The sequence below is a fragment of the Orbicella faveolata genome, unplaced genomic scaffold, assembly GCF_042242905.1.
Source record: "Orbicella faveolata isolate gen_17 unplaced genomic scaffold, um_ofav_v1 contig_24, whole genome shotgun sequence".
In the NCBI taxonomy this organism is placed as follows: Eukaryota; Metazoa; Cnidaria; class Anthozoa; order Scleractinia; family Merulinidae; genus Orbicella; species Orbicella faveolata.
The window spans coordinates 5,802,501-5,857,867 of NW_028301552.1; the positions used below are offsets into that span (position 1 = coordinate 5,802,501).

Consider the following 55,367-nt stretch of genomic DNA (forward strand, 5'->3'; position numbering starts at 1 on the left):
GAGCACTACGTCAACTGGAGAACTTCTGGAGGTCGTAGAAAATATAAATGTAGATATAACCTCTAAATAAGACGTCTTAAAGAAAACGACTAACTGCATGCTTTCTTTGATTTGCTTTACTTACATTATGTAGTGTTCTTACCATGTGTTTGGTAATCCAACGTTTTGTTCTCCTCGTCCTTTGTGGTAAGGTACTTCACATTCGTTAGTCGTGCGCCGCATCGCCTTCTAGAGCAAGCTAAACACTTTACTTTCACAGCAGTTGACCTGCACTTCTTTAGAACCTCTATTTTGATTCGTTCTTGTTAATCTGCACCTCTTTTGTTCTTTGAGCTTCTTTGGGCTAGGGGTATTGTTTGTGTTGTTAACCTTTTGTTAATTTTTTTATTGTTTCGTTTGGCCAATTATAAGAACCTTGTAAACGGTGCAGGTCGCCCCTTTCACAGTGCCTCTGTCTACCCAGGAGTATAAATGGTTACCTGCCAACTATAAGGGAACTTTACAAAATGCTCAGTAGGGGTTGACCCTTTGAATACCAAACTTTCGCCGAAAAATACCGTTTTTTTACCGTTTAGTCAGGTTTTTTGGCTGCCATGACGCTAAATGAGCCTAAGTTTTGCTAAGATAGCTTTTTTTTTTTACCAAAAGGAGAGATTTTTCGAGGATTACGTGCAAAATTGAGCAATATTTCAATTCCGGGCGTGCGCATGAGCCAAAATTTGGAATTTTTTTTGGTGTTATTACCCGTTCTCAATTTTGTTTGTTGCCCCTTTCCTTTGTTTTTTCTCGGCCCTTTTAGTCTGGCTACCTTTTGCGTTGTATGTTCTCTCTGGCTGCCGTGAAAAGTTGGATGCAATCTCGTTCCCAAAGTCTTCGTTCCCCTTGACCAGCGGTCGGAAAACGAGAGCTCTGGGAGCAACCATTTCAGGCATGCACCAAAGATGCAGACTGCGCAGTGAAACCGGATGAGCAGAATCACCAGAATTTGGTTATTTCAAAATGGTTGCTCCCAGAGCTCTCGTTTTCCGACCGCTGGTAAAGGAGAACGAAGACTCCGGGAAGGAAATTGAGTTCGATGTTAATTACGGGCGAAGCCTATAAATGGACCTTGATCAATCATAGGCATAGTGGACCAGTTTACCGCCCTTTTTGCACCAAACCTGATAATGTTGTTTTTCGATTTGCGACGTCGAAATGTCGTCGATATCTAAACCTGACAACTGTGCGGATAGGCCTAGCCTAGATCTACTATCTGCTTATCAAGAATATCTGATGACATTGAAATTGATGACGTCACAAGTGGTACAAAGAACATGACCATCAATTACGCGTATATGCGTAATTGGGGCTCAAAGGGTTAACATGCGTCGAAATCCTCGTCCTTGCATGTTAAGCCACTTGACATGTGAAGGCTTTACTTTTATAACACATTTTACCGGCGATATCTGTGTGGAAGCCTCAGTCAGTGATCACCCTCTGGAAGTACTAGCACTATTTTTGTCTCTGACTGCCGTTTCTGTGGAGGGTTCTTTCCTGGGAATTTGGCTCAATTCCATCACACACTGATGGTAAATAGCTTCATTGATTTCCAGATGAAAGTCATCATCAATATAACTGATAGAGCCCTCGGCTCTTAGCTTACTCACAACGTGATCCAACTTAACCACGCTAGTGAACTCACAGTGAAACAGCAAACAGTCCTATGAATCTGAAGAGTATATGTACATTTTTGCTGCATCACAGGGTTGGTATGGTCTCCAATCTTGCACCAACATTGTACCAACTAGTCAAACTTGTTCCAGTATTGAGCCTAGGTTTTTATCCATTTCGTTGTCGAAATTATTGTTTTACTAGGTTACTCACACAGGTGGCCTGTGCAAGAAAATAATTTGCCGGCGAATTTGTTCACGCCATGACAGCCGGTCACTATGATGCTTCATCAGTCTTTCATTGCGCGGTTTAAATACAAGCCAATACAGTTTTAGAGTAAAAGCCTTACAAACACACAAGCAAATGCATATGTAGACCTTAAATCTATGCTTACGAATAGCCAGAGCTAGTCAAGATACATCTTTTATAGGCAATGTCTGGAGACACGAGAATAATATGTAATGAATAATCATGTACGAATAATTACAAAGTTAACAATTTACTTACATTTGCGTTTATGCCGTTTCTTGTCCTCCACCCTCTCCTCGTCCATAACGCGTTATATCAACCAGTACGGAAGGTCAAATAATATTTAGCAGCTGAAGTTAGGTCGCGTAGTAAGCTCGAGAAACTAACGGATGATCGCCGATGAGAAGCTATGAGATGTTTGAAGTTACAAAGCTGACCGGAAGTTGATGACAGCGCGTGACCTCGAAAGTAGCTGAAAGTCGGGTTGTGATAGGCCGTAAAAAGGTAGAAATCTTAATGCATAACTAAATAGTTAGCGTTTATCTGTGACTGCTATTTTGGTAGTTCAAATAAACTACAAGGTATTGATTGTATAATAGTTTTGACCACTTCCCTAAATGAGATCCAGTTTCAAGCGACCAAGAGCGCACGAATCTCACGTCTCGGGCTCAGATTTTCCGAAATCGTTTAAGTCTCGGTCTCGAATTTTTAAACAACAATCTCGGCGTCTCGGCAAGTCTCGGATTTTACCATTCGCCACCCCTAAATATGTAATAGTAAAATACAGAATAACTGCGTTGAACACATGGGACAAGGCTACATGCTACATGTCATTGTTTTCAATCACACAAGATCCTCTTTTTGTTAGCATTAGCCTAAGCTACCAGTTCCAGTAGGGCAGGGGTGGGGTGAAAGGGGTGTGCCCTCAAGTCTTGTGTTGGCAGATTTTCAGCTTATTTACACATCACCACGATCAATGGACAACTACATGTATTTTTCTCTTCTTCATTTCAGTTATATCAAATAACAACCTGTTTACCCTTTTCCTAACATAACAGGTTTATATTGGTGCATTTTTTTCAGTTTAAGTATTACTGTATTACTGTATACAATATCAACTCTCAGTGGAGTACAATCTTGAAAAAGCTGGGTCTCTGGGATGCTACAAAACTAGATCCTGACTGCAGCAGGCATAGGTGATCTCACTAGCTTGCTCTCTGGAATTGATCACAGTAACATTGAGCTTGTACTTTATATGGATCACGTCTCCATTTTCAGTAGTGGCAACTTCGATATTTTGTACATGACCATGTCTGAATAGTCCAAATGCCTTACTATTTAAATTTAAATTCTTATAGTCTTTATTGCCTTCATTATCTCCTGATTTTCTCTTAATGGAGTGATTCATCATGTTCTCAATTGTGAACGGTGGAAATTCAGCCCTCTGGATGGAACATCAGTTTGCAGCCTGTGGGAACTCGTGTAGAGTGTTCGGAGAACTGGTGCTCGACGAGGAAACAACTTTATTTTTCGCATCAGATGCAAAGTGTTTCCAACTTTCAGTGAAATTGTTTTCCCATCCATTTTTTATGTAAGTCACAACTCTACAAAAAAGAAAACGTTATATACGTTTGAGAGGGCAAAAAACTGTTATTCCTGCACGAAAATAGGGCAGGAAGAAAGATCTTACATCCCACTGCTCACCTGTACATTAGTTCACGTTTGCAGGCGTCACTCGAAGCACTGGCATCTTTTGCTGTTTCTACACGGTATGAAAGCCACGATCTCAGCCTAGGCTTTGTCAAATGACAAGGGCAGTTTCCGCTAAGTAATTGTAGCCTCTCTTTTTGTGAGAAAAATGCAAAATCCGGAGAGGAACCCAAAATTATTATTATTTGTCTCGAAGTTTTCTCATAAGGCGCTTGTATATTCCCCTGGAATGTTGACCCGAAAGCCTCGCTTTCGCGCACTCTGCAACTAATACCGCTGTACCGTGGGCTCAAATGTAATAACAGCTATTGATGAACATCATCTCAGGCAATTCATACTTGAGAAATAACACATTTTACCAAAATTGGTCATATAACGGTACAGCCCATGATATCTAATTAGTGAGTTTTCACCTGTTTATAAAGACATATGTTGCCTTATTTAACTAACCAGCCACAACACTACAGACAGATGTAAATTACCAATGATAATCGAAACATTGTCGGCTAAATGATAATTATTGGCTCAGTAAAACCTACGTAAGCGGAAGCTTATTCACAGACACGTTAAAACTGACACTGATCTGTTTGACTCAAACAGATCAGTGTCAATTTTAACGTGTTTGTGAATAAGCTTCCGCTTATCGCAGTTCCGTCCAACGTAGCAATTTGTCGACTTTCCTCGTGCTTCCTCAGGAAACGATCATGTCTACCTATTTTTGTATTTTCCTCTTGCTGTCTCCTCTGATAGCAAGGACCCATTGTTCTTCAGGTAAGATTCGAAAACTTTAGTTGCTTGATAATGTTAAACTGTTATGAGCAAATGTCACGAAAAACCAAGAAAAATTTGAATTTGGCGGCAGAAGTCGAGAAATCGATTTTTCTCTCTTTTCGTCCACCAATAGCCCTTAGGTAGATATGAGACGTGATGTAGTTTTTTTGGAGCTCGAAGCGCTTTAAATTCGAGAAAACCGAGGAAAACGATTTTCTCTTCGACGGTCACCAAAATGGCCGATGGCAAAGGCTTAAAATTAGTAATCTAAACTTAATTTGCGTTTGCGTGGAAAGGAAAACCAAAACTTATCGATACTTTTTCTTGAAAGACAAAGTATTCAGGTATCCAAAACAGGTTAGAACTTGACTTGCGCGCCATTTGAGAATAAACACACAATTTTTAAAAAAATCCCTTGCAGTTTCTAGGTCGAATTCCTAATTTACGAATAAAATTCAGAGATATTTTTGGACATGTGCCATAACTCCAAATTCCTTGAAACTTCGCCTTTGGAACACTTTTATGTTGTTGTATAACATGTATTAAAATCAGCTTGGGTTATTCTTCGAGTGCTTCTTGAGGCGCGGCTGAAAAGCCCCTATTTTACCTAAAACATCACGAGAAGTAAACAATGAACTTCTGCGCTTTGGTCGGAGGGCAAGCGGGTACAGGCATTTAAGTCCTTATATTATGAGTTCTTTGTACTAATAAGCAAATTGTTTGCTTGCACCTGTAATATAACGGTAAAACAGTACAATATCAACGCTAAAGTAACTTTATTTAATCCGAGTATGTTTTATCGCTTCGAATGCCAGACATTTGTGACGAAATGTCGATTTCACACCAAGGCGAAACAAGAAGTCAAAAACTTTTTGCTACGCGGCCTTCCAATAACTAATTAAAGATAACTAGTCGCTAAAGGAGATATTTACTGAATTAAAGCTTAAAACAGTTGCCTTTTCTGTAACCTATCAAGTTCGTTTGCAGAAAGTTATTTCAGAGTCATTTCAGGACCGGCAATACAGGTTAAATTTGGTAAAGAAATCTTAAGTTTCATTGTTTATTTTTGTTTGCAAGTCACGGTTTCATTCCTGGCCGTGGAATTTACTATGTCCCACAGAGCGGGTTGTTTCACAAAAGGGCGGCCGTTTATTTCCGAAGTAAACATGTTTCTTTTGTGCTTTTGTCAATATATAGTTAAGTTAAAATTGGTATCTACAAACAAATCGGAGTACAATAGGTCTCGCGAATTCCAATTAACAGTTCGATCAGAAATATTTCCCGCCAAAGCGAAGTTTTTTTTTTTTTACTAATGTTTTCACTTTGTTTCGACTTTCTGCGATTGGCAATCCATGACTTACTGAAAGACCCGCTTGCAATAGTTAGCTTGACTGCCGGATAGAATATTTAAGCACGCCAAATCCATTTAAGCTAATTAATTTTACCTAGTAAGTAGGTTGAATTTTCCCAAGAGAATCCAATTTTAGACGTCACGCTGCATGTAAAAACGATATGTATCGTCAGTTCTCTTGTTCTTTTTTGCTTTCTATTTTTTTTTTTTTTTTTGCTTTTGCCGTCGTGAAAATATACTGCCACCATATAATGATCGAAGCTCTACCCTAAATTAATTTTAAGACTTTTGCTAACATTTCGTTTGCTTTCGGAAGGCGTGAAGCGTCATATCTGCAGCAGATCGAAGGTCGGACGACAGAAGTTCGCAAATGCGGATCTTTTTTAAAGGTTTCTGTCGTTTCTCCTTTGTTATGTTTCAAAAATATGAACTGTTGTTTTTTGAATGAGAAGAATTGCTAAGCAATGCAGGTGGACTCTGGTCAGTTATTCTTCCATTATCGGCGCATAAACTGATGAACGAGTTTGTCGAGGAAAGTCAGAGGTCAGCGAATCCTATTTGGCAGTGATACGAAAAGTCAGGTTGGGTGACACCAATTTGCCGCTATCCAACATGGTATCCGTTCCAAGAAGAGTTCACGAAGGAGAGAAGAATAGAATGAAAATCCTAAGACTTATAAATGCTGCTATGTCAGGATTGCCAGCGGAGGTCTTTCTTGCGATCAATGTACTGTTTTGTCGGCTCAGTGTTAAATGGACAGGTTCTACATTAGAAGGTTGGAAAATAAGCGCCTGCTCGCATTAACTTTGTAGTCCCGTTTTCCATATTCAACTGAAGTAAATGCAACTCTGTAACTTTATTTATACACGTACACAGTTAAACAGGTTGAATTGTTTAGAATTGCGGTGTCGTGACTGTGAAATCTACACATTGTCCGTTTGTTAGTAATCTAATTAACGTAAAAAGATTGAAATAATTCTTGTGGGTGAAGGTACTTTTGATTGCATGAATAAACTCATGTTATCATTTTATTTTACTTTAAAAGAAGCACATTGACCTCCAGAACGAAAATATGATCATGAAAGAAGTTAAACCGCTTTACTTCGGCAGACTTTCTTGGCCTCAGAAAAACACGCAAGCAGTCTATTGTTGACTTTTTGCTGAGTTCAGGATCTTTTCGTTAAAATCCGGTTATTTCAGCGGCGCGTTAAAAAACACTCGAAGAACAACCCAAGTTGATTTTGATACATGTTTTACAACAACATAAAAGTGTTCCAAAGGCGAAGTACAAGGAACTAATAATACAAGGACTTTAAACGCCTATACCCTCTTGCTCTCAGACCAACACGCAGAAGTCCATTGTTTACTTTTCGTGATGTTTTAGGTAAAATAGGGATTTTACTGCCGGGTCTCAAAAAGAACTCGAAGAATAACCCAAGCTGATTTTAATACCTGTTTTACAACGACACAAAAGTGCTCCAAAGGCGAAGTTTCAAGGAATTTGGAGTTATGGCACATGTCCAAAAATATCTCTAAATTTTATTCGTAAATTAGGAATTCGACCTAGAAACTGAAAGGGATTTTTTTTAAAATTGTGTGTTTATTCTCAAATGGCGCTCAAGTCAAGTTCTAACCTGTTTTGGATAGCTAAATACTTTGCCTTTCAAGAAAAAGTATGGTTTTCCTTTCCACGCAAACGCAAATTAAGTTTAGATTACTAATTTTAAGCCTTTGCCATCGGCCATTTTGTTGACCGTCGAGGTGAAAATCGTTTTCCTCGGTTTTCTCGAATTTAAAGCACTTCGAGCCCCAAAAAACTACATCACGTTTCATATCTACCTAAGGGCTATTTGTGGTCGAAAAGAGAGAAAAATCGATTTTTCGACTCCTGCAGTGCTATGTTTGCTAATTAGAAAAATTCACTCTTAATGCTTTTAAGCAGGTGATGTGTCCAACACACTTTAAAAACAAGTTATATAGAAATGTTATAAGAAACGATTTGGAAATACATGAGACAAGAAATATAAGTTATAGAAACCGACGTTTCGGCGCATCTTGCGCCATTATCAAGGCGACATAATTAAAGATAAGAAGCGGTTTGTGACGAGGCTAAGTTGAAGCGAATTTGCATAAAAGAGTGCCAAGCTAATTACATGAATACTTAAGCACGAAGAGAGTCAGACTGTACTTTCAGTGCTGGTTTAACATCTTGAATACACAGCATTTCATTAACAAGGCAGTCAAATTTGTTCGTGCATTTCTTGATTACATTGAAGCGTGCTAAGAAATTGATCGAAACAGTAGTGTTATGTTCTTTGGAATAATGCTTATATTTAGCATTTAGCCTCTTGACAAGCCGCTTTTTATCTTTAATTATGTAACCTTGATAATGGCGCAAGATGCACCGAAACGTCGGTTTCTATCACTTATATTTCTTGTCTCATGTATATAGAAATGGTTAGGGATAAATCATTCTTTTCCACGAGAGAATGTCCTATTTTGTCTTAATTAAGACGAGGCTTCGACGGGGGAAATTATCAATGCTATACACTTGTCTGTTGATTCCGTGGAGTATTTTTGGAGTCGTCCCTCGCCGGGTGCCTTTAATCGGTCCTGCTTCAAAGCTTGAAGGAAATGAAGTAAATTGAGGGGAGCTTTAGCTAGCATTTTTAATCCCTTTTTCTAGTTAAAGAAATCTGCTACACACCCAAGCATACATCTTGTATGATTTGTGCTACAAGTGTTCCGCTGTTAGTGTGAGAGAAAAGTGTCAAAAGTGTCTTGTTTACAATGGAAAACGCGGGCCATATTCTTGCTAGTTGCTTGATAGCATTCAACTGTTAAAAAAGTCAAACATATGTTAGACAATACTTTAAAGCATAATTCACTGAGAGAGAATCCCTTTTCGAAGAAGTTTGTTTTCTTCCTTTTCCTCTTCTCTTTCCAAAACCTTAGAGAGAAAAAGCAATCTTATTTTACATGCCATGTCCGTCGACTCTTTCGGAACATGCAATGCTGGGGCTTGATTACGATTTATGATGTGTAAACGACTATTAATATCTTTATAAAGGTGAATGAGTATTGCTACCGCCGCAGAAACAGTCTAAAGAAACAACCACGAACAAGGCCACTCTAGCTGAAAGTCTCACCTTTCAGTCCCCGCGCAATACAAGGATTGTAGCAATCTTATTAATTTAAACAACCTTGGTCGTGTGGTCAAGCGATTCCTCTCTTAACACTCCATTGGCTCTCACGAGCCAAACGTTACGTAGATACATGTATCTTTAAAAGAACCATACCACCGTGATCAATATTGCGTTTATTTGGAGGAAAGGTGACTCGCCTCCCAACAAGCTTTCCTTGCAAGCTACAAAGTAAGTCTCCTGGCCTGGGTTGTTCTAAAGGTGGATAACGCTATCTACCGGATAGATCACCATCCGGTAGATAGCGCGGTTTGTTATGTTAACACTTATCCCACTGAATAGCGATTTATCTGGTAAAAACCGTCCCTGCCGTTCAAAGGAGGAGGACGAACCTGCTGCTTTGAGACAACTTCCGAAAACCGACGTTATCACTGGTTATCAATCGAAGTCACCTGTATAAGAAAAAGTTCTGCTTTCCATTGGAAGCTAATTTAAACGAACTAACGATATACTGCAAGGCTGGAATTAACTGAAAAGCACATAAATATACCGTAAAATCACTTTATTATACCGCTGATACAGCATTGTATAAGAATTTCAGTTCGTATAATAACAGAAGCTTCCATTGTCTCACTCGGCATGCTCGAAAATTATAAACTTACAAGCGAAAAAAAATACCCATCAGCCGTATTCAACAACGTCCTGCTAAATGCAACTTCTCCGCATGGAAAATAAGAAGACTTCAACCCCCGAAACACTCGCAATAGCTCACTTTGAAGAAGAGAGATGGCCTGGGACAAGGGTATCCGAGCAAGCGTTTATGAGAGAGACGATTTTTTAGAAGAATACGGAACTCCAAGAGGAACGTTGAGTGCGGAATGTGATAGTGATTTCAGTGTTGATTTTAAGGTACATTTTGCTTCACGCCTATCGAGAAGAACTGAAGAACACCAATTTATAAACATCACCTTAAGCATTTCATCACTGCATATTAATCATGACACATTTTTGCCAAATTAAAATTGGTTATATAACGGTGTACCTCTTCATATTTAATGAATTATCGTAAGACATTTATTTTGTTTTATTTAACAAACCAGCCACAACACTAGAGACAGCTCTTTGTCTAAATTGCCAATGATTATCGAAATATTAGATAACGGCAAGCGAATATTAAGGTTAAGGAAGGTGCCTATTTTTGTCAGTGCGCACACGTTCTGCGCATCACGCAAGCCATGGTTTAAGCGCCACGCGCGCGTTGGGTTCACATTGACGCAATCAACTACGCTACCAGGTACACGATTAAAATTAAAACAAAATTTTCCTACTGTGACCAAATCAAGTTTAATAAACCTGTACTTAAACCAGGAACACCAGAATAGCAGCATATCGCTAACCACTAACTGTTAACGTCTTCCAGGAGAAAAACCAGCTGTTATCTGTCAAGAATTATACTGAAATCCAGCTGTAAACATGTACCTCCAGATGGCGTAGTGCGCACGCAAAACAAGTGCGAGAGATGCAAATGTTTTACTTACTGGGAAGGTGACAGGAAAAAATGTAACGGGCACCGTAAAAGTTTTCAAAAAAAGATCAATAACTTAAAAAACGCGTGGCTACCCCTACATTTTATGTCATGAAATGGAAGTGGTAAGCCTATTCAACACGTGATTAGTTTCTGGTTTTGAGCAAAAGGTATTTAGACTGTATTTTAGCTGAACCAGAGGAAGGCTGTCAGAGACCCTAAAAGCGCTGTTGCAACGATTTTGGCATTAAAAACATACCAAAAATGTTTTTTTGTTTTCATTTACCACGTAGTTTTAAGATCTTTATAAATGTGTTTGCTTTTCTGTATGTAAAGGCGAATTGTAAGGAAATCTGTGAAGAAAGATCCTATCCTTCTTTTTTCAGAAAAATGCTGATATCAGCATTTTTGTAGAGATTGAAGGCTAATTATCTCAAATCGGACTCCCGCTGCGCGGTCGTCCGATTTTGTTATCACTCTTATGATAACAGACCGAATTGGACTCCACTCAGTTCTATTACTTAGCTCTTATTAACCGAGCAGGAGGTCTGTGTGGGGGAATCTTGACCGAAGTCGTGAATACAGACCGAACGCAGTGAGGTCTGTACACACGACCGTAACTCGGTTAATAAGATGTTTATTATATGGCAAAGAAGAGAACTTTAATTCGTTTAATGTAGTTGGTTTGTTGACATTTTGCTTGTAAACGGAAATGAGCTTAACTTAAACCTGCCGAAATTTGCTCGTCCTCTTTACGTTTTTCTTTTTGTCATCAGGCTTTTTGGCACTTCCATAAATGATTCAGAAGAAAATAAAAGAAAACGGTGAACATTTTTGTATTTTAGTTTGCTACTTTTTCAACGCAAAATGAAATCGGTCTTGCGTTAAACCTTGTCCAAATTTGGTAACTGAGTCACGAAAGTATTCAACATTACGTGATTTCTGAGAAAAATGAGTCACATTTGGAAAGTTCTTTTGCGAAGAAACTCTTTACGTGTCGGTGGATTTTTTGATGAGAAAGACTTACAATTTATTTGGCTACTGAAACACAATATGATCTTATAACTTTGAAGTCTTAAAACTGCTCTTGCCACTGACTAGATCGGTCTTGCGCCTGTTTTGAAGATGGCTGCCTTTTATCGCGCTTCGTACAAGCCACACTTGCACAAAATACTGCTGTGTCAAAGCGTTGTCAGCCAAGAACATCAGGCACTGCTATTTGTGCTTTTAGGAAAGATTACGGACCTGTTTCTGAAATAATTTCGTTTAGTTTGCTTTGTGGCCCTCCAGTGATAGCATCACAACGTGAATCTTTAATTCTCTAAACCGCTGATGTATCAGGATTATAGTGCTGTTTAAATGGATTATCGCTCCTTCCTCATGCCATCTCGTCGTATTCACGAAAAGATCCACAAACACGCACCGATGTTCTTCGCACAACAACACTGATCTAACACTACGATGTCGATGTAAACCATAACAATTTTTATCTTCGAAATCGCGCAATTTTCCGTACTTTCGTGATTCAGTCCGCAAATTTAGATACGCTTTAACGCAAGCCTTTCTTGCGTGATCTATACGAAAATAATTCTCCATCTGTGGAATTTAATAAGGTTGGAGACAATCAAAAATTATTTGCATCGCTTTGCTTGTTTTAATTTTTTGTTGCAAAACGTCGATCCAGAACAGTTTTGTCCAGCGTACTATCAATCGAAGTCACCTGTATAAAAAAAGTTCCTTTTTCCGTTGTAAACTAAATTCAACAATTTAAGGATATACCGCGAGGCTGACAAGGCCGAAATTTGCTAAAAAGGATCTCTTTGCTTGAAAGTAAAATACAGTAAAATCACTTTATTATACCGTTGAAAGAAGATCGTATAAGAATTCCGTATAACAACAGACGCTTCCATTGCGAGATTCGGAAAATAATAATTTTTGACGCGGAAAATTGTATGATACATGGTAAGATGCCTCACTCGCCATGCAGGCTTGTACGGGTCCGCAAATGATCCCAGGACCGCAAATGATGCCGGACCGCAAATGATCCCCAAATTGAACCGCAAATGATCCCGGACCGGAAATGATCCCCATATTGGACCACAAATGATCCCGATCAAAAAATTAAGAATGGCATGGATTTATATCAGAGGAAGGTGAGAACATGTACAAAAATAATGAACTAAAAAACATATTTTATCATTTTACAAGAAAAATATTCCACAGTTGCTGTTTTGTTCTTAGAAGGGTACAGATCGTTTTCACTGTCACGCAATAAAAAAAATAATAACAAATCCAAAACCAACCAATGGAAAAAGGTAAGAAATTGTGATGTACGCTGTAGAAGATAACTAAATAAGACACTTCCCCAAGTTTTAGGCCTGTGCGTTTCCCCAAACTTCAGGTATTCGTCGCAAATGTGTCCCAGAAATTTACAGAGTCTAGTAAGAGAACGCCATGTTGGTGTACGTACATCCGTGGTACACCAATATGGCGGCCGGAGTATAGTGTAAACATCTGGAACTTACTTTGGCTTTCTAGGCGACTGATTATCAGCACTAAACAAACAAGTATTTATATAAGCACTTTTCCTAATGCTCCAACTTCTAAAAAGGCTCAAAATCATGAGATAAGTATATATATTTCAACAAACTCAATCGTAGCCTTGTGTTACGCCAGCTCCATAACCCTAAAATTCAAAATGCTCTGGTTTCCAAACGAAGCACGCTAATTGTAAACAGATATAAATATAGCGCCTCTTATGCCTGATGAGGATAAAAACATGTCACATGAAGACGATCTATTGAATTAGAAGTCTTAGAAAAACACATACTTGTAAACATTCTCGAAATGCCGGTGGCGATAGTATCAAACATCTATCAAATAGCTAATTAACAAAACGAAGTGCAAGCCTTGGCCTTGCGTGGTCATGAAGATGAACTTCATAACTATAGCTTGGAATTTTGGCTTCTTAGAATACTCAAGTAGTCATTTCCGAGGAATTAAAGCCAAAATACGACCAAGTAAAAATTACAAAATAAATTTGTTCGAATTTCCAGTGCTACACACTAGATGTTTTACAGAGTGATGAAGCGTTGTAGGCTTGTGTGTCTACTCAGGTGACAGCGTCTTCCATATCAGTTGCTTCATGGTTAGTTTAAAACTTTAGACGAGTGGCGTTAATGGTTGATAAAATGTGATTTAACTATAACACCGAAATATCAATGTTTAACAAAGGAGGATATGTAGCGTGTGTTGCACTGATCATCATTTTACTGAGAATTGCAAAGAAATGTAAGCCAAGTCGTGTTTTGATGATTGAGTGGTGATATTCATAACATCGTAGTTAGCAACAAAGTTTAGTCGAAAGTATGCAAAAAAAAAAAAATCAAGTTGTAAGCCATTATAATTATAAGACGGCTTTAATAAAAACATCGGTATTCACGTACGCCAATTCCCTATCCACACCATCCCACCTCCATGCCATTCCTTCTTTTTTGATCAGGATCATTTGCGGTCCAACATGGGGATCATTTCCGGTCCGGGATCATTTGCGGTCCTGGGATCATTTGCGGACCCCACAGGCTCGAAAGCTACTTACAAGCAAAAAAAATGCCCAGCCGTACAACGTCCTGATAAATGCAACTTCTTCGCGCGGAAAATAAGAAGAGTTCAACCTGTGAAACACTCGCAACAGCTCACTTCGACTGAAAAAGAGTGATGGCCTGGGACAAGGGCATCCGAGCGAGCGGTTTTGGTATTATTTCGGGGAAACCATCCGAACACACATCGATCGTGGGGGGCGAAACTTTTAGGAAGCTACGGAACTCGGAGAGGAATGTTAAATGCAAATGTGATACTGTACATTAAGAACCAACTCTGACCGCACAGTTTAAGGTCTGACCAAGGGATAATGCTGGAATCAAGCCATTGTGGTAGATTTTGCTTCACTCCTATCGAGATAAACTCAGTAAAGAACAGAAATTAACATCATCTGGAGCACTTCATCACTGCATATTAATGACATATTTTACCAAAATCCTTTATAGAACGGTGTACCTCTTAATATTTAATGAATTATCATTTGTTTATAACGACAGTCATTTTGTTTTAAATCACAAACCAGCCAAAACACTAGAAACAGCTTTTTGCCTAAGGCCCGGCTCAAACGCCGTACTTCACATGAGCCCAACCCAATTCAACCAATTAGGCTCATGTGAAGTTTGGCGTTTGACCCAATTAAGTTCGACTGATTTTATTTCAGTGGAGCGACTGAGGCTTAGTCATGTCAAATCTCAGCCCCAAATGCAGTATATAGATTTAGCCCGGCCTAAAAGCGTAGCTCCTGGGCCGGGTTGTTCAGAGCCCGACTAAGCTAACCCAGGAAAAGGTAGAATTTTGATTCAGTTTTGTAACTTTGCGGTGAGGTTTTCTGTATATTGTCTGGCCTTCTGTTTTGAGTTTTAATAATCACTATATGCACAAAACAAAGCAGCAAAAAACATTTGTATAGAAGGAAAAGTTATAATTCGGTTAACTTTTAATCCTGGGTTAGCGTTAACCGGCTTCCGAACAACCCTGCCCTGTTTTCAACGAGTTAACCTGACATGAGCCCGCGATCCAATCGAAAAGCAGCGCTTGGCGAGCGGTCAACTTCAAAAAAAACACGTGACGTCGATGAGTTGTAAACTTGAGCCCGCAATATGGTCACGTGATACTGGTTAGCGAATACCTCGCTTGTCTTCTGAATTATTATATAAAAGCAATAGACCACAAGTTTCTATGGTTTAGAGGCCTGATAAACCACTTGGGATGTTGGAAAACACTCGGAGAATTCGTAAATCACTCGCCTGCGGCTCGTGATTTACGAATTCTTCTCGTGTTCTTCCAACATCCCGCGTGGTTTATCAGCCTATAACCCACAAAAAACCTTGTAGTCTATTGCGTAAATAGCCCATATAAGGGAGTAACCCACCGCCACCCCCACCGGGTTGAAACCGCGGCAAATTTATGAGCCAGCCGGCGTAAAGCTAACGATTTCTTCGCAGAGTGTTTCTTCTTTTAAGTTGGGAGATATACCAAAACACTTAATGACTGGCCCCGCGGGAAACAATGAGTTTTGTTTCCCCTCGACCTCAATGTTGAGGGTCTCGGGGAAACAAAACTCATTGTTTCCCTTGGGACCAGTCATTAAGTGCTTAATGACGCTTGATTACGATTTTTAATGTAGATTAAACTGTTCAGCCTAAAACTAAACAACAACGAGGCCACTCTCCGGTTCAAACGCTCGACTTTCGTTTAGGATCAATGCAAAGTGCAAACCATTAAATACAGACCATTGCGCGTCGAAACATTTGGTATTCACGTTTGGCAGAGCCATGCCATACATGCTTGGAGGCAAGGTGACTCGCATGCCAAAAAGCTCTGTTCGAAGCGCGCGACAGGAAGAATCTTCAAGCAGCTAGCGCTTCGGCTTTTGAAACTGCGCTTCGACAGGCAGCCAGGAAGTCAGGCAGCCAGGCAGCACTCGAAAGCAAAGGCCGCAATAGGCTTAATACGGCCAAGTTGAGAAAAAACACAAATTACAACAACATTTCATTGTTACATTTTTACTTGCCAACCGCAAAACAAGAGAAGGTGAGTGTAATATTGTAACCTGAAGACTCTGAACCATGGATGGATCCTGATAATAGCCAAAACTTAAGTACACTGTAGGAAACACATTCTTTTAAAAAATTGGGGAAAAAATCCGCAAACGACTAAAATATTGCTTCCCAAGATAAATATATATTGACAAGAGCATTCCATAGCAGTTAACATTTTTAACACCAGTCGACTTTTAAATAATTAAGTTCCTTAATTTGTAGTTAAAACCTAGATGATTTCTATTTTGCCACTGTCGTGTATGTTTTAAAATTCAACAGCAAGATGCTTTTTTATATGCCTGAAAGCTTTATTCCGCTCAAACTGGTAACAAAGTTTTTGAACTGTCTTAAATATTAATGATTTGTAGACTAATTACTCAAGTAATCTGCGGTTATGATAGTTTTCTAATAGCGCGCTTTTAGGGCCGGGTAAAACAACGAACGTGATGTGAGCTCTATTCACTTTATTTGCTCGTAATAATGCACATATATTATTGTTCCTTCCTCAGGAAAAAATGCTTTTCAACCAGATGGTACTTCTATTAGTCAGACTTTTAAACAGTGTCAGTTCTCAAAGGACGAGTTCCATTATCTGAATGTGACTCGAGTTGGAGCATTCACCGTGTACGACATCTTTGATTGCATCTTTGAATGCCTTAGCAGTCCTTCCTGCCTTTCTTTTAACTTGGCCGCCTCCAAAGGAGAAAATGGACAACTTTGGTGCGATCTGCTGTCTTCTGATAGGTACAGAAAGCTCAGAGAGTACAATGAAAACATGACTTCGCATCACTTTTTCACTATGGTAGGGCCTGGTTTCTGATACATACGTTCCTTTACCACATTGATATTGCTACTTTACTCCAAATCATCAAACCAAGTTCCTTTTATATATAACCACGAATTGTTTCTTCTTATATCAGTCACCCTGTTCTTCCATGCCGTGTCAAAACGGAGGTACCTGTGTGACGAATTACAAGTATAACACCTTTGAATGCCATTGTGAAAAAGGATTCATTGGTGAATACTGTGAGAAAGGTAGACTGCCAGCTTTATTAATTTAGATTTGTTTCATTTGATGAGCTGTTTTAAGGTGGTCACCTCCATATGATAGCTACGAACGTTGACATTGCTCCAGAATTGGTTGAACGACTACATCCGACTATCAGTGTCCATATGATCGCTTCCATCGCTGCACAATAAAAATACTGTCTGAGAGGACTTGGATCAACCAACGGTGCACTGATTTCAGTAAAGTTTTCATCCCAACAATCCGTACGTTTGCTGAAGACTTGTTTACATATGGTCCGCGCAATGATCAGCTGAACAACGCTTTTTTCAGTGATCGTAGCGATCATTTGCCTGATATGGAAACCAACTATTAAGCATCAGTTGCTCTAATAATTAAGTATCTTTTTTTTTTTGTTTCCAGCTGCGACGTCATGCAAAGAACTGTACGACGTATACAGGTAAATCAATAATTATTAATGTTAGACATTTTAAAGAAGTTCTCATGATTATCATTGGTCAAGAGTCCTTATTTTAGTTCTTATTTTCCTTATTTCCATTGTAGGTAATCGTATGAATGCGTGTTCAGTTAAGCGTTTACACTACGAGCGATATTCGAAAATTCTCTCAAAATTGTGCGAGCCTTTAGGCGAATGCAATTTGTAAGAATTTTGAAATATAACCCGAGTAGCTAAAGTAAATCCTTCTGATTAGTCAAGCTTTGACACGATTACTTATTTATTATCTGACTTAGAAAATTTCTAACTCGCGCACGTTTATTTGCACTGCGGGGCAAATTAAAAGTTTACGATAGATTGGCCTGCTATCAGCCAATCACGATTAAGTAATTTTCTAGTCAAGTAACAACGATCGAATTTGAAGGTGGTTGTTAAGAGTGCCTGCCCGTAAAAATCAGACAAATTCTTAATTTCGCGGCAAGGGTCGAAAATTCGATTTCGCTCATATTTTTATGGTAGATAGGCTAGGGCATGACAAAAACTACTGGATAGTTTTTTTGGCAAAATATCCTTTTATTTCAAAGAAATATGCAAATTACCAAATTCCTTTAAGATCGTCATTTGACGCACCATTTTATTAAACAAGTTTGAGACCCTCGGATGCAAAACCACATCGTTCTTCCGTCTTCAAAACACTCAAATATGTTTGTGCAATGTTTAAATGTGTACTGGGTTGATTTTAGGGAATGTTACGTTGTCTTTTTGGGTGCACAATAATTAAATTTCGAAGACATGTATTTCATTCACTTCAAAGTACCTCGTGAATATAATTAATTTTCACCATGTGCGAAACCTTCAAATGGACCAAGCTTCTGGTGGTTGAATTGCAGAAGGATGGTCTACAGATTCCTGTAAAAATTTCTTTGGGCAAATGATTGTGAGCGACGCGAGAGCTTTTCAAAGTACGTCAAAAATGCAAATATTTGACCATCCGTCGTCAAATTTCAATTTACGGGTTAGACGTATATTTTAGCATGCGCCACATGACTTGACCTATGTTAAGTTGAAATAGACACAGAGCTGATAATTTCGAAATGTTCTAACCTTATTTGCTGTAAAAGGCAGGTCCAAAGCCGATTTGACGTGTTTCTATCACCATTCGTCGCACATAAAGGAGAAGTTTGTTTTTGTTTACATAACGTCCGATGTACATCGCCAACTGTCAACTTATTTAACGGTCGAATACCATGAATCTGTGACCCTCGTTCGACACATATGATCACCACTGCATCTAAGTCAAAAACGGCTAAGTCATTTGTAGATAGTTGCTTGCTTTGCACTACACCAAAATATTACGTTTGATCATCATGGTTTGAATCGTTGCTTGCAGCGGTTCCTTGTTCGTCACGCAATTCTGTCATCCCATTTTAGGGGGTAGGGGTGGGACAATTTCTATCCTGATACGTAAGGCTCCGTAAGGCTTGGAATCACTGGGAGCACGCAATCGTGTTGAGTAGGAAGAGATTAAATTAAGAAATGAAAAGAATGAATAATTTACCATTGCCCCTGTTGTTATCTTTTACTCGACCACCGGTACCTACATGCCCCTGCGTAATACTGTAACGCTAAACTCATACCTAGGTCTTTTCGCGCTATGCAATTATTTTTGGTTTACATGTAATACAGTGGGCTACCCCCGGGGAAATGGGTGGCGACCGCTTAATGGGGCTAGCCGCTTAAATAGAGGTTGGTGTACCTTGAATATTTAATTTTTCACCATCGGGCTATAAATTTCTTGGTGAACATGGAGTCAATTCAATACAATCATGATAGACGCGTGTTTGAATTATCACTCGTCATGCACCTTCAATTTCAGACTCTTATCTGCCATCGCCCTTTCCAAAACAAAGTTCTTAAATTTTGGGTGGCCGCTTAATAGGGGTAAAGACAATAATGAAACCCTTATCGGAATGACCAAATGATGGCCGCGGAGGTAACCGGTCAATAGGTGTTTTATTTACAATATTTTACTGACGATAATTTTGGACTGTATTGACAACAGTCCTCTATTTTCTGTTACATACCAATGCCTCGCCACTAAGCAAACAACTGATACGCCAAACAAAATGGCATGGCCAGGGCTATTTACTCACGTAATTACTAATTAAATTTAGTCTGTTTTTCTCACGAATTAGACTCGTTGTGATTTCCTATTTTTATTTCAGCTAGTTCTTGCTTCTTTAATCTATAACTTTTTTATGGCGATTTTCTTAAAATTCTAGTGAGTACAGGTACTAGCTTTATCAGCTGTTGTCTGAAACATCAGAACGTACAACAAACGTGATATGGACCGAGGCCACGTACACTATAGAATATGATTATATAAATATACACATATATTATTATATATATGAAAAAACAGAAGAACAATGATTAAATTGTTTCACTTATGCTGAGAGTACTCTATACAAAATAGATCAAAATGTGCAGCATATGCCGTGACAGCACTGCGTGACGAACAATAAGGCTGTAAGATTGGGCTGCGCCGACACGCTTATCAGCAATGGTCAGCAATCGAGCAAACGCAATATTTTGGCGCAGCGCAAAGCGAGCAACTATCTACAAATGTCTCAGCCGTTTTAGACTTTGATGCAGTGATGTTCATATGCGCAGAAAGATGGTCACGGATTCATAGTATTCGACCAATATTAGGTTGACAGTAGGCGATGTACATCGGACGTTAACCTTGTGTAAACAAAAGCGAACATATGCTTTATGTGCGACGAATGGTGAGAGATCGACTAGAAACACGTCAAATCGGCTTTGGACCTGCCTTTTACAGCAAATAAGGTTAGAACATTTCGAAATTATCAGCTCTGTGTCTATTTCAACTTAACATAGGTCAAGTCATGTGGCGCATGCTAAAATATACGTCTAACCCGTAAATTGAAATTTGACGACGGATGGTCAAATATTTGCATTTTTGACGTACTTTGAAAAGCTCTCGCGTCGCTCACAATCATTTGCCCAAAGAAATTTTTACAGGAATCTGTAGACCATCCTTCTGCAATTCAACCACCAGAAGCTTGGTCCATTTGAAGGTTTCGCACATGGTGAAAATTAATTATATTCACGAGGTACTTTTAAGTGAATGAAATACATGTCTTCGAAATTTAATTATTGTGCACCCAAAAAGACAACGCAACATTCCCTAAAATCAACCCAGTACACATTTAAACATTGCACAAACATATTTGAGTGTTTTGAAGACGGAAGAACGATGTGGTTTTGCATCCGAGGGTCTCAAACTTGTTTAATAAAATGGTGCGTCAAATGACGATTTTAACGGAATTTGGTAATTTGCATATTTCTTTGAAATAAAAGGATATTTTGCCAAAAAAACTATCCAGTAGTTTTTGTCATGCCCTAGCCTATCTACCATAAAAATATGAGCGAAATCGAATTTTCGATCCTTGCCGATTTATTTTCCATTTTTATGGACAGGGACTCTTAAGCACTACGTTTTAAACCTAACTGTTAATTGCTCCTAATAAGAGCGTTGAGGTAAACTTTGAAAACAGCCCTAAAAACAGACCAGATTTCACAAAACGTGGCCACCTATCAAGCAAATTATGTTGCATTTATTGTTTGCAACTTTCTCACGACGAAAACAAAAGGTAGAATGATCTAGATACCGGTCTAGAAGGGAAAATCTAGACTGCGGTCACTATCGATTTGAGCCAATCATATTCGCACCGCGTGAATTTGATAGTTTCCGGTCCTTGCGAGACACGGCTATATAATAATAATAATAATAATAATAATAATAATAATAATAATAATAATAATAATAATAATAATAATAATACGTTTTTGAGGCGAAGGACCATAGTTAATAGAGGGGAAGGGTTATGAAGCCCAGCAAACATCAAAGGAGCAAACAGAGATTGCAAGACTTATGTTGGAAAGTCCACGACCGTACACAGTAATCTTTTGTTTTGCGCTCATACACTATGAATGAATTACGTAACCAACACATTTCTTTTGGTTAGTTCCTCAGTATGGAGTAAATAGCTATTGTGTTTTTTGCACGGTCAAGGCTAAAAAGGTGAAAAAAAAACATACAACAAAGAACTTTGTCGTTTTTCGTAACCATTCCCCTCTATCAACTATGAAAGGACTGACGATTTAAACATCAGCGTAACTAACTCGCGCCCTTTATCAACTTCAAGTTCAGATAAGTGAACTTAGAAGTTGCATTGCCGCCGTCATATTTAGACGAGTTCTCAGACAAAACAAGCAAACTATCTATTTAAGCTTTAAATATTATATTAACAAGTAAACAGTGTTGAAACCAGTGAACATTTATTTCAACTCAATCTCAAGTTTCTTCAATTCAGTAGCTTTTGTTATTATTCACATCCAACAGGTCCAGCGTCAGTCAGCTGGTTACGCTTCACATAGACTCAAAACCATCCGCTATTCTCTGTCACATGGGAAATTTTGGATGTGGAGATGGAGGATGGACGCCTGTCATGAAGATTGACGGCAAGAAGGTATCAAATTAAATCACCTCTCTACTCGTACACGCCAAGAATCATTATCTGTAAAACTTAAATGGCTACTTTTAGATGGAATGAAATGAACTCGCTATTCTTGATGGGATTTAGCAGGAGTAACTCAGCTCAGTTAGTCGAGATTCTCAACATAATGTTTGATGTTTTACGCAATCCTTTGGTTTTGCGGATTCGTTTGGACCAGAAAATTGTTTACAACAAAATGTTATGTTTACGAAGTCACCAAAACAGTACTCTGTAAGAATTCCAAAGTTAGATGATTAAGCGAGCATCATTCTTTATATACGAGAGGCAATTCATATTTTAAAATGAACAAAACTTTTATACGTTTTCTCCTCAGAGTTTATTTCATTATAACTCGGGGTACTGGAGTAATAAAACTGAATACAACCCTCCTGGAGGGGAGACTGGGTTTGACTCACAAGAGACCAAGTTACCGACCTATTGGAACACATCCTTCTCCAAGATCTGTCTTGGTATGAAGATCGGCCAACAGATCAACTTCATCGTCATCAACAAGCAGGCCAACTCTCTGTACTCAGTACTCGCTGACGGCCAATACCGCGCCACCTCACTGGGTCGTAACAAGTGGAAGACGTTGATTGGCTTACAGGCCTCTTTGCAGCACTACTGTAACAAGGAAGGATTCAATGTTGGGACTGCCCAAAGCGGTGAATCCATAGCAAGAATAGGTATCATTAGTAACGACTACAATTACTGCGCGGGTTGTGATTCCAGAATCGGGTTTGGTACAGGAGGGTATCCTGATGACTCCAACACCTGTGGAAACGAAGCTTCATGGTCACCAGATAATGGCGACAAACACATCAAAGCTATTGGTTACATATTAGTGCAGTAAGAAGGAACTAATGAAATGACGTCAATATCCATTACCTAAATCAATATACTCGAAAACAAGAGATTATCAAGGTAAGAGAGTGAATCCCCCAGATAGGTCCTCTAACTAAGGTAATCCCTCTTAAGGTAATTCCCCTGAAATAAAAATGCACATAGATTTTTGTTCAAACTTTGTCCAATGAATATTTATCATATGAGAACTTGAATTATAAAATAAAAAAGAGGGATGCCCATGCTCATTAAGGAGCAGTGAGACATTGAAAATGTCCCATTTTAGCGTCATTTAATGCTTATTACAAGAACGCATTCCAAGTTATTGTAAACTCTTTGTGAGCCCAGACTCATGAAAACACGCCTCAAACGACAGTCAACACTTGTGTCGGGCACAAATAAGCTTTTTAAGTTTGATTTTGACAGACAGCTGAATCTTTGTAAAAATATTGGAACCAAATTGCTTGCCACGGCTATCAAACTGCCAAATAGAAAAGACTACAGTGCAGCTGCTATTTTTCTTATTTACTCAATTTTCAAACATAGAAATCAGATCAGTCGTTTCTCACGCAAAGCTCATGATTAGTTGATTAAAATGACTGGAAAAAAATTGGGGTGCCCGAGCTCGTTAGTGAGCTATAGCCATTTTTCAACTGACAAAACTCAATATCAAGGCAAATCCGCCATGTTTTCAATGTGCGCGTGCACGAGCGCGCGCTGAAGACGCCATAAATTATGCGCAGTAAGGATGCGCAATGCAGTACCGGGGAATGACCTTAAGTTATTTTCAGTAGACATTGTACCCAGTTCTTCCGCGGATATTACTCGCGCGTTGCGTGGATGTTTTCATGGAGCAGCTGTTTATGTTTCGTTTCGTTTCGTTTCGTTTCAAAGCAAAGGAAAACCTCCAACGCTGTGGGGATGTCTTCTTTGACACAATGTATTTTGATTACAACCAAAGGAGCTTCGGCTCTCGGTATGTTTTAATACATTTCGAAACTTTAATAGCAGTTTAAATAAGAGGCGGATGTCCCCTGCACAAACAATAACAACTGAATGAGTGGCAGAGAAATGAGTAGACAAACGAGTGCAAAGCAAACAAACGCTCAAACACAAGCTTGGCAACCGAACAAACAGATGGTCGAAAGTGCAGGCAGACGCTCGCGGCCCAAGTAGCAAAAGCAGTTTAAACAGCAACAACGTCAAAGGCAACATCGATTAAGAAACAACTTAATATTCAACCTACGAATCTCGCGAGAATTTACATTCATTCAGTTTGTCTGTACTGTCAGAAATATTCCAAACAGAATATGTTAGACAGCGTCAAAATTCGAAAAAGAAATTTTAAAAATTGGCCGTCGCATAATTCGCGTTGTCTCGAATATGCAGAAAGTGGCTATTTCACGTTGTTGTTTTGTAACCTTTTGTAAACAACGGCAAAGAAATGAACAAAGAATAATTAATTATAAAACACGCTTACACAGCCATTGCACTCGTTGCTGTTGCCGATAGAGTGTGCTTAAAAACTCCCTAAAACCGAATAAACAGCCAAAACATCTCTGCTATGAGACGAAATCAAAACATATAAAATGGCGTTCCCGCCATTTCGTGTCAGGTAGTTTCGAGAAAGTCGCTTCGCTGTCCACGCATCGCGCGAGTAGCATCCTCGGAATAGCTGGGTACCATGTCTAAATATAACTTAAGAGGGTTACCTTAGTTAGAGGACCTATATGGGGGAGTCACTCTCTTACCTTGATAATCTCTTGTCGAAACACATTAAAATCACGTCAGTTCCATATTTTTAACCCCATTTAGCATGAACCTTAGTTTCGTCCGTGAGCCTGAAGGGGTGGGACTCTTTTAGCCGACCATATGTATTTCCAAAAGAGTGTACTCAATAGGCTTGTAAGGCATCCGAACTTGCAAATAATCACGCGTCATTTTCGACGTCATACACCTTGATGACGTCATGTTTGAAAATATTCGCCATCTTGGATCCGCTATGTTAGATTTCAATTCCTGTTTTACTTCTTTATTTCCACACTAAAGAAATAAATAAATTGATAAATTTGAAAAAAATGTTTGGTTTCAATAAATTTTTTCAGAAATTCAAGAACAACTGAAAACTGATATAGACAAATCCAAAAAGAATATGAAGATTCAACAAACTGGAAAGATTTGATCATTAAAATCGCTACAAAATCTAAAATCTTGCTTACCATAGGCACGTCAGGTTACATGGGAATAGGCCAAACAGTTTAAAAACAAATTTTTGGGAATTATTTGGTGCCACTGTTGTTGTGGGAGCCGTGGTGGCCTCATGGTTAGTGCGCTTGTCTCCGGATTGAGCAGTCCGGGTTCGAGCCCTGACCGGGGGCATTGCGTTGTGTTGTAGATGAAAACACTTTACTCTCACAGTGCCTCTCTCCACCCAGGTGTATAAATGGGTACCGGCGAATTTCATTTCTTTCTACAATTGACTAGCATCTTATCCAGGGGAAGTAGAAATAATCCTAGTCGCCTCATGCTACTGAAACAGGAGATAAGCTCCGGCCTGATAAGTCACGTGGCTTTACGTAACTACCTACCTACCTACCTACCTACCTACCTACACACCTACCTTAATTGTTGAAAAAGAATTGTAGCATTGATCCAACAAAGTAGAAGTGCTGAAAATGATGGAAACTGTTGCCAGCCACCTTGAATACTGTATATAAGCTAAGAAGACTGAACAGTTTATTGGGTGACGTATGAAACGATCGTTTTTTTTTAGTAAAGAAAATAACCTTATTATTGTCCGTCTTAAGACATAAACCGCAGTTGAAGTAAGGAGGTTTTCATTTTCTAGATTAGCTATTCATTTGTTGGTTTCTTTGACTGACTGAAACACAAGATGAATACCTTGTGCATTTGACATTTCTGTCATAGTCGGGTCATAGTATTTGCCACAGTTTCCATTCCAACAGGAACTGGAAAATCAGGCATGCTGTCCACATGTGGAGAAAGACTACGACAAAACATAATATACCTAAATAGTCATTGTAAGTCAGAGAAATACTTCTATAGATACCTTTAGTTATTTGTAATTCTTAGCAGCATATTTAGTGGAATATGTGTTACCATACAAGAAAGATCGGGATCACAACCTTGATGTCCGATGAAAACTGTTTGTGCTTTGTAATAAGTATTCAACTGCAACGAATAATTAAAAGCAGTGCGAAGAGCATTTGATTGACATTAACGACATAGAAAACATTTTCCGTGTTTTATCGAGTTGTAGTAGAATTCTACTTGTACACTAAGTTCCACAAATGGAGCAATCAGGTTGGCTGAGCTATCCTGTGATATCATCTTTTGATAATTCTATAACATAATTTAAGGAAAAAGGATGACTCTCGAAATCTAGAGTCTCCCTTTTCTTTAATTGAACAATCCACGGCTTTTACCTGTTACATAACAACCTTTAGTCTAAGTTTTTCTGTATATATGCTGTTGTAATTTATGATCTTTGTACGCCATATTTTATATTGCTCTTGTCGTTTTATTTTGGCCGGTTAATTTTGGAACCATAGCGAAAATTTGGAAAGTAAATGGTTTCGACTCTGTTTCTTCGATCGAGAGAAATAACGCAAATGGGATTTGTGCGCATGAGTGATTCCTCATAAAAGGAACTGTGCAAGTCTTTGCGTGGACATGGTTTTCTAGCTCGTGATGGTTTGACAGTTGATTGATGGTTCCAATCTGGTTATCATAAAAGAACGCGAGCTGAGTTTCTGAGTCAGAACTGTGAATGTTAGTGACGATTAGAGTTCAAGGTTAGTTGGGACAATAATAGAGTAGTTCAATCTACATTAAGAGTTACTGGTGAGACTTGTTTGTGTGGTAAATAGAAAGCAAACTAATTCCCCATGAATTTTTTCTCTATGTGTCCATTATGATCTTGATCTTCGCCGAGAAGAAGTTTCTGTTCTGTGAGGGCACCTTTTCTTGTAAGAGAAGCCGAGGTTGCCGACATTTAACGCCCAAGACTGACAATTCTAATATATAGATTTAGGCCAGCCTAAAAACGTTCCTACTTGTTTAGAGCCCGATTAAGCTAACCCGTAAAAAGTTTGAATTTTGATTTCATGTAACTTTGCGGTGAGGTTTTCTGTATAATGTTTGGCGTTCTGTTTTGAGTTTTAATAATCACTATATGCACAAAACAAAGCAGCAAAAAACGTTTGTATAAAAGGAAAAGTTATGATTCGGTTAACCTTTAAACCTGGGTTAGCGTTAACCGGCTTTCGAACTATCCTGCCCTGTTTTCAACAAGTTAACCTGACATGAGCCCGCGATCCAATCGAAAACCAGCACTTGGCAAGCGGTCAACTTCAAAAAAACACGTGACATTGATGAGCTGTAAACTTGAGCCCGCGATATGGTCACGTGATACTGGTCAGCGGATACCTTGTTTTGACAGGTGTCAATTGATCATAACATGGATGTCCAATATCAAGGAAGTACACGGTAAACCAAGGCTGCATGTCTCTGTCAACCTATTAGCTGGAGTATGGCCGCCATGCTGGGCAACTCCGCCTCGTCGTCGTCGTCGTGCGTACGCGCCCACGAGCAACACCGCTAGCCATGAAAAAATATATAGTCCATAGCAAACTGTTAAAACATTTTCAATCTTTGACCCCAAGACTATTTTTAAATCGGTATGTTCAGGAGCCATGGTATGTTATGACAAATTTTTGGCCTGGGAAAGCACTAAAAACCTGGGGAAAACTCTCTGGCTGCAGGGAGGCCGGGATAGGTGACGGCAGATAATATCGTCGGAGATCTATTTGGCCAATAGAACAGACAAAACTTGGGCGCAACAGCAGAGTTAAATCCGAGAATGCAACACAAGACAGGATAGTGGTGTCCGGTGTCCCGCCATCAGGGGCGCAACTGAAGAGCAATTTATAGAGCACATGTATTTATGCTAGGCTATAAACGATCTAATCTTTCGTTTGCTAAGGCTAAACCGCTATTAGTTACCAATGAACTTATTGTTGTTCTAGGTTATTCCTCATAGACTCATAGGCAAGCCAGTTATTCAGCTCGTAATATCAACTACTTGCAACTTCAGGTAGTTCTCACTAAAAGGTGTTGTAAGATAATAAAGATAGACAGGTGGTTACCATGGTTACTGGACTCTCACTAAACTTCTTACAGTTGGCTTTTCTATTCTATGCTATTCAATTCTCTCGTTTGGAAGTACACCTCTACGCTGTAAAAACACAATATATTGAAAACCTGCTATTAAATTTAATTCCTTTCTTCTTTCCTGAAGTTTAGACTTCTTAGATGTTATAGAACCATTTCAGACAGCCCAGTTGTTTAGAAGGTTTTAAGAGATATAGATCTAGAGATTGATCTTTCTGGAACTTTTCCTTAGAAATTTCCGTACCATTTGTCCCCATTTCGAAATTTCGGAATTTTTGGTCGAATGGAAAGCGCCCCTGATTTAGAGAACGAACCGATGTCCACGCATGCGCACGGTAAGGTACCTAAGCGGCGCAAGGATAATTTATCTTTAAATTGATGTTTTATCCGGGTTGATTCTGTGTTGTGGAGTACAAGGTTTTTGTGCGCTAAAAACTGAAATAACTCGCTTTCCCATCGGAATTTGTCTCAAACTCTTAGGTATATCTACGCTCACTTTCATTTCAATTCATTCAAAGAGTTTCTTCTTGCTATCAGCAGCTGTGGCTTGTTTGCTTTGGTCTTTGTCCTACAAAACACGGAAAGCATCAGCCCTTGGTCTTTTTTATGGACCTCGAGCTTTCTGTGCTTAGTCTGTGAACAGGCTCCCGATTGTGTTACCTGACTTGATCTGAGGCCTGTCTAGGTCACTGACAAAACTCCTGCAATCCTCTGTCCCTTGCCAGGCGTTCTGTCTTCGTCCAGGTATGCTTCAACTGGATGGTGCGCGTCAATCTTCTCCATCCTTAACCATTCTTGTTCTTTTAGGGTTTATTGTTGCCGCTTTGATATTTTTCTAGTTTTTTTTAAAAAAACATATTATTTTCAGGTTTCCTTCAATTTAAAGGTAATTTTGTACGTGACCAAAATAACTTAAAATGCCGTGACTGAGCTCCTTTTAGCACCAAACAATGGCTTTTTGATCCTTTGAAGAACTTCCGGTTACCGTCTCCACCAAATAGGGTCGAATGGAAAAGCCATTATAGTAGTTAAACCTGACCCTAATTCTTGGTAGACGCAAGATAGCAGTATTTACAAAACCTCTCCTTGTTTGACAGAGCAGAATTTTGCTCTCAAATTGTGTCATATTTCTCAATTACAATTGTTTTTGTCTGGCACACTTTCAAGTTTCTTTTAACTTTAAGTGGGGCTCATTTCGCAGCCCTACAGACGAACTTTTTCGTTTGATCGTGTTGTCGTCCAGCTCAGAAAAAATGAAGTTATTCATGGTGTTTTTCCTCGTGCTTCTTGTCGGGTTATCGCTCGTACAGCTGGGAGACGCATGTGGTGGCGCGATCCCGCCATTACAATTGACGCGACCGCATGTAGCACCATTCCGCAAGCCAACAAAGTAAGTTTGATTACGGTATCGCTGCAATGTTGGATTCACTAAACTACTTGCTGGATTGCGCTCAAGTTAAAAGGGATTAACACACACATTGAATACATAGTGTCAGATGTACTAGATGGCGCTGATGAGCGCACCAAGACGCTCCTTCATCGGGCGGAGTGGATGAATGAATCACTATCATGATCACTAGACAAGTGTTTGTACAACAAATAATTTGAACAACAATCAGACCCGTGTTAAGCGGACACTCACGGAGCCTTCGTAATTGTCTGTTTGGGCTTAGGGGGAGGAAAAAAACAGGGTGGAGGTGTCCGCTTATGAAATACAGGACGAAAAGTTTGGCCTCTTAAGCTGCTTAACCATTTTAAATTAAATAACATTCGCCTCCTTGGTGCCTATAATTGCTGAGCACTTTTAATGATTGAGATTTCCAACAACTTAGCGCGACAGGGTAATTAATCGTGCTTTTCTCGTAAATCCTCACTTGGTTGGCCATGATACATAGCGATTTAAGGTCATTCCCCAGTATTGTATTGCGCATCCCTACTGCGCATAATTTCACGCGTGATTAGCGCGCGCGCATTAAAAAATGGCGGCTTTTTCTTTACAGCTGGACCTCGCCATAGAGGTAAATCGTCATTTTCTCGCAAACGAGTATGGTGACCTATAGTTTTTTTCTGTTGTTTTGAATTGAGTAGTAAATTTCTCTGCGTAAAATAAATATGGACCAATTCTCAGTGTAGAACAAAAAGCAATCGCCGGAAACGTGAATTCAGCAAGTAATCGTGACTACAATCATGGTGCTATTGTAAGGATTTGTATGGGTATAAACAAGGTGCTGTTGCTCCTAAACGAACATGGGGACCCCTCATTTTTATTTCAAAATTTAAGTTCCTATAATATAAACAATCAATAGGCCAAGTTTCACAAAAATCTCAGTGTAGGTTCTATTTCAGTGGAATGACCTTAAGGCGGCTCCATGGGGTAATCATTTGTGGCGTTGTGCGCGCAAGTTTCATGTTTTGGATGCTGTTTTTGCATTCGTTTTTACACCCATTCCTCTCAAACTTATTACTTGTAATAAGCAATGATTAAATAGTGTTTTACTGTCATCTCTGTTAAAATTTTGGGTTTTAGTCTTGAATTATAAATGCCCAAACAAGTGTGTTTTTTCTTTTTTATGGCCTTATTTGTGATTTTCTTGAATTTCCTTCTGTGAACTCTTCCAGATTTTTCACAGCACATCGCATCCTGCGGGATACGAATTTTAAACACGAAAAAAGTAGGGTTTGTAAAGGTAGTTTTTTCGATTTTTGCAAATTTATACCTATTACCGCTGCGAAAAAAACTGGTCATATGAAATTCCCTGAAAAACGAGCACCGACTAATGTCAAATACTTACTACCAGTCTGCCGAAGGAAACGCGAGAAAATTCACTGTCAGGTTTGCTTTTTGTGCTCATGTTGGCGTCATAAAATGTCAACAAACACTGACGTTTTCCTTCGAGTGCGCGCAGATTACTTGAGCTTTCGTCCTCAGGGCGCGTGCGATCGTAAAACTATAGGGAGTCACCTTAAAGAAAATAATCCTGAAAAATACAAATTCTGCTCCAAGATGTTGCAAAGAATTAAGACCACGTTGTCAGAAAATGCTGGGTATAAGCACGTGAAGCGAATTCTTTTATTTGTTCTATAATCTTAATTTCTTGAATGACCTTGAATGTCTCCAATATTATAGTTCCCCGAGGGAAGCCTACTCACTATAACAGCCATCTATCTCGCGAAATTAAGCGTACATCGACCCCTGATTAGTATTGCTTTTTTGCCACATTTACAACAAAAGTGATCACGTGGAGCAGCCTTTTAGAAATCTTAAATACTTTTTTTTCGATGGAATTCACTGCATTTAAGTAGTTTCCTGGGAATAACAGTTTAACAGTCATTTCAAAGTGTTGCTGATGAATGTTGATGAAATGAAGCCTGACGGAATGAATGCTTTATTTTTACAGCTTCTTCGGTTGCACTTAACTATGATGATCACTCATTTCTTGACAAATTTAATGATTGATACGGGACTGCAAAAATTCGATTTGGTGCCCTATTTTGAAATTTGTGACTATTTTCTTTCCCCCTCAGGAAAGAAAGAATAAAAGACATGTACTACTATATTTTCACAGACCCAGAGACAGCAATAACAGTAGTACAGATTTAGAGATCATTTTACCACGCAAGGTATACTGTGCTGTTTTGGTTTTCTATTCTTTATTTATTCTCTCTTCTCAACATTAAGGCGATTTTAGAATGAGATTGGTTTTAGTTTAAGTGTGCTATTAACAGACGCATCTGTAATGACCACGGGAGATTCGACTGGATATATCCTTCACTTAATTACACGCGTGGATACAGTTATAGTGCGCGTCACGCCATCACTCGCGCAGGGCATTGTCACACACGGGAATTCGAATAGAGCAATAACGCGAGAGTACAGCCTACAGCGAGAACGCGCGGTACAGCTATCACCCACGCTACAGCTATCACCTGAATAGAAAGCTGTCACGTGTGCATTCAGCTATTAGCCGTCTTGCTAGCATGTGTAGAAAGTACGTGTACCAGGTTTTAAATAAACACTCATCTGGAATGTATTTTTTTTTCTTTTTTTCTTTTTTTTTTTTTTTTGCAGGTTGATCCTGCGTTGTTGAGTATCGTGGAAGATGGAGCCCGTCGAGGACTCCGCGAATGCCAAAGGTTGTTTCAGAGCAAGCCTTGGAACTGTCCACTGGAGATGTATAAGAAGTTACCTGTCTTTGATAACAAGACATTGTCTTCCAGTACGTCTGCTGTATTGACCTTTTGTTTAACAAATAAAGAAGCCTCGACTGTGCTCTGTTCTGTTGTAAAGCACGCAGGAAGCAGTGGAGCACGAAAGAAGTGTAGGGAAAAACATGAGACGTAGTCGAGTGTTTTTCCCTACTTCTTGAGTGCTCTACCGCTTCCTAAGTGCTTTACAACAGAACAAAGCACAGCCGAGGCTTCTTTATTTGTTTTATGATAAAGAATCCGATAATTTCTCCACGCATTCGGCTGAATTTTCAAACCAAACTTTATTTTCCAAACGAGTAAAAGTGGCGTCAGCGATGCACTGTTCTCTGATAAAGCACGCTAAAATAAGCCAATCACAATCCTTGTTAGAATTGTTCAAATAATTTGATTGGCTAACGAAGCGACAGCTGTCAATCACAAACTGGACTTCAGCTAAGCTTTCAGTTTCGAGTAGTTTGAGCGGCTTTCGAGAGAAGAACGATGCCTTCAAAGTTCGCTTTTAAGTTAATTTTTAAATACGGATCTAAGGGCAGGTAAAGGTTTATAGTCCAGAGGAATCCGGCCGTATTGTGGCACATGAAAACGAGCACCTTTTCAGTGGAAATTACGAAACGCGGAGCTCAAAGCTTGCGGATGAAAATGCGAAATGCCGAGTTTAATTTGAAAGGAGCTGCAATTATTTACGGCTTGTAGCCGCATGCAGCAAGATTGCCCGAACTAGCGTAAAAGTTAGAAAGACTAAACGGCTCCCACTGGTTCTACTCCGAGCACAGAAGAGAATATCAGAGCAAGCTTTGCATTGACCACTCGTCGGTTCACTTCGCTGAGATGACCGGAGAACGAGCGTTACTACACTGCATGTAAGTGTTGTTTAAGCAATTGAGCATTTTTACAAAAATAAAGCTTCTCATCATAAACAGAGACAGTTCAATTGTTGTTTTCTGTCGTTGTTTTACTTCTTAAGTATAATTTCTGCCTTCGTAACAAATATAATGTCCTTATCGAAGCACTGTTTAGGTTGAGAATTTGTTTATTTCGCTATGTGTTTTGTCGGCGGGAATCTAGCAAAACTTGTTATTTTAGTACAGTTTTAACACTACTGTTGCTAACAATGGTCTCTGTGAGCCATATTTACTGCAGACAAATAGCTCGTTTCCACTGCGTTTGTCTGAGTCACAGGGGATGTTTAATTTGGGTCAAATTCGTCAAAATTCCGAAGCAAAAACTTGGAAGCCAACTTACCGTCATCAACCCGTGCTCTGTTCTCTGATAAAGCACGCTGTTTCAGCCAATCAGAGCGCGCGTTATATGGAAACTTTGTTATAAAGTATAATAATGTGTAATACGTATAATTATCCTATATTATTTATGTGAACGTCCAACGAGCTTTCCTGCCACCAGCTATGTTTATTCAACCTTTGATCAGGCTTCCACCATCTCCTCCGTCGCTGCGAGAAGCAATAATGACTGATCACAGGTTGAGTATGGTCTATTTTAGTTTGGTTTTTGTCCACGAAAGATTTGAGATGTCTCAGTATCACATAAGGACTAGTTACCTACCTTATTCACATTATAAGTCTGTTGATAGCTCAAGAGTACACGTCCCTAAAATTGCACCGTACTAGACTTATAAGCGACCTGGCAAAATATATACCGAGGGTGATGACCTGTGATGAACCAGTCTCCAATTCAAGAGAACTACTTAGAGCCCACAGGGTGCTCCCTCCAATGGACTATACAAAAAAGGGGTCCTTTTTCAGGCTGGAGGTATATTAAAAGGTACGTTTTCACGAGTTGAAGTATAGGAAAGGCTAGGAAAAGCTGTCATTTAGGTATTTAAAAGGCGTCTCAAAATATCTCTTACAGGTAAGCTTATATTGATAATGAGAAGACCTATATGGACGTGTTGGGTGGGGTTTGAAGGAATTACTGAGAAATTTCTATAACCATCGCGCCGATTCGGCAGTCCAGTTGTTCGGTAGCTCCGTGGCTAATTAACACTTAGTTTTCTTCTGAAGATATATACGGTTGTTCCCTTAGATTTTATCGCTTTCTTGCAGCTACTCGAGAGATAGCATTTATCCAAGCCATCAGCGCTGCCGCTATCACCCACGAAATCACGCATCAATGCACACAGAATAAAATACCCGGATGTGGCTGTCCCCCATGGCGCCCAGGCCCTTATAGAAGTAGTATTACTTGGAACAAGTGTGGCGATTTTATTCCGTTTGGAGAAGAGAAGAGCAAGCCCTTCACCGACAGGCTGAAAAAAATACACGACGCTCAGACAGTTGTTAACCTGCATAACAATGCAGTGGGAAGGGAGGTAACGCTTCTCTTTTACAATCTGTGGTCTTATCGCTAGTATGTGTGTTTTTGTGTGTACTGCCGCTGTATATGTACCTCGGGGGCTCCCATATAAGAACGACGGAGGTGCTCCTCGTACCTTTTAGGGGTTAAAAAGGCGGCTTTGGTACGTCTTGGGGTGTTCAGCCTCGAAAGGTCCACAGCGGGAGCTTCTGTTTTAAGCCGAAAAAAATAACCTAAAAAGATCTGGTGTCGTTTTAGAATTGTTACCTCTTGGGGGTGAAACAATTTCAAGATACGCCCACAAAACAGGATCTTAGCACCTCTTGGGGGCTCTTTTCAAAATTTCCGACCAGCACCCGCGTCTTTTTTATGTAGGAGCCTCCCCCCCTCCCCCCCACCCCGCCCCCGGGATATGTACCTGACTGCTAGAAGGTCGAACAAAAGAAAGATTTCAGATAACAATTTGCCTGAGCATTTTCTTGGGCCATCATAATGTCACAATTGACAAAGAAGTCTTCATGCGCTCCCTCTTCTCCTGTGCTTCCCATCTTTCTCTGTCCCCTGTGTGCTTTTTAGAGCTAAATTTTAATTCATCCTCAATTTCGCGGGCGAATAGGGGCATAACATCTTGTAAGTGCGAAAGTCTCACAAGCGTATGCGGTGCAAAATCTTGCTGGAAAGAACTGGCGCCTTTTGAAGTTGTCGCATCGAAGCTGAAGGAAAAATTCCATTTTTCTCTGCAAGTGCGGCTCGTGCACGAGCAACTTCAGGATCTATTCGGCAGAGTGGTCTCAGTGAGTGACCAAAGGCTGGTTTATCTCGACAACTCCCCTGACTCTTGCGAACAAAACGACACCCTGGGTTACCCTGGAATGCTGGGACAATCGTGCAGAAGCGATCTGTCCGAGGACAAATGCGAATTTTTCAGTCTTCTCTGTAAACAGGGTTGTAACCTGAGAGTTGAAAAAGTGCAGCGTTACAAGCGGGTTAATTGTAGGTGTAAATTTATTTACTGCTGCAAAGTTGAATGCGAAGAATGTACGGAAAAGTCATATTTTGAAATAACTTGTAATGCCTTGAAAGCGTTGGAGACAGATGTCAAAGGTCGAGCCCATCCTTGAGTTCAGCTCTTGAAGACGAAATGCACTTTTTGTTTTGATCACGACATGTTATATGATGATTTGCACGTGAAATGCACTTTGTGGCAAGATCATTGAACGAAATGTAACATTTAGGAATAACGAAACCTTTCTTCTATAGTATAAAATCGAAATAAACGAATGGTGTTAATTTCTTTCTTTTACTGGCAGTGTTGGCTTTCTAAAAGGGAATAGAAAACATTTTTTCAGTCGATCGGGTTTTCTAGTTACAGAAACCATGGATGAAAGTTTTGAAGAACTCAAGAAAACTGTGAACACTCACCTGCAGCCTCTGTGTCGTGTTCCCACAGCATTTCTTGTTCTCTCAAACTACCACTCGTTTTTCTCTGACTTTATAGGAACACTGAAAATGCTCTCTAATTCTTTAACACAATATTCTTACCTCTTATAGTTAACGTACTCTCCGTTTCTCATAACTGTATCAGTAACTCATAAAAATTAAAATACTGAAATAAAGTTGTTGACTTGCATAGTCACTTAAATTACACTTAATTGAATCTCAAGAAGTTGCTCTTTTTTAATCCACTCACAAGTCCCAGGGGCGGATCCACGGGGAGAGTGAAGGGGAGTGCGCACCCCCACCCCTCCCACCCGGACTTGAAGCCTTCTTCTTCGCATTCGCTTTTAAAATTTGTTTACCTCACTAGTCAGCCGCCATTCCTTAGTGGTGCAGTTGAGATAGAAAAATTTTATTTCAAATTAGATGTTTATTTACACAATTTTTTTTACGATCGCTGACTTTCCCCATGCAATTCTCTATGTGTACAAGCTGTCCCATACACCACGTATGCCGGCAGAGTCAAATTTTGAGCTTGGGAAGCTTGTGGACGAAGTACGAGCGAGTTACCATGCCGGACGCCAGCGACCCATTTCTGGCGCCAAACTGGAAGCTTGGAGACACAAAATGTTTCATATTTTTGACTTTTTACAATCTGATGTGGTTTTGGGAATTGTCAATCCCTTTTCGTGAATATTTAATGCAATCTCCAGTGATAAAAGTTGCCTGATTCCATTTGACGTCAGGACAGCTAAGTTTTTCCCGCCTGCTGAATCCTGATTGGTCAATTCAAATTTCAGGCGCGCCAGCCGTAAGCAAGGTGAATCCCACACAGATGGTCTCGCTCCTGATAACAAGAGTTTTTCTTAAATGTGTTCGAGGCAACGATGCAGGTTCCTTCTGACAAATCCGACAGTAAAAGTAAGTAAAGTAAAGTAAGAGTATATTTAGCCGCCGGGTTAGCCTTCCTGATAGTGCTAGTGACATGACGAATATTAAACTTGATCGAGGTACTTAAAGAGTTCCACTCCTAAATATTTATTTTGTTTACGGTGTTTGTTTATGGTGCATTTCTCCTTTGCGCGGGACTTCCTCCGAATTTTTTCTCTTCGGACTCATTGAAGAACGTCGTCTGATTATTGACTTCATTAGGAGCCTATTATTCATTAGGAAGCTTAGGCCCTGTCGTTCACACTACACAGGAGGAATTTAACGCAACAATCATCGGTCGTTTGTTTGAGGAAATCTCGGCCAGGGAAATCAAGTGGTTCTCCCGATCCCATGGTGTTCGAAAAGGTTCGTTCTAAAATGTTTTTCGTCCCCAGGAAAAATCAAAGTCGGCGTTTTCAAATTCCTCCGGTTTGAAGAGCGTTTTCGAAAAGCTCCGTTTTCATGACGGATTACTCTGGACCGTAGGCCTAACCGTAGAAATAAAGCTGTATACGTTTTTAAATTCCTCCGGCATAGTATGGACGGAGTCTGGAGCAAACCACGACGTCAATGAGTACCACCAAACAAAAGGTTAATGAGCAAAACAAAGACTGTACAAATGTGTTCAGTAGGCTTTTGTATACATTTCATAGTCGTCCTCTGCAAACCAACAACGCAAAATGACCGCGAACGATGAGTCGAACTGCTAATTTTTCGTATTTTCGTTTAGAATTTATTTATTTATTTATTTAGCCTGAGCGAGGTTTTAGAGCCATAGGCATCCTGGAGAAATTGAATTTTACAAGGCGTTGTCCTCGGCGTCGCCGTCGTCAATTGTTAAGATCCCTATATCATGCTGGAAGGTCGATAAACTTGTTTAACGTGGGGTCTGTCATCCTAGGTGGCGGCTTTGTGCTTTGCTCATGTTTTATCCCAAGACCAATCGAACGCAGATGAGAGTATCGCGTAAAAACCGTAAAAAATCACATAAATTGCAGCTCTTTGCCAAAGTTCTTTTTAATTCAGCGATTTTAATCGACAAGTTGTTGAGCGTTTCGGTAGGAAGATTTTCCCTCCTGCTGAAACAATCTCGTTTACGTTACTTCGCCGATGCAATACCTTTTCATCTTCCCATTACTACACGGCAAATCGTTTGCATCTTCTTCTTCTTGAACACTTAAAGGAAATCGTCATCAATAACGTCCTTGAACATGGCGAGTTGTGCTTTCCCGCTCCAAACCAAGTAATTATTGTAGTGTTTCTCTTTCCATAGCTTCCAGTTCTCGAGGATCTCGCCACTTAATTGACCTCAAATCTAAATGTTGCGGAGACGATGATATCTGGTGGAATAACATTGAAAATTACGATGCTTCTGGCGGCGAGGTGCCGAACGTTGTTTTCGCTCGTAGGCATTTGCAGACGGTAGACGTTGTCGACGAATTTCAACTACCCTTTCGCTGCAACGTGTAATATAAGATGGCAGAGAGAACTTTAAACGAACCTCATCAATCAAGGCTTAATCTGGCTACTGTAACTCAAGATACACAAGGCGAACGCGTATATTAATACACAACTGTATGTATATGAATTACAAAGCCGTTACAGAAAATAAGCGTGCATGTAAAGAATGTTTGGCAAATTAGATATTATATACTTAAATTAAGGTATGACGGCCATTTTGAATAATCAAATCCGGCCTGTGTCAGAAACTCGTTTGTCCGGTTTGGCTATGACGTTAGTGCTTTCTCATTGGCTCACAGCCAAGCCTTTTGTTCTTTCGCTTTATAAGTGCGACACCACCCGGATGGTTGGGCGGCCAGTTAACTCCACCGCAATATACACATCTCTCTTAAAACAATACTTCCTGGATATATCATCAAGTATTCTTCCTCAACCGCCCCTCTAAACATCCCCCCAATATCCTCTCACAGCTTGCATTTCATTATTCCCCCAACATATACCTACACAGCCCACATGTCATTAGTCCCCTACATATACCTACTCAGCTTACATCTCATTAATCCCCCACATATACCTGCACTTCCTACATCTCATCAATCCCTCACATATACCTACACAGCCTAGAGTAATCCCCGACATGTATCTACACAGCCCAGACAGTCTACATCTTATTAATTCCCCACGTATACCTATACAGCGTACACCTTATTAATCTCCCTCCAAAAAAAAAACCTACACAGCCTACATCTCATTAATCCCCGACATATACCTACACAGCCTACGTCCCATCAATCCCCGACATATACATACACAGCTTACATCTCATTTATCCCTCACCTCACATATACCTACACAGCCCACATCTCATTAAATCCCCTACCTATACCTACACAGCCTTCATCTCTTGAATCCCTCACATTTACCTTTACGGTTTGCATTTCATTCAATCGTTTCTAGAGTCATTACTCATTATATTCAGTGGTTATCAACCCATGTAGAACCAAGTGGTCTTAAGATATCCTGGAACAAGTAAATGGGCTATCGTTATTCAAATTATCCGTTTACTTGCCGTGCAAGAGAATGATCTCAGCTGTAATTCGCGCGACTCTGTAAATGGTAGGCGAGGAGTCGTTGTCCTATTTGACCCTATTTCGCTGCCACCATATTTCAAGCTGCGTTTCATTCACAGTGTTAGACACTAGAATGTAACTCTAACCTATAGTCTAGTTAATGATCGTTAGTAATCAGTGCATATTGTAACACCCTGCATCCAAATTTTGAGGTACCGGGGATGCTTGTCGTACCTTTGGGGTTAAACAGCAGTTTTGGTACCTTTTAGTGTGTTCAGAAGGTTTACAGCAGTACATTTTAGGGTATTCAGCCGAAAAAAAATATGACAAGAGAGGTATCATTTCTAAAATTTAGAAATGGTCTCTCTTAGGGGTGGAAAAATTTCAAGCGACGCCCACAAAGCCGGAATAGGCTTTGAATTAAAGCTCATGTTCCTGCTTCCATGAAAATACATGTTTGAAAATATGGCAGACTTATTTATTTTTCTATTTATGTTTGAACAAGGTCCTCTGATGGAACCAACCACTTCTCATCCGAACAGATAAACCGTGTGAAGATTCATTATGTAACGTTTAAAGGAACAAAAAGTGAGATTTGTACAATTGCCTCCTAATCATGTTCTTAATTTAACGAGTCAGCTTCAAGAACAAAAGAGGGGTGCAGTTTATATTAATCGTCGTCCTTGTCGCTCTGGAGTCTTCAAATCACCAAAGTAAAACAAGGGTTTTGAACGCTAAAATCTTCTGCGGCAATGTCAGCGGTCTTCCACCTAACCAGACGCTCCCAGAAACTCTAGCGTGATAACAGTCTTCGCGGCAAACTTCGATTTGCCATATTCCACACTGTTGGGTCTGTGGTCTTTGAGTATGAAGTCGTTAGTGTTCGTTAATGATGTCCAACTTTAGCAACAATAATCTTCTGGGGAATCAGAAGAGGCGTAATTTTATCTACAATCCTGTTGCAACTCGATCAAGAGACAGCAGTGCGTTTACAGGTCTACCCGGGAGTTCAACAAGCAATGGAGTTCAGCCACGAGCCAACATCAACCACGAGTCTCCGTACAAAAAATTCAAACGTTCTCATTGTTTGTCCGATAAAAGGGCTGAGGAGATAGCTGCGGAGGAAGCATGTCGCAATCTTCCTCTTGATGTTTTTGATGAAGAGTTTGATGCTTTAGAAGATGATTGCGATGAAGAACTTTTGACAGCAGCTGAACAGCTTGATGAATGCGATCGGGCTGCATCCATGAAGCTGGAAGCCCAGAGGATTAATCCTGCCGAGTTGACTTCCAATGTACCCTTGAGAAACGAAAATTTCAGCTCTGCCAGTAAAGATGTATTTTATTCTTCGCGTCTATCCCCAGCAGATTGTTCTGATGAAAATGATGACACTAAGAATACTCAAGAATATGTTGTTAATACATCCCACTCCAGTTTGAGTGACACAGTGGGTTTTCCTTTCAACAGTACTAGAGAATTTCGAGCGCCAATTGTGACACATCCAGAAGAGGATGCTAGTGTGAAATATGCCAAACCATTGACGAAAAGTGACTCGGTGTTGCTTTCATTTATTGACCAATGTAATGGATCAGTTTCCTTAGCCAGCGATCACACAAGAGCAAACAGTGTTGGTAAAATGAACATTCTTAACAGCAGCAGCAGCCGCAATACTACTGTGACAAGTCACCCTGAAGACGGGCAAATGGAAAATTTGAGAAAGGAGATTGAAAGATTAAAAGCAGATTTTGCTGCTGCCAGCTCAAAGGTGAAATCACTGGAAGAGGAGAAATTCGGCAAAGATGGAGAGATCAAGATTTTGCGGGATTCCCTTGAGCATTATCAGGCTGACGAGAAGAGGAGGCAAGGGGAAGAAAGAGCTGTGCAAGAGCAACAGGCCAGAGAACAAAGCCAACATGAAAAGGAATTAGAGAAACAAGTTGAAAACTTAACTACTCAAATTCGGTTCAAAGAACGAGAAATTTCACAAATGATTGAGCAAAACAAGAAAAGGACGGCTTCTTTGACTGAAGGCAGTAACAGTAGTCCTAAAAGGAAGACTTTCAATCTGAGTGAAGTTTTTCCAACAGGCACTTCATTTTTCCAGAAAACATCTCCAGAGACCCAAAACAAGTCACCCAGGTGTATAAAGCAGAGCTCAAAAGATTTGAAAACTCAAAACAGACAGAACTCACAAAGACTTTCTGAGGGAGAGAATTCTGAAAATTCAGTAGTAAGTGACAATTCCAGTAGCTCACCTTCTCTAGAGAGGATGAAAACACAGCAAAGGGAAACAAATATCAGTGAAAAAGAAATTGTGCAGCTTCATGTTCAGAGTACACTTGAAGTTGAACTTGTTCAAAACCTTTTAGCGCCACATGAAAAAGAATTGCATCTTCTTCATGATCCAGAAAACAAAACTTTCAATGAAGGCAGCATTATTTCACTTCTGTCTCTTGATAGACCTTTTGCAAACTCTCATCCTGCTTTGCAAAAAACAACTCTCACTGAAACAAATGTCTCACATACTCTGCGGCTATTTGAAACTCAAGGTACCTCAAAAATGCAGAGATCTATGGGCACTGTAACACAGAAAGATTGTTCAATTAGCGGTGATAACACTTTCGTGATGCAAACTTTGTCTGAGCTTTTAAATCAATGTCAAGTAGACAGTGACTTGAAAGGCACGACACCAACATCAAAATTGAAAGCTCATCGTGATGGTCATTTACCTAAAGCTGTCAATTTCGTTCCTTTACTCGAGTGCCACATTTTGCATTACATTGAACAGAGAACAGAAACGAGTGATGACAACATCCTAAGCACTTGTTTGCCCAGAGGCTCTCCAACACAAGATTTTTCAGAACTGAAGGATGGCTTGGGGTGTGAAAGTGAACATGCTAAGAATCTTGCCACCTTGCAGACAACAGCTTTAGTTGCACTGAGACTTCTAAACATTCTTGTGCTGTACAGCTATGAAGTTTGTGAGTGCATTTTAAAGTCAGCCAGAGCATATAGTGATAGCAGTGAAGATGACGATGTCAAAGTTATGGAAAGAAAAGGCGAAACAACGAAGGTAGAAATCTGTCTGTTCTGTGTGTTTCTCTCTCTTCAATTTTGAAACATCCAGCAGTTGGGTGAATAAAGAACTCATATCAAGTAAAAATTATTCTCAGAACAAAGTTTAACAGGACTGTATAACAGTCAGTAAAGAGAATTCATGTTTCTTTATTGGGACCTTCAGGAGTGATCCTAACAGTGATTAATCCTTTAAGAAATAGAAAACATGTACCATGTTTCTATTGAGTTACAGAAACAGAAGTGGAAATTTGGGAGAATGAGAAATGCTGTGGGAACACAGGCTGCAGGCGATTGTTTCCACAGCTTTTTCGAGTTCTCCCAAACGTTCATGAGTGTTTCTTTAAATGTCCCATCAGGCTGGTGCTTATCTCCAGTTTCTGTAGAATGAAGTAACTAGGAGTATTTGTACTTCCCTGTGGATGGGTTGCTAGTCCATCGCAAGGTTACCTTCAGCAATAAATTTGCCAGTACCCAATTAGTCACCTGGGTGGAGAGAAGCACTGTGAGAGTGAAGTGTCTTGCCCAGTATCCCCGGCTGGGACTGAGACCCAGACTGCTCAATCCGGAAGGGAGCACACTAACCATGAGGCCACTGCACCTCCTGACCTACCTGTGTGGAACTTTTAAGAAGTAGAAATTAATAATCCTCCTTTTACCACTTGAAAGGTAAAGCAATTTTCCAGATTTGGCAAGCAGAGTACAGGCAAATTATATTGTATCTGCATCTGTTATTAATGACATGTCTTTTTCCTGTTGGTGTCTTTTTTCATAGAAGAAGATATTTTCAAGTAAAGAAGTTGAAGGCTTTTCTCAGCATCCACTGTTCACAAGTCATAATATTGCCATCAAAAAAGTGATTAATTCTGAAGTGTAATATTTTGTGCAAAATATTTTTACCTTAAGTATCTTTTTATGTAACACCATTTTATGTGTGCTTGCATGAAGTATTATGTTGTTTTAAATACCGGTAACTAATCATGAAAAAAGAAGTTTTGTTTCACAGTTTTTTCTAAACATCGTGGTTTTTCTTGACAGAGAGATGCTGTATACTGCTTTGGAAACTGGGATAAGTGATGCATACATGGGCTTACATAACTTAATTTACCCTTGGGTTAATGAGGCTGATTTGGCCTCTAAGAATAAGATATGCTGAATCTTTACTGAGAAGCAAATAATTACAGGGCTGTCCATGAGGACCATAACCTATAACACCTGCTATGGCTGAGTGTGCTTCATGGGCTTTTGATGTTTCAAGTGAACTTGCCTGTAGTTGATACAATTTACACATAAACGAACAAGTTTGTGGCGGGTGTGAAGGTCAATGCTACAGGTGAATCAAAATGTAATGACAGCCCTGTAATATTATATACATGTTAAAATGTGGGGAGAAAGCAACAACAACAACATAATTACCAGGTGTGCACCAGTGACCCTAGGGTTACAATGACAAGACAATTGTGCTAGATATTGATTAATTTGCATTTCTTCTTGAATAATTCTTCTTTTGTTTATCCAAGAGTGCAGGTGTAAGTTCACACAGTTCAGATTCCAGCAAGCAAATGGTAGAAGTTACTACTTTGAAAGGTGTGGTGGAAATTGTGTGTTCTCATGATGTTATTGTCAATATTTGTTTTGTAATTTGCCAGTCTGATTTATATAACACAGAGATCTTGCATTATAGTGAAGCTGATGTATTTAACAAATAAAGAAGCCTAAGCCGTGTATTACAGTGATAAAACACGACGGGTATTTGAGAGCACAAGGGAAATGTAGAAAACAAGCTGCATTTCTCAAGTGTTCTCAAATGTCTGGAGTTTTATCACAGTGTAATACACAATTTAGGCTTCTTCATTTGCTTTATGATATAGAGGTAATGTGGCGAAAAACAATAAAACACGCTTTTTCTATGTTTTATACTCTGATGAAACATGGGTTTTTGACCAATCAGAGTGCGTGCAGGGTCCTATCTATATTATAAAAAGTTTATATGAACATGTAGTTGTAAAGAAAGTCTGCAAAAATTCAGTTTCCATGAGTATTAAAACCATGACCAGTGCAATTATTTTCAATTACTATTCAACTGAAATTGTTGACGCTTTTGTCTTTGTTTGATAGAGGAAGGAAAGAGTGAGCCTATTGTTCAACAGACAGAACTGCTGGGTTACTTATTCAAATTGTTGACACCTCACCAGGTCAGTGGGTTTATCAAGTAGTCAGTGTATCTAAAATATATCCAGTGATTTCTGGGAGACAGGTATGCTGACCTTGTACACGTATATCAGCTTAGCAGGTTGCATATCTCACTTGCACATGGAGACAGTGTGGCTGAGTGGTTAGAACGCCAGATTTGAAATCCGTAGGTCCCGGGTTCAAATCCCTTCTGACCGCCAGCTGATGTTGTTCTCAGTAGCCCCGAGTTCAATTTCTTGGCTACACTTGTAAATAGCCAACTGGTCTGCCTCCCGCCAGCTTGGATTCTTAACCTAGTTATGTTTATTTGAATATTTATTTATCATTGTTTGTTTACATTGGTCCTGAAAAGCCCCAATGGGGAGTGGCCGATAAGTATACAATCATACAGACTGCATACATTTTATAGAATAGTAATCCTCAATAATTTCAGGTAATTTATTTTTGGAATGTCTCAATTTTCACAGCATTGTAGAGATACCTTGTTTAAATGTTGTGATGTTCTCCTTTGCTTAGAGAGAATCTATGAGTGTTGTTTTCACTGCTCTACAAGTCTTAACATCTTTGGCACAAAACTGTGAAGCCAAATTCTACCCAAGGTTTGTGAATACCATACTTTGAGTACTGTTTGTGTATGCCAGTACAATTGTTTAAATATTGGAGATTTTTTGCATAACTTAGCTTGCGTTGAAGTTTAAATCAGGCCTTTTGATGAATAAATAGGCAGTGTTTAGCTCATAGCCAATGCTACATGTGGAAATTACATGAATCAAAAAGGACTGCAGATTTCCTTTTAATTTTAGTTTTGCAAAACTGTTGAGGAGACCTCTGGACAAAAATAACATTCTTACCTGATTAATGTGGAGGTGTGGTGGTCTCATGATTAGTGCACTCGTCCCTAGATCGAGCGGTCCGGGTTCGAGTCCTGGCTGGGGACACTGTGTTTTGTTCTCAGGCAAGACTCTTAACTCTCACATTGCCTCTCTCCACCCAGGAGTATAAATGGGTATCTGGGAATTGTTGTGGAAACCAAACAAATTGTGGGGGAGTGACCCATGATGGACTAGCATCCTGTCCAGGGGGAGTAGAAATACTCCTAGCTGCTTCATGCAACAGAAATCAGGATAAGATCCGGCAGCTATGAGCCAGTCGGCTCCAAGGCTTCACACTCACACCTGATTAATAGTATTATTAAGGTTGTTAATGATGCCTGTCTGCCTGACAGCATGGTTAATAGTGTGCAGAAAAGTTTTTTCTATTGCTCTTGGTTGAAATAAAGGGTTACTTTATTATTTTAGAATGCTGCCATTACTGTCTGACAGTCTGCTGTCTCAGTGTCTGTCTAGAGACTGGAGTCTCAATTCTCTGTCTTTGGTCACGTTGCTCCTTACTCCTCTAACAAGACACAGTGGTATTCTGAAAAGACTATGCTCTAAGTCAGGTAAAACATACTACTTAACAGTGGGATCCAGATTTTTCAAACTTCCAACCGAATGAAAATTGGTTAGAAAAATTGGATAGCTAGAAAGAAATCAGGAGTGAAATTACAGTGTTTGACTGAGGAGGGGAAATGACATTTGGTATGAGGTATCGGGAGGTAAGATAAAATGAGGGTTCGAGAAATCGGGATTCCACTGTATTATCAATGATATGAAAACTCAAGTGCTAAGCTACATCTTTGACAAGCATATTTCTCCTGTAGAAAGCAAATTGTAGTAATTTTGAGTTCTCCCAATTTCACTAAATGTGTTTGCATCAGGCAATAGCTTTTTGTTTTTAGCTTGTAAATGTTCAAGTTTAATACTTGTCTGTCGATGCACAACAATTTACCGCAGTGTTATCAAATTTCAAACTTAAGCTCTTTTGTTATTTTTTGTATAAAATAGATGACTGTGTCTTACTCAAGATTTATCAGGGATGGAGTTTCACACCTGATGATGTTCCTGTCATTCGTTATCAACAAGTTCATTTACAGGTAAGTTTTATTTGATTGAAAGAAGTGCATATAATAATTATGAGAATCTAGAATTTCTTAATTTCACTTTGCTACTCAAAAAGCTTCAGACCCTGGTGCTTTGATTGAAATTTTGTGATGCATTTCAGGGATTTAAGTAGAGTTTTTGTTTGCTCGTTTTAAGGCCAAACAGAAATTTGGTATCGGAACACTTGAAACAATAGAGCAACTTGGCCAAACTGTTGGGAAAAGAACTTTTGAATGCGGTCTCTACTTTAGAACTCTATAACAAATGGTGACCAAGTATATTTTTCGATGTACCCTACTCAATAACTCAAAATCGAGCCTTTCCACTTTTCAGAAAATGATGATTAAGGTTTTATCGCAATAATACTCAATTAGCAAAGCTGTTGCGCATTGGTGACTAAATAGTTACAACCATATTAACAATTGCGGTAGCCTCATCTAACAGCCTGGTGGTTTTTCTGGAGGTCTCCCCATCCTGCTTAGGTTGTTGTAGTTAATAAAGACTTTTTTAATGGTAAATAAATAATGATGATCATGATAATGATGTTGTCAATGAACTCAGGTTCTTAGATTATCCTGGCTCACAGCTAATGCTTATGAAAACTATTGTTAAATAAACATAAGCTGAAAACTCTGTCTTGATGATTCCCATGACATAATTTTTAAATAACATAATTATAATATTATTATGTGTTTTGCACACATGTAGTAAGTGATTTAGATTACAATTTGATCATGTTAAAATAGAATAATGATCAGCATTTATTTGATTTTCATCCATAGATCGTTGGCTTTGTTAATAACCTGCTGAAAAACAATGACTCGTCAACCTTATTATTTCCTCTGGAGAGTGAATGCCATTGCAGTCTTGAGGTGAAAACATTTTGCAGAAGGCAGCATTGTTTTATTTTCAAAGAATTCAGTGTCTTTACTATCTTAAAATTCAAAGTACATTCAGTAGATGTTAAGGGTATTACTGTCATAGTTTATTATGGTCACGCTATGATAAATTCATGTTTGGATGCAAAGTGTTGTGGATATTTTTTCCCATCGGATGTGACCTTTCATGAACATGCTTGACTGGTTATATTTGAGTTTGGCAGTTTTTGCTCAAATGTGTTAAATTAGTGAACACTAGGAAAGATGAATTTACATCAAAGTATGTTATTGCATTTTGGGACAAACTCTTTTTTCTCTTCTGTTCTGACTGAATTATCAACTCATTTTGCAGCTCATCAAATGCCTTGTGTTGATGCTGAACAGAGTAGTCAACTCCCTCGGCAATTCTTCAGCTGAGTCTCTAATTAAGCATGCAAAAGACAGGTGAGTTAATTTCTGTCAAAATTAAAAAAAAACACACACACACACACACACACACAAGAAATTCAACCATTGCTTTATTCTGTGTTAATTTATGACCAAGGAGAGGCACGGTGGCCTCATGGTTAGTGCACTCGACTCTGGATTGAGCAGTCTGGGTTCGAGCCCTGGCCGGGGACACTGTGTTGTGTTCTTGGGCAAGGTGTATAAATGGACACTGGCAAATTTAAAGCTGAAGGTAACCCTGCAATGGACTTAAGCATACCATCCAGGGGGGAGTAGAATTACCTACCTAATCTATGACAATCATTTTTAAAATTCTACATAACAGTATTATGTTGTACCATAGTCTTCATCTTATCTCAAATGTGGAATTTTTCAAATTTAAATTTTCAGCTTTAGTCTGGTGTTGTTGCGGCAGGGTGTTTTCTTATTGTCTACTTTATGTCTCAATGATCGTCTTTTTGTTGAGCATCGAGTTGAAGTGGAGCATCAGTATATTCATGTTGTCAGCAGTGTAACGAGACTTTACAAGCAGATTGCTGCTGTAATTTCAGAGGCTGAAGGTAATATTAATGTACTGTAACACAGTTAGTTTAGAGTGTAAGTTCAAAATATTAATAAAGATAACTGAGATTTGAGGATACATCCCAACATCTCCCAGTTTTGATGTAATATATCACACACAAGAGACAGTGTTTCATCAGGTTATCCAAACACCAAGAGGAGAATCGAAAATACGACGCACAGCAGAGTATTTTTGACGAAATTTGAGGTGTTTGGATAGCCGATGAAACGCTGTCTTGAGTGTTTGGTATATCTTCTCAATTGAAACAAAAACTATGGAGTAAACGGAGGAGTAAAATCATCAAAATCTATGCTAATTAAGACCGGGTATCCAAACCTCCTTTGTGATTGTGATTATCTTTGTTTTTACTTGATGAGTTATGAATGAGTTTGGGAAGTTTTTTCCATTTAATCTCCTGTCTGTTTGACAGTGTGGTGGTATTGTAAAGAGATGTTGATCACCCTTGGTAGTTGAAAATGTGATATGACTAGGTTAAGATTTGTTTAACTCCAGGTCAATAAGTCTGTGTTTAGGTGTGGGCAGTTCCTTTATAAGAGAGGGAACTTTAATTTAAATTATGTTCAGAGTACCTCTTACCTCCACATGCAGAATTTTATTGTTGCCATAACCTGGCATTACTTATGGTGGATTAGAATTTCACTTAGGGGGATACTTTATCAGGGTGGAGGACTATGCAACAAAGCCAAAGACTAAATTCAACTTTTGATCTACATGACTGCCTGATACACCCACTGGAGAAAAATGAACTTACACTGTACTAAATTAGTAAAACTGCATGGTCTCAAACCATAAACTACTTGACATTTGATAACATGTCACTCATCACCATACCAGGTAAATGCCACACAACGAAAGAGACATGCTCAGGGGTTTCATGAAACATTTTCAGCAGGGTTACAACTGGTTTCCACAGGCAGGCAAAACTTTTTGGGCTGAGTTTCTTTATAAAAGAAAAACTTTCCTCTAGATGGTCAAGCCAGGCGGGCAAAATCATCCTCACAGCTGGTCAATTTGCCCGATGCCCAGCCCTTAATTAACCCCTGTTGGTCTCCTGAACAGCCAGATTTTCTAGTGGCTTCATGTTATTGTTCAAAAAAATGTGTGCAATACAATTTATTATATTGACAACCATTTGTGTTTTGAGAAAAAAATGTTCTCTAACTTATTTTACTAGATTGTTGATTTACATTTTTATTATTGATTGTTTGATTGTTTGAGAGTACAAAGAATGATTGTAGTGCTGTGCACACTTGGCAAGGACAAACCTGTTAAATGATGGGCATACTTTGTTTGTTTCTTTGCTAGTTCTTGCTGTTCAAGAACTTGTGGATTTTGAGCACGTTGATGGAATTGAATGGTCACAGGAGTCCGAAGATGAAGAAGATGAAAATGTTGAGGGGATGGATGTTGTTGAGTGAAAGAAAAAAAAAAACTGTTAAATAAACTGTGGACAGGAGTAATAGTTTAAAGCTAAAGCAGAAAGGTTGATGCCTTAGCTTCATTAGTTTTACACTTGTCTAAAATTAAACCAGGTGGTATAGTCCGGTCCAGTGCCTTACAAGTGACATACTTGCAATGTATTGATCACCATTTAAGTCCCTCACTGATCAACATCCATTTTACTGCAGAAAACTATTGAACAAAACCATCAACAAATGATACTTAATCTTACATTTTTCATTTTTGAGTTCCTGTTAATAAAGGTTACCATATACCTTAAGATCACTTTTAGAGGTGTGTCACATCCAAGGGATGTAGCATGTTCGGTTTGAACTGTAGATGCCTAAACCCTTATATCAAATTAAAGCTTATAGAGCTGGCTATCACACTATACCAAGAATTTTGAAACAAAATATATTGTCAAATTTTTTGCAACCTTGAAATGTGAGGGTTGGAATTATCATATGGGTAACTTATGAAAGCTACAAGTCAAAGGGAATTTGTCCATTTGATCTCAAATTTGGACAGTGGCTAGGTTGTCATATAAACAAAAAATGTGTCTGGGAATTTTGTATTTCCAAATAGTCTTTCTCCAAAAGTGATTTTTCTATGGCCACTCCATATTTTTTTAATCCTATTTCGAAAAGTTCTGCAAATTTTCACTGAGAACGAAAATGCCATATTGCAAACATCTTTCTCTAGCACTTTTGGTCCGGAAACTGAAGAACAAATTAAATAAGTGAAAAACAACATTCGCTTCAATTTGTAGCTCTCAGGAGGTGATTTGGACGCTCGCAATTAGGGGTCGTAAAAAATTCAACAGTTCATTTTATTTCAAAATTCTTGGTATAGTTTGTTAGCCAGCTCTGTAAGCTTTAATTTGATATGGAGGTTTAGTTATCTACAGTTTAAACCAGACGTACTACATCGCTTTGATGTGAGACAACTCTAAAGGTATACTGTAACCTTAAGGGCATTATGTGTGTCCCTCCTCAGCAGTGGCTTCCTTCAGTTTTAATACAAGAATGTTTTTGTTGTTTTGTTGTAATGTTATTAGAGTCTTGGTACAGAGGGCTTTCACTTTTCATAGATAAATTACAAATCAAAGAGACTCTCTTTGCAGGGTACCTTAAAGATAAGCTAAAATGGTAAATTTTAATTTAAAGTATTGCATAAAAAAACCCAAGGTTTTGGGGTTCATAGGGTAGAGTCTGTATATACTGTAAATATGATAATGTTTCAGCCTAACACCTTTGGCTTGTGTTTTTAAAAGTAGTCAACTAATAGTTACAAGTTGATGTATAAATTAGCTCTGAGGTAATTTAGCATTCTGGAAATGGGCCATGAATTTTCTTCTGAGTGTTTGCCCTGGAAAGGTAAACGTTTGACCTTGACGTCTTCTGTAGTAAGTCACTATATACAAATATGAGCCCTGAATCTTAGAAAATCTCACCTGAGCTTGCTTAAGATATTCTTGAGTCATAAAACAGCTTTTTTCAAAATCTTGTAAATTATTATGAAGTAAAGCTAAGTAAAGTATGCAAGGCAAGGGAACAGTAAATAAATTTTTTAGTTCATTGGCAATTTTTATTTTTTATTGTCTTTTTCGGTTTTTCAATTTTGATTTTTCAGTTGATTGTTATTTGTTTTGTAAAACACCTTTGGATATAGTATATTAACATTTTCATAATGAAAACATGTGGAGCAGTGGACATAAAGCTCACCTCCTACCAATGTAGCCCAGTTCTGGTGCCATATGTGGGCTGATTTTGTTGCTCAGCCTGATTATAGGACCTGGACAGGACCTACATGAAAACCAGCTGGAAGTGATGTGGCTTCCTTTCTAAAAGTTGGAATTTATTACTATCACACAGCATTTTCTGTGAACAGTAAAAGTTTGTAGCTTGCAGTTATTCATCCTAGCCTTACACTAAACTTGTTTTAAGAATCTGAACTGTGATAACAATACATAAGGAACTAGTTTAGGATTTGAGGAGAGTTAAGGTTAGACCATTATATTTTTGAAGGGAACTGGGTGATTTTTCTGACCTAGAATCCTTTTTTTCAGGATCAAGTTGAGCACATTTTTTTTTCAATTTGTTCAACATGGGTCTTTCTGGCTCACTTTGCACAATTTAATTTTTTGTCTCGTTCCAATTCGTTTTGGCAATTGCTAACCCCCAGGCAATTGCCTGGCCAACCCCCAAACCCGAAATTAAAAATATAAATGGTCTCTTACATTACACACCCTTGACACACCCCACTACCAACCTCCAGAAAAATGCCCATGCATGCCTTGCGTGCATTATCGTTCCCAGAACTCTTCGCAAGGTTGGTTTTTGGCGGTCAACCTGTTGTTTTGCTGCTAGAATGGCGTTCGCTCGCATTTTGTCCGTTATAGTTCGGGAAAAGCTCCCATTTCAACAGCTAAACTTAAGTTTGAATCGGGCCGTTGTAGCGTGTGGATTTGCCACTCGCAAACAAAAGCCAACGAAGATTAAGCGTCCTCCCACTGCTTTTCAGATGTTTGCTAGTGCAAACCGCGCACGCCTTGCCGCAGAAAATCCTCACAAATCACCGCGAGAAATCCAAAGCGCTCTGTCCCACGAGTGGAAAGAAATGTCAGAAGACGGAAAGAGCCCTTACAAGAAGGCGTACGCGGAAAAAATGGAGATTTATAATGCTCCTCTGAAGAAGTTACCGAAGAAACCTCCGACAAAGTATACTTTGTTTCTCCAGGAGAACTATGCCAGGGTCCAAGCCCAGTTAAGTCCTGGATCAGGGGGTCCTGCTGTTATGTCAGAGTTGGCCAAAGAATGGAACAGCCTTTCAAACGAGGAGAAGGATCAATTAGAACAGAAATGTGCCAAGATGAAGGAAGACTACAAGCTGCAAGTTATAGAATTTGGAAAAGGATTGACCGATCAGGAGCTTTCCTTCCTCAAGGAGAAACGAGGCCAAAAGATGCAAAAGCTCGCTAAAGAAATGCGACAGCTTTTGGGGTATCCTAAAAGACCGATATCTTCTTATTTTCGTTTTACGCAAGAGAACCTTGGGGAATTGGAAAATGAACCCCTGGTTGAGCGCGTGAAAGTTCTGGGACAGAAATGGAGGGAGATGACCGATGACGAGAAGGAGGTGTACAAGGAGGAAAGCCGAAAAGAACACGAAAAATACAAGAAGGATGTGGCAGAGTGGAAACAAAAGCACCCGAAAGCTTTACAAATGGCACTTTCAAAGTAAAAAAGATACTAAATACTTTGAAATTGAGTTTTCCTGCCTCCTCCTGAAAAAAAACTAAAGGGGGAGGGGGGGGGGGGGGCGTGATGTTGGTTTCGTGACACTCATATCGTTACTAATAGTTCATACTAGGTTAGGATGAGTTCTCTCCCGAACTTCAAAGTTTTCTTAACTACATGACAACTTTGCCACATTTAAATATATGTAGATTACCTAGGATTATTAGTTGTAAATGTTTCAAGCAGTTGTACCATTATATTACCTGACAACTCAACCCACCTGTAGGACTTGTAGTCTTAGCTCTTTACAAATTAGGCATTTAAAACAAGAGGGACTTGTCATTCCATGAGGACGGAAATTAGTTGCCCTCTTTTGTAAAATTTAGCTAAGGCCCTGTCCACACTGCCAGATACAATTGAAAACAAACAGCATTTTCACTCTGAAAATGCTTCAAATGTTTTCCGTCCACACTATGCCAGAGAAATTCGAAAACACAACAATTGCCATCATTTTGTATTTTGTATTTGAGGAAGAAATCGCATGATTATTGTGATATCATCATTTTGGAAAAGCTCCATTTCTAAAATGTTTTCTGTCCACACTAATACGTAATGGTCAGCATACGAGAGGGGACCAGTCCCCACGACTTGTCCCTGTAACTAGTACACTGAAGAATTACATGAAGGGACTGGTTGCAGGGACTTGTTCCATGAATAGTTCACACTAAGCGTCTTGAGCAACAAGTTGCAGGCACTTGTCACAAAAATTCAAATCAGTCTCAATTACTGGGACTAGTCACAGGGACTAGACTTTGGTCCCTGCAACTAGATTTTGTGTCAAAAATAGCTAGTTCACATGATAGGATTTGACCCTGCGACTTTTTGCAGGGCTGACCAGTCGCAGGGACTAGTCATGTCTTGTCTGCCGACCTCCAAGCTGGTGTTTTCAAATACTTTTGGTTTGAATAGCGTTTTTGAAACGTTCCATTTTTGTGGTGGAGAAATAGAGCTTTGTTTTTAAATGTCTCTGGTGTAGTGTGGACGGGGCCCAAGTGTTCAGTTACATATTTTGATTCTGACTTCTTTCGGTTTGATCAGTTTGCTTTAAATTCTCCTCCGATACAGGTGTCTGTTGTAAACGCTGTAGTAGACCTTGACACTTCTTGATTTAATGTATTTGGTAATTCCTTAGTTCAAAACAAAATCAAAATAAATTGTTTAGTCATCAATAACCTGGAGCCAAGACAGAATTGTTATTTTATTAATAATACAACTGACACTGCTACCTTATTGGTACTTAATTTCGGGGGCACTTAATTTCACGAATTTGGCGAGACTATTTTCCGTGGTTTTATTTTCGTGATTTCAATAGGCAAATATGAAAAAAGGGTATTAAATTTCGCGATTCAAGCGTTCTCAACCTCACTTTATTTTTAAAAAGTCTGAACTGACGACTACACGAAAGATATTCTAAGGGATTTGTATGAATCTAACGATTCAGATAAAGATAATAGCTAGATCCTCTACTCACTCTATTTTTGCAAATTAATGATATTTCACAACAGAAGATACAAAATGGAACTTACCAGTAAAACAAGTTAATAATTTGTGTATTTGCCGATACATGTTAATCATTTTTTTCTGTGATGTGAATTTTTTATGGATATTAAATTTCGCGAGGATTTTTATTCACGGGTCTTTAATTTCATGATTCATTTACAATCCTGCAAAATTAAGTACCAACAAGGGGGTTTGAACTTGGTTATTCTGAACTTGAAGCCATTTTAATTCCCGTGGATATACCATTGCCTGCTACACTTTGGATAATTTGAGTAGTCCGGGTTCAAACCCAGGCTTGAATTGTTGGGCTTTGTTCTTGGGTAACATCCAACCTCCAACAATCTCTCCATCCAGGTGTAATCAATCAATCCCAATCAACTTTTGTTGTGCACTATTTACAAATTTTAAAAGTTTATATCAGTAATATAAA

The 55,367-nt window shown here is 39.1% G+C and overlaps 4 protein-coding genes across 5 annotated transcripts; all 4 read left to right on the forward strand.

The window, feature by feature from the left end:
• Nucleotides 1-16,816: 16,816 nt before the first annotated feature.
• On the forward strand, nucleotides 16,817-23,853 carry LOC149110098 (putative skeletal organic matrix protein 5). Its single transcript, XM_089292080.1, has 5 exons — nucleotides 16,817-16,843; nucleotides 16,962-17,076; nucleotides 17,471-17,507; nucleotides 21,934-22,060; nucleotides 22,422-23,853. Exons 1-5 carry the CDS (start codon nucleotides 16,817-16,819, stop codon nucleotides 22,938-22,940), a joined length of 825 nt encoding a protein of 274 aa, XP_089148206.1. The 3' UTR covers nucleotides 22,941-23,853.
• A 5,434-nt stretch (nucleotides 23,854-29,287) lies between these two features.
• Nucleotides 29,288-36,270, forward strand: LOC149110099 (protein Wnt-8b-like). The gene is made up of 5 exons (XM_089292676.1): nucleotides 29,288-29,513; nucleotides 31,649-31,744; nucleotides 32,193-32,340; nucleotides 34,393-34,681; nucleotides 35,259-36,270. The coding sequence occupies exons 1-5, from the start codon at nucleotides 29,445-29,447 to the stop codon at nucleotides 35,761-35,763; spliced, it is 1,107 nt and encodes a 368-aa protein (XP_089148802.1). The 5' UTR covers nucleotides 29,288-29,444; the 3' UTR covers nucleotides 35,764-36,270.
• A 3,891-nt stretch (nucleotides 36,271-40,161) lies between these two features.
• On the forward strand, nucleotides 40,162-51,722 carry LOC110044685 (uncharacterized). Of its 2 annotated transcripts, none has more exons than XM_089292234.1 (11): nucleotides 40,162-42,613; nucleotides 43,394-43,471; nucleotides 44,136-44,202; nucleotides 44,734-44,810; nucleotides 45,325-45,407; nucleotides 46,107-46,249; nucleotides 46,695-46,783; nucleotides 47,573-47,662; nucleotides 48,021-48,112; nucleotides 48,506-48,675; nucleotides 50,004-51,722. In XM_089292234.1, exons 1-11 carry the CDS (start codon nucleotides 40,430-40,432, stop codon nucleotides 50,114-50,116), a joined length of 3,186 nt encoding a protein of 1,061 aa, XP_089148360.1. In that variant the 5' UTR covers nucleotides 40,162-40,429; the 3' UTR covers nucleotides 50,117-51,722. The 2 variants fall into 2 exon arrangements, with proteins under 2 accessions (XP_089148360.1, XP_089148359.1); XM_089292233.1 differs by having other exon boundaries at nucleotides 40,164-42,613; nucleotides 43,391-43,471.
• Nucleotides 51,723-52,441: 719 nt separating this feature from the next.
• On the forward strand, nucleotides 52,442-54,615 carry LOC110044686 (transcription factor A, mitochondrial-like). The gene has a single exon (XM_089292237.1). It carries the CDS (start codon nucleotides 52,509-52,511, stop codon nucleotides 53,379-53,381), a length of 873 nt encoding a protein of 290 aa, XP_089148363.1. The 5' UTR covers nucleotides 52,442-52,508; the 3' UTR covers nucleotides 53,382-54,615.
• Nucleotides 54,616-55,367: the final 752 nt, after the last annotated feature.

Excerpts from the sequence above, each read along its gene's own strand:
- LOC149110098 (XM_089292080.1), top strand. The coding sequence starts at position 16,817 with ATGACTTCGCATCACTTTTTCACTATG. Across the intron at positions 17,077-17,470 it reads TGGTGAATACTGTGAGAAAG|CTGCGACGTCATGCAAAGAA; the intron begins GTAGACTGCCAG and ends TTTTGTTTCCAG. Across the intron at positions 22,061-22,421 it reads TGAAGATTGACGGCAAGAAG|AGTTTATTTCATTATAACTC; the intron begins GTATCAAATTAA and ends TTTTCTCCTCAG.
- LOC149110099 (XM_089292676.1), top strand. The coding sequence starts at position 29,445 with ATGTGGTGGCGCGATCCCGCCATTACAATTGACGCGACCGCATGTAGC. Across the intron at positions 31,745-32,192 it reads AGATCATTTTACCACGCAAG|GTTGATCCTGCGTTGTTGAG; the intron begins GTATACTGTGCT and ends TTTTTTTTGCAG. Across the intron at positions 34,682-35,258 it reads ACGCTTCTCTTTTACAATCT|GGGCATAACATCTTGTAAGT; the intron begins GTGGTCTTATCG and ends GCGGGCGAATAG.
- LOC110044686 (XM_089292237.1), top strand. The coding sequence starts at position 52,509 with ATGGCGTTCGCTCGCATTTTGTCCGTTATAGTTCGGGAAAAGCTCCCA.
- LOC110044685 (XM_089292233.1), top strand. The coding sequence starts at position 40,430 with ATGATGTCCAACTTTAGCAACAATAATCTTCTGGGGAATCAGAAGAGG. Across the intron at positions 42,614-43,390 it reads GAAAAGGCGAAACAACGAAG|AAGAAGATATTTTCAAGTAA; the intron begins GTAGAAATCTGT and ends CTTTTTTCATAG. Across the intron at positions 43,472-44,135 it reads ATAATATTGCCATCAAAAAA|AGTGCAGGTGTAAGTTCACA; the intron begins GTGATTAATTCT and ends TGTTTATCCAAG.